Source organism: Aotus nancymaae, unplaced genomic scaffold (assembly GCF_030222135.1).
Source record: "Aotus nancymaae isolate 86718 unplaced genomic scaffold, 86718_ANA_hifiasm-v0.15.2.pri h1tg000027l, whole genome shotgun sequence".
NCBI classification, from domain to species: domain Eukaryota; kingdom Metazoa; phylum Chordata; class Mammalia; order Primates; family Aotidae; genus Aotus; species Aotus nancymaae.
In genome coordinates, this window is record NW_026988440.1 from 2819868 (window position 1) to 2890026 (window position 70159).

Sequence of the window (70159 nt, forward strand, 5' to 3'; positions counted from 1 at the left end):
GATAAATTCCCATAAAATACATGATAAAATGGTTATAACAAATAATAACCTTTCCATGATAGTTCCCTACACAGTCACACACATGCGCACGTGTGCACAGACACACACACACACACTTATCCCCTATATTAATTTCCTAGGGCTTCCATAACACATCACCATATACTGTGTGGCTTGAAACAATAGATACATTCTCTTACAGTTCTGGAAGCAAGAAGTCTGAAATCAAGGTGTCAGCAGAGCCATACTCTCTCCAAAGGGTCTAGGAAAGAATGCTTCATTGCCTCTTCCAGCTTCTGGTATTTGCTGGCAATCCACGCCATTCCTTGGCTTGTGTCCAATCTCTGACTCCATTTTCACATGGCCGTCTACCCTGTGTCTGTGTCAAAATTTCCCTCTTCTTATAAGGGCCCACCCTAATCCAATATGGCCTCATTTAAACTTGACGATGAGACCCAATTTTCTTTTTCTTTTTTTGAGACAAGGTCTGGTTTTATCACCCAGGCTGGAGTGCAGTGGCACAATCTTGACTTACTGCAACCTCTGCCTTTCTGGCTCAAGAGATCTTCCCACATCAGCCTCCCAAGTAGCTGGGACTACAGGCACACACCACCATGCCTGGCAAATTTTTGTATTTTTTGTAGAGACAGGGTTTTGCCATGTTGGTCAGACTGGTCTCAAACACTTGAGCTCAAGCAATCTGCCTTCCTCAGTCTCCCAAAGTGCTGGGATTACAGGGGTGAGCCACCTCGACTGGCCAAGACCCTATTTTTGAATAAAGTCACATGCATAGGTACTTGGGGCTAGGGCTTCAACATGTGTTTGGCAGACACAATTTAACCCACAACTCCATAACCTGTCACCCATGGGAAAGTGAGGACATGAAAAAGAAACAACGGCGTTGGAAAAGAGAGCCAAGGACAACACTTGGGGGAGGCTAAGGTGAGGAGAAAGGAAAACAGATAGTGGGGATACAGGGTGTATTCTCAAGGAAGGATCAAATTTGAATATCTGGCCTGGGAGACCAAAGAAAGGAGAAAGATGGTTTCCAAAAGATAAAAGAGGAGAAAGCATGGCGGGAGTGGAGAAGTCATTAGGAGGGTGTAAGAGCTGCTCTCCAGTGAGGGAGAGTAAGAGCCATTCCACTCTTGGGGAAATCCAGTGAAAACTGGGGCAAGTGTCAAGAGACAGAGGCCCACGGCGCTGAGCCCCTTCCCCTACCAGAGCGGCCCCTTGAGGAGCCAAGGGTCTGTGAGCTCCCAAAGCATATTCCCACTGAAATCTGAGGTCAGGGAGTTATCTTGTCCCCCTTCCCAGACTTGTTCCTGCTGCCTGTTTTCTACTCATTGTTGCTACCAACGCCCACCCAGTCACCCAACCTAGGTGTTATCCTCAACTCTTTCTTCTTCCTCATTCTCGCAGTCCTTGAGGCCCCAAACTCTTTGATGTTAGCACCTACCACAGGACTCCACCCACCTTCCTCCCAGCACTGTCTAGATCAGCCCTCACCTGGATTATGACAATGCCTTTCTCATTTCCCTGCCTCCGGACTTAATTCTGCCCAATCCATCTTCCATTACCCGGGCCAAAGTCTATGCTTTTCTAAAATTTTATTTTGAAAATCCTCTGACAGAAGATTGAATGAATTTTACAGTGACCACCCAAACACCCACCACCTAGATTTTATCATTAGCATTTTACCCTACTTGCTTTATCAAATATGTTTCCATTGATCCATTCCTTTGTCCATCTATCCATCTTATAATTGTATGCATTTTAAAGTAAGTTGTAGATATTCAATGATTTTTTAAAATATAATCTGGTCACGTTAGGACTTTTTGGACTTTCAGTAATGCACCCCTCCACCCCGCCCCGGCCCCAGCTTCTCTAAAGGATAAAGCCTGAACTCCACATTGGCCTTTAGCCTAACCCTTGCCCCTACCTGCTTCCCATTTGTCACTCTAGAAAGGCCAAATTGCCTAAAATTCCCCACTCACCACACTGTTAACATATCCCTGACCCGCTTTCATTGTTCCTTCTTCTTAGCTTGTCCTCAGCCTTCCAGGGCCTCAAACGGCTCCGTCCCTGAAAGCCTTTCTTGATCCCTCCTCCTCTCTGACACTAGTTTAGGCACCTCCTCTATGAGCACATGGCAGTCCCCAGGGAACACCTTAATCACTGCACCAATCTCCACAACTCAGGATGGTCTGTTTCTGTGTGTTTCTCACCTCTACCCCAACTGAGAGCTTCCTGAAAATCCAGGGATCCTGCTTTATTTGTCTATTGTCCTTGGCACCTAGAACAGTCTGTGGCATGCGTGGGTGCTTCATAAATATTTGTTGAGTGAATGCATGACTGGTTCTGTCCTTTCTAAGAGTACCTCCTGCCTTTGTACCAGCTTCTCCCACACAACACAGGGCCGGGTCTTCAATGTAGAACCCAGAGGGTTAAGAAGGAAGCAAAGAACACTGAGTGTTATCCGTGTTTTCCAGCCAAAGACCCCCTAGGAACACAACTGCCATTGAACACGCTGGGTTTATTACTCCTTGCAGCAAGGGAGAATGCACCCCATAGGGAGTGTGGGCCATCTCAATAACAGTGTTAGGAAAAAGCCTATGACAGGATTTGGGCTTTGGCTAGGTGATTTGGGGGAAGGTCTAAGGAAGTGGGGGTTTGCTCTAGATTAAAGCTGCTCAAAAGTAGAGCAGATTCTGTGAATCAATATCCAAATAAATATTTTCTGTAGGGAGGGGAGACTAGAATGAGGGGAAAACTGTAATTGGTAAAGAAGTAGCAAACATTTCTTTTAGCCAAGAGAAGGGTGTTTGGTATTTTGTGGGTGGCACAATGACCTTTTTATGGGTCTGTGCTCAGACAAACTTATGAAGCAGGTTTGCCTTGTCTCACTTAATCAAGGTCCAAGAGTAAACTTGTCTGAGATTGGTATTCTGTAATATAGTTTATGCCTAATATGTGAATAACATGGTTTAGCTGTGAGCGAGTCTGGAGTTTATTTCCAAGGCATCCACCTCCAGAATCCAGGAGTATAATTTCAGGTCACAGGGCTGACAGCTTCAGCCCCCTGCAGTCACAGACCCCATGGTGCAGGTCCCTGGTGGCTCTGAGTTGTGGGGGAGAGGAGCTTGGGCCTCTCTCAGGCTTCTACCTGGGCATCCCTTGTTCTGCCAGGGCAAACACTCGGCAGCTTGTTTTCTTGGCTGGCTGTTTTTGTTTGTCATCCTGCCTGGTATCACAGCCTTCTGGTGACTCCCAATCCTACTCATTTGAGCCCTGAGGAAAATCTATTAGATATGAATTCTTTGTTGGTTTTGTGACACTGGCCTCTGACTAGACGGGTTCAGCTCCCTGGACCCCAAGGGCCTTGTTGTCTCTGCTCCCTGCCTTCTGGGGTAATGATCTCACCCTTGCCCTCAGTTTCAGGGATCCAGTGACTCACTGCAGAATAAATCAACAGCATGGCAGATGCCTGGCACCCGAGGGTTCTGAGGACACTTGCTGAGGATGTACGGCTGTGACCTTTTGTCCTTCAGTCCAGGGCTTCTGTCTGACTTAGTGGTTCCCCTTTCCTGATAAAGCCTTTAATATTTCCTTCAACTCAGACAGCCCTGAAGTTGCTGCCTCCTGCCTTCATTATTCCTTCCTGCACAAGGCTGAATTGATTCTGTTCTGAAATGTTTGTCATCCCTGCCCTCCGCGCACATACTCACACAGTATGTGGGTTTCTTTTTCACAGCCTCTTGTCTTGTGCTTCTCTTCCTTCTGGTTCAAATCAGCCTCTTTTTTTTTTTTTTGAGACAGAGTCTCACTCTGTTGCCCAGGCTGGAGTGCAGTGGCACAATCTCAGCTCACTGCAACCTCAGCTTCCTAGGTTCAAGGGATTCTCCTGCCTCAGCCTCTTAAATATCTGGGATTACAGGCACCTGCCACCATGCCCGGCTAATTTTTTGTATTTTTAGTAGAGACAAAGTTTTGCCATGTTGGTCTGGCTTGTCTCAAACTCCTGACCTTGGGTGATCTGCCTGCTGCAGCCTCCCAAAATGCTGGGATTACAGGCCTGAGCTACTGCGCCAGCCAAAAGTCTTCTTTACCTATGATCTTTCTGAATCCTACCTTGATTTGGTGCTTCAGGACATGTTTCTGTGTATTTACATACATAGTTTTACACACATAGAAATATACGTGTGTGTGTATGTATTTTTGAAATAGCTGTAGACCAAGGACAGTGGGAGTAGTCAAGATATGTTTTTGTGGGACCAAGTGAGACTGTGGTTAAAAGAAAAAGCTATATCTTTCATAATAGCAAATAAATAATAGATAACACCTAAAATTAGAAGAGGAAATAGTAATAATATAATCCTTGTCTTCACAGATGTGAAGGTGAACACTAAACGTCTAAAAGAGTTGAAAGTAGTGCAGATGGGGCTGAGGGCTGCCATTTTAAAAAATTAACCCATCTGATTGTTTAACTTTTTATTTGCATGTGTAACTGCTATTAAAATCTTGAAAATAATCTAACTGTGCTCTGTGTTCCTTTCTTTCCCCTACCAGCCATGTCAAGATCTGTTGCCCACTCACTTCCTCAGCCTAGCTTTTCACCCTTGCTTCCTCTCCCGCGACTTCGTTCCCAGGGTCCAGTCTTGTGCAGCCCTTGGGGTGTCTCCCACCTGACTGCTCTCCTCCTGCCTCCAATCCATTCCCCACCTGCAGCCAGAACAATCTCAACAACCTGCGTCGTCAGAGTGTGTTTCGCTTCCACTTGAGAACTCTCTAAGGCTTGCCTAGTGAAACAGGATTGAGTTTTGCCCTTAGTATGACCAGCTCCGTGTCCCTCTCAGCGCCGGCCCCAGGCACGCAGCCTGCACCAGGCTCAGATGCGCCTCCTTCTCTCGGCTGCCCTGGCTCTGTAATCATTCTGACCAAAACCCTTCCCCTGTATGTGTTTCTTTACCGTGGATCATAATTTATAGTATATAATGTTCTGAACTGACTTTTTCTTTTAACCATGATGTTATAGATCTTCTTATGTCAGCCAAATAGGTCATCTTCACTATATTTAACTGCTACATGAATTAAATTACATAATGTATATAAAAGCATTTTGCATGCCATCTGGCATATAGGAAGACTCAAGTATTTCCTTATCTCATTTAAGTTCCCATCACCACAACATAGGGGCAAAACACCCTTTTCCTCCTGTAACACTATAGTTGTAAGATTCCTCCTCAACTCTTATTAAGCTATGCACTGTACTTTTTTAAAAAAATTGATTTTGTTTTCATTGAGACAAGTCTTGCTATGTTGCCCAGGCTGGTCTCTAACTCTTGGACAAAATGATCCTCTTGCCTTAGCCTCCCAAAGTGCTGGGATTATAGGCATGAGCCACTGTGCCTGGCCCTATGCAATGGTTTTAAAGAGATCATGAATTTAATTAATGTCACTGTTCTCCCCAATATTTCTTTAGCTTTTCCATCTAGTTCCCTACACATCCCTCCATTGTGGATCTCAACTCCTCCGAGCTCTCCCACACACTCTGCTTGCTTGCTTTAGCCTGAAATGCCCTCTGCCATCCCCTTCCGCCATCCACTGGGGAAATGTTTCCTTTCTTCCCAGACATCCCCTATAAAAGCTTCCCTAGGCTGCCCTCACCCAGAGGAGCCCTCAGCCTACGGGCAGCCCCACCCCCGTCTGGTTTGCACCACCCATATCACTCCTTAACCACAAGATCAGTCTTTTGAAAGCAGGCTGCCTTAGTATCTTCAGTGGTTAGCATATTGCCTGGCACATAAAAAGTGCCCCGTATATGTTTGCTGGATGAGAATCCTCAACTTCTAAATGTCTAATCTCATTTTTCTATGTAATACACCACATACAGAAGCAGTTGCCGCTGTATTATAGAGGAAAATGTACATTCTTACTAGCTGTGTGACCTTGGGCAACTCGCATCACCTCTCTGAGCCTCAGTTTCTTGATCTGTAAAATGGGGGTAATGATATCTATAATGAACTAATGATGAAATAAAATATATGAAGATGCTTTAAAAATGTAAAAAGTATTACTATTAGTCTTTCTTCAACCTCATTTCAAACTTTCCATAGTTCTGACAAAATCCTTTCCTCAGGCCCAGCCCCTTCTGTAAGATCACGTCTCTCCTCCCCACTCCTGGTCCTCATTCGTTTCTGGTGTTGTTTCTCCCTCCCATTCCCTTCCTCTGACTTAGTAACGCTTGCCTTGTTCTTGCCTAATTCCTCTTCAGTGTCCACTTCTCTGTAGCCTTTGCCTTTCTCCTTTCAGTGTAGCTCTATCTTCACAGCTTCCTAGAAGCCATCCCAAGGGCTTTTATGGGTTTCTTTCCATCTGCTTCCTTGAAGCTCCTCCCTGCCCCTCCTGGGGTACGTGCCACCCCGGGGGCAGGGGAGCCTGGCATGGGCGTGGATAACTCTACCAAGCGCTGGTTTCAAGGACGCTCACAAAGGTGCTCAGAGATGGCAGATAAAAGGGCTCGAGATACCATGCTCTGTGCAGGGAGGGGCTGGATGTGGGGAGCCAGAGAGTCCAAGGCAGGTCCCGGGGCCAGTTTTCCTTCCAGAGATTCAGGGCAGGGCAGGACAGAGCTGGAGGGGTGTGTTTGGGAGATGGGGGAGGTAACATCTGAGGCTCAGGAGGCAGTCAGAGGGAGTGGCTCCTGAACTAATTGGCAGGCTGGATGCCAGCAGCGTGCCAGTGATGTTTTGGCGACTGGTCACCAGAGGAGAGGAAGGAAGGAAGGGAGGGAGGGAGAGTCTGTCATGTGGGCCAAGACCCAGAGGCACATGGGGCCTGCTGTCGGCTGGCTCTCAGCTCGTCAGGCTTTTCTAGGTCACTCTGCATTGCTGCCTCCCTCCCTGGGTTCCCCTGCTCTGCCTTGTGCTGCCTTTCATGCCTCTGGCTTGGTTTCTCTGACTCACAGTCCACATCCCGGACACTCTCCTCATGTCTCTGTGTCCCTGGCAGTAGGGGCTCTGACACTGTTGGGGAAGAAGCCTTGAGGCCCAGCATGCAGCTTTGACCTGCATCCTGCATGGGCCCCAGTTTCCTTCCTGTGACTGGAACATGACACAGGCTCCTGGAGGAGCTAAGAAACTGTAAAATCTTTAACCATTTGAAAATTATAAACTTACAAAATTACTATTGTGTTAATATGAACTATTCTTGTTCTTTCTATTTCTGCCACCACTCCTAATGTCAGATTCGCTTGCACTGGGCTGCACAGTTCACAGCACTGCTGGATGGCCAACAGGCCTCCTGGCTTCACACGTCCAAGATGCCACCCCTGACCTTCCTGCCCAGGCCAGCTCCGCACAGTTCTTCCCACTGTAGTCACTGGCAGCCAAATTCGTTAGTGCTTCCTGCCTTTTCCTTTGCCCTCACACCCCAATGCAGAAACTCATGTCCAGAGATCAGCCCCTTCCCACCACCTCCAACCCCTGCCAGACTCACCTCACCCAGTACTGAAGAAAGTCCTGACAGTGACTTCTCTGACTTCCTACTCCATGCCTATGCTCCCTCTGCTCCAGCCGCATGGCCTTATGTTAAATCCCAAACACACCAGCAGCTTCAGCTTCACAGCCTTTGCCTCCGCCTCTCCTTTCATCTGGATGATCCTTCTTTCAGGTAAGCACTTGATGACTTTTCTTACCACCTTCAAGTCTTTGCTCGAATAGAATCTATTGAAATTGTAACTCTGCCTACTCCATCCAGCACTGAAGAAGGCCCATCTTCTGAAGTGATATTTAAGGCGAGACCTGAGAGATGAATAGGAGATCATGATGCACAGAGAGGAGAGAAGAGAAGGACATTCCAGGCACAGGAAATAGCTTTACATCAACCTAGAGGCAAGAACATTTTGGGCTAATTTAAGCGAAGTTGGCACATAACGAGCTGGGAGTGAAGACGGTACAAGATAATAATGAAGACTTAGTCGTGGAATAAGCAAGAGTGCAATGGGGAGACCCAGAGCCACTACTTGCTAACGGCATTCCCCGGAGTTGCATAAGGCAGTCATCCCAAAGAGAGAAAACTATGCCAGGAATTGTATCTTTCTTCCCAGCTATACGTTGCTTCATGGTACCTGCCATCCATTCCACTTACTTATTTGTTATGAGCTGTTTTCCTGACTGCAGTGTAATTCCCATGAGGGCAGGTTCCTGTCTGTGTGATGTCCACTGAGTCCCCGGCTTCCAACACTGTATCTGGCACATAGTAGGTCTTTAATCAGTATTTGTTGAATGAATAAATGTAAATTACTTTTTCATCCTAAAACAATTTTTTGATGTAAGTATACTTGTTTTCACTTTATAGTGTTTCTAAGTGTTGTCAATGTTCCTTCATACTGTATGATTTCTTATCTGGTTGAGTCAAAATGGGCAAAGCCCTCAGTTTTTTTCAATTTAAAATGAGGAGTTTGTACTAAGGGATTGACCATTTGCTGGGGGATGATGCTGGCTCCTTCCTCCAGGGCCTTCCTTGATGCTTCAGTCCAAGTTCTTTTCCCTCTTCCAGCCTCACCTCTTCCTGGGGTCTGGACAACAGAGGTTAAGTGGTTTAAAGGCCACTGGGAGACTGTGGATCACAGAAGCACAGGGATTCTTTCCGTTTCTAGCTGCCTACACTCCATCCATCTCACTGGCTGAGGCTCCGATTCTGTTGAGGAAATAGGATGACTACAAAGCCAAAAGAAAGGACAGAGAATATGAAAGAGAAAATGATGAAGGGGAAGGCAGGGAGGAAGGAGAGAAGGACAGAGCAAACAGGTCTCAGTGCATGTTAGGGGACATTCTGCACAGAGGAGAGGCAGTCATTGTGGACTGTTGTCCAACTGAAACAAAACAGTTCATCACTTTGTCTTACCCCGTCTCTTGTGATCCCATCTCAACATCCAAAGCTCATTAAGAATGTTGCCCATTTCTGTAATAGCACTTGCAATTACACGGTTGTCCATTCCAAAAATTCGAAATTCATCTTTGATTTTCCCCTCCCTCATCACCCAAAGGCTACTTCAACATTTCTGTCAATTCTATTTACAAAACGCACCTTAAATTGGGCTGCTCATTTTCATTTTCTTTTTTTGAGATGGAGTGTCGCTCTCTCTCCCAGGCTGGAGTGCAGTGGTGCGATCTCGACTCACTGCAACCTCCACCTCCTGGGTTTAAGTGATTCTCCTGCCTCAGCCTCCTGAGTAGCTGCGACTACAGGCACATGCCACCGTGCCTGGTTAATTTTTGTATTTTTAGCAGAGATAGGGTTTCAGCATATTAGTGAGGCTGGTCTCGAAGTCCTGACCTCAGGCGATTCACCTGCCTTCGCCTCCCAAAGTGCTGGGATTATAGGCCTCTCTGCTGGCCACCACGGCTGGCTGGACTGCTCATTTTCAGCTCCACTGGAGCCCACTAATTCAAGCCATCATCCTTTCTCACTTAAATTACTGGCATAGTTTTCTCTCTTTGGGATGACGGCCTTATACAACTCTGGTAATGCCGTTCACATGTAGTAGCCCTGGGTCTCCCCCATTGCACTCTTGCTTATTCTACTATTAAAACTTAAGATTTCACTTGCTCTAGTCTCTGCCTAAGTCTTCATTATTATCTTGTGCCATCTTCACTCCCAACTCATTATGTGTCAACTTTGCTTAAATTAGCCCAAATTGTTTTTGCCGCTAGGTTGATGCAAAGCTGTTGTCTGTGCCTGGAATGCCCTTGTCTCCCCTCTTTGCATGATGATCTCTTATTCATCTCTCAGGTTTCCCCTTAAATATCACCCCAGAGGATGGGCTTTCCTCAGTGTCCCCCATTTAAATTAAGGACTTCTGCTCTCAGTCTCTGTGCTGGATATTTGTCAAGATGTCAGATTTATCAAATAAAAGTACAAGATGTCCATTTAAATCTGAATTTCAGATAAATAATAAACAATTATTTAGTACAACTATGCCCCATACAATATTTTGGAGATGTTTATATTAAAAACTCATTGTTTATCTGAAATTCAAATTTAACTGGATGTTCTGTATTTTATCTGCCAACCCTACCTATGTGGATTGACTGCATTTCCCTTCTGTTGAAGGAACTGAAAAGTAAAAACTCGATTTTTCAGAATTTTTGGAGCTAGGATTCCGGACATGAATTAAGTCCTTCCTACTAAACGTATGTGTATGAAATTTGAAAGGCAAAAGTGAGGTAGAGGCCATTTTCCTACAGAAGAGCGTGGATGAGCCCCAATAGATATGAGATGTGCATCGGGCAGCTGGGCCATTGGGTGCCATGCCAGCAGTAGCTGCAGCATTACTGACCTATGGTGATTGACCTTGAAGCCAAGAGTCCAGTTAGGATGTCCTGACTTCTTCTTTTCTTTCTTCTTCTTTTTTTTGAGACAGGGTCTCTCTCTGTCACCAGGTTGGAGTGCAGTGGCATGATATTGGCTCACTGCAACCTCCACCTCCCAGGTTCAAGTGATTCTCCTGCTTCGGCCTCTCGAGTAGCTGGAACTACAGGTGCGTGCCACCATGCCCAGCTAATTTTCTTATTTTTAGTAGAGACAGGGTTTTACCATGTTGGCCAGGATGGTCTCCATCTCCTGACCTCGTGATCTGCCTGCCTCGGCCTCCCAAAGTGCTGGGATTACAGGTATGAGCCACTGTGCCCTACCGACATCCTGACTTCTAATCCTCCAGCCCTTTCAATGATTTTCTTATCATTTAGTTCTCTGCATTAAATCCCTTGCTCCTTAAAATACCTAGAGTGATTTCCCCTTCCTGCCCGGAGGTTTACCTGATACGATTCTCCTCCTTTTGTACTTCCACAGGTTCACTGCATGATTGTTTAGGATCTCTGCTGGCCACAGATTCAAAGCTGCCTGAGGGCAGTGTCTGTTAAACACCATTATACCCCAGTATTGCTCTGCATGAACTTCTCAGTTACCTCTCTTTCTCGTAGAGCTGGGCTTTGACTCTAGACATATCATGTGTGCTCAGTTAATACTTTTTTAATCGAAATAGGTGCCTAAAAGCCAGGAAGGAACCTGCTTCTGCATTCTTGAGGGATGAGGATCAGAAAGTTTTCCTTACTTCCACACCAGCTAGATCATCTCTCTGGGTATCAATGTTCTTATCCATATTGTAAGGGCTAGAATACACATTGTTAGTGTCCCTTTCAACTCCAACATTCTACAAATCTATGATTCTTTGAGATCTTTAATAGAAGTGAGAGGCAGAGTCAAATTAGCTATATTCGGCGCACTTACTAGAGATCCTTGTATGGGTTAATAAATAACTTGTTTGGAAAACTTATTCTCCCTGATGGGGAAGTGGACATGGAAATTCGATGATCATTTTGAACGTGAATAATGTGAAGGGGGATGTTAATTAGAAAAGAAAACTGAGAGAAAAGACTACTAGGACAAAATAAGCCTCAAAATACACAAATCAGGCTGAGTGTGGTAGTTTATGCCTATAATCTCAGCTCGTTGGGAGGCCAAGGTGAGAGGATTGATCGAAGCCAGGAATTTGGGACCAGCCTGGGCACGGGCAGATCCCATCTCTAAAAGCAACCAATCCATCAACCGGACCATGTAAATACCACACTTAAAGCTTCTCAGCGGCATTCCTCTACTCTTAGAACAACTCCTTATCCTGGTCCCTAAGATCCTACACAGCTTGGCTCTTAGTGCCTTCTCAATCTCACATCAAGCCATTGTCGTCACACTTCATACGTCTTCAAGAGCCTTCCCACTTCAGAGGCGCTGCATCTGCTGTTGTTGCTGTTGAGAGGGCTCTCCCCCAACTCTTCTCACTGCCGGCTCCCTCTCATCAGTCACCTCCTCAGAGGAGCTTTTTCTAACATCCTATTAAAGGTAGTACACACCTCCTCCAGTTAATTCCTCTTATATTACCACTTTGTGTTCTTCAAAGCACTGATCACAATCTGTAATTACCTTGTTAATTTATTTGTTTACTTGCTTATTGTTGGCCTTTTTCAATGGAATCTAAATTTCCAGAGGGCAAGGGACTATGGCTGGCTTGTTCTCCACTGTCCCTAACTCCTAGAACAATGCATGGTACATAGTAGGTGCTTATAAATAGCTGTTGAATAATTAAGTGAATGGATGAGTGAATGCACAACTCTTAAAAGGAAATTGCTAAGGGCTTGGTGAACAAGAAGGCCTTGAGAAAATTGAGCAGAGAAGAACAAATAATGAATGTTTAAAGGAGAATTTAAATGATGGATAGAAATGTTAGTGACATTGAGAGGTAGGTTGTTAGAAGGAGAGAGAACAAGTGAGCACCTAGGATGAACTTGAAGGTTGGGCAACATTTCAGAGAAACTGTTAGCCCTGAGCAGAGATTTAAAGGGAGAGAAAGGAAGGAGACTTCCAGGAGGGACAGAAAAGAGAAAGTAAGTCTCAAAAGAAAGAAATTTATATTTAAGGAAAAGAATACAGACTTTGGAGCCACGAGGTTTGAATTTCAATCCTGGCTCTTGCCGTGCCGTTTGAGCCTCGTCAAATTCCTTACCATGTCAGAATCCCAGGGGGCTCACTGTAACATGGCTGGACTCGGTCTCACAGCTGTTATAGGGTTAAATGAGAGAATGGACTATGAAGGTGATATTTCTATATCGTAGTCATGTATTTGAGTGTCAGGATTAATTGGATTGATCTGGCTGGATCTTCTTCCTCTATCTCTGCCTCAAGCCACCCCTCCTAAAACTGCCTTCCCCATCAGGGCAAGTTTTACTCAGTGTCCATGGAGCAGTTGCATAGGAAAACTGCTTTGCTCTGATAGAATTTCCAGTTATGTGAAAGCACATTGTAAACATCCAAGTCCTTAAAAAAATGAGGCATTATAGAAACAATTAAGATTGAAGAAAATCTTTGGGAAGCATAGTGAGTGTGAATTGAGAAAGAATTATGATCACTTTCATTTGGATTTCTTACCTCCAAGGACTTCTTTTCCCAATCCAGTTTTCTCCCCAGAGATGCTTCACATTCTTTGCTCTGGCCTTTTCACTTCTCTTCCACTCAACACAACCTTCCTTTCATTCATAGGTCACTGCCTCCTGGAAGACTTCCTGAAATCATTCACACTTGTCCTTCAATAGGTCAACAGAATCCTCACTCACTCTTCCCCCCTCACTGCACCTTTATATCTTGGTAATGACAGATTTAAGTTGATGATGGATACACCTTATCTGCCGTATTACACACCCTAATTCATTAGTGGTAAATTTTGTTGATGAATGGGTACACTTTACCTGCCTTATCCCACTTCCTAAGGGCAGGGACCATGACTGTCCTCTCATTAGTTTCCCAAACACCTCTTCAATCTTCTCTCTCCCTCTTAAAAGATTCTAAAAATTTGCAGAGTTTTTTAAAAGCATGAGGATGTTACTAATATTGAGGAGATACACTGAAGGATAAATAAAAGGAGAGAAGAAAGAAGAGGAAGAGAAGAAAAGAAAGGGATGGGTCAAGACCTCTCCCACCTCTAACATTCCCTAGTGCCATGCATGGGTATCAAGCTGTCACACTCCACAACCACAAGTAGGAATCCTGGAAGGAGTTGGAAAGGGGTGGGAACGGTTATTGGGGAGGCACCTACATTAAAGAAGGAAGATGTGGATCCTAGCAGAGAGACAGGATCCCATCATGATCAACTGGAGCAAGCAAAGCCAAGCCGACACACATAAAATCACACCCGCCCTTCCAGCTCTCTGGAAATAGAACGAACTTGGAAGGTAATTAGGGAATCAGGTTTAGAGTTGTTAGGGATTATGGAAAGGGAGGGAGAAGTTATTGAGAAGTGAGATGTTCCCTGGCAGAGTCTGTCTCCAAATGCCTTTTCCCTTACTGGTGTCCTGGAACCATTAGGTATGAACTCATTGTAACCAGGACGTAAAGGCTGAGCTGATGCGTTGTTAGCAGGAATCCTCATCATCTGGTTATGGAAGGCAAACGACAACTAGTCACGAGCTTCCTAGCCAGACTGAGTACCATATGTCTCATATCACATGAGCGTTTCCCAGCACTGTGCCTGGCAGATGTCAGTGAGGCATGACTATTGATTGAGAAGGATCCGAAGGTAAGCAGAGTCAATCAAATAACCCTCTCACACTGTCCAGTCAGTAATGAGCAATTCAACAACTGGGCCTAAGTTTATCGAGACTCACCGTGTGCCAGGTGCTGTTCTAGGTGCAGGGAAAGCAGCAGCGAAATGAAGGTTAGTTCTGTTGGATAGAGACAGACGAAAAGTCGATAAATAGATCATTGCCGACAGTAATAAGTACCAGGAAGATACTAAATCTGGGTACAGAGATAGTGAATGCCTTTGAGAAAGACCACTTGAGATACATGTGGTAAAAGAAGTCCTCTCTAAATGTTACCTTTGGGTTGAGACATGAGTGAGAAAATGGAGAACGCCATGCGAAGCTCTGAAGGAGCAGAGGCCCAAGCAGAGGGGCAGCGAGTGCAAAGGCGCCACACCCGCACCAGCGGCGGCATGCTCAGGGCACAACAAATAGAAGGCGCTGCAGCAGAGCATAAGGAGCAAAATGGAGTGACAGCCATCATTCAAGGCCATGGTTTCCCTGTTAGCTCAACACTGAAACCACCGGGAAAGCTTTTACAGGTCCTGACGTCTGGGACCCATCCCCGGAGTGTCCGTTTAATTGGTCTGAGGTGTCACTTGTGCATCAGGAATTTTAGAGTTTCCCAGATGATTCTAATGTGCAAATGAAACTGTTAACCACTGACAAGCTCATGAGGGCCATGGCAAGGCACCCGGATTGGTGACAACTGAGGTTCTTGAGGAAACTTAGAGACATTTCTCCAGTTCTTCAAGCCCAGATCCAAAAAGGTCCCGAGAGGCCTTGGAGTTGGGGATAAACCAGGACAATGAAGTAATCCAAAGGAAAAGAGACAACAGGAGACCGACAAGAAGGTCAAGAGAGGCAGAGAATCCAGAAAATGTGACAAATTGGAAGGTGCGACAATAGAGAGTGCAAATGGATGCAGAGCGCCAGAGACAGGAGGAGAAAAGGCAACCTCCCGTATTAGTTTCTTAATGATACTGTAACAAATTACCAGAAGCGTAGGGGCTTGACACAATACACATTTGCTACTTTATTATTCTGTAGTTCAGAGTATGAAATAAGTTTTATTGGGCAAAAATCAAGGTAGCAGCAGTGCTTGGTTTCTTCTGAATGGTCTGCTGGAGACTCCATTCCGCCATCTTTTGCAGCTTCCAGAAGCCCCCCACTTCCTTAGCTTATGGCTTCCAGCCACAGTCTCCAAAGCCAGCCATGTCAGGCCGATCACTTCTCATGCTGCTATCTCTCTGGTTCTCCTAATCTGCCTTGGTCCTTCACTTTTAAGGACGGTTGTTATTACATTGGACCCATGTGGATAATCTGGAATAAACTCCTTACTCTAAACTCAACTGATTAGCAATCTTAATTCCACTTGCAAGCTTAATTCTCCTTTTCCAAGTAAGGTAACATATTCACAGGTTCCAGGAATTAGGATGTAGACAACTTTGGGGGACCATTATTCCTCTTACAAAATAGATTTCAGTCATAACTGTAGTCTTATGCTTGGGTATCTGTGTGTTTTATGAGCACTGAGCTGGAAGGGCTGTTGCAAGATGAATGTACGTGTGTTTGTTTGTGCAGGTTTGTTTTCAGGGTGTCATATTTGAGTGTCTCCCCGATAAGTATGAGGGAGGAGGAAGAAGGGTGCCTGGAGGGGGTGCCTAATGAAGTCCTGCTGCTCCATAAAGACTTACTGCTATTATACCGTTGTTCTTATTAATAACAAAACTAATGATAGAGTATCTGCCTCTTTGCCTGTTTTCTTTGAGCATGTCCATCTGTTCCTAAATAACACTGGACATTTATCCCAGCGATATTCGATGTGTATGAGGCTATTCATACACAAGATATATATCTGTGGTGCTTGTATTACATGAGTGCTTTCATCTGCAGGTTTATGCACATTTGGGCATTTGGACATTGATGGATGCAGACACATGTTATATAACTGGGTGATCATAGTTGTAGACATCTGTTTACTTATGCATAAACCCCATGAGTATCCAGTCAGCTAGAGCTGGCATTGAAAGGGTAGAGAAGCTAGGAAGAGGCAGGAGCAGAGAGGAAGAGGATAGGTGGGGAGAGGAGCAGGTAAGGAGAAAAAGAGAGAGATGGAAGTGAGGAATGAAGGCACAAAGGAACATCAGAAAAAAAATCAGGAAGCAGGAGGGAGTCCCAGGGATCTGCCAGCGAAAAAGGCAGGGTTGAGTCACAGCAAGAGCACAAGTCAGAAGAAGACCAGGGTAGGCTCCACTTCTGGTCATTCCCTTGCTATGTGACCTCGGCTATTTCAGCTCCCTGAGCCTCAGTGAACTACCAGAGTGGAAATAGAGAATACCGGGCACATTCCAAAGAAGGAGGGAAAGACAAAAATGAAAATAAAAACACAGGGAAAAATAGTGAGAAAGGATCAGAAAGAGAGACCCAGGAAGAAAGTAAGGAGAGGCCTTGGGAGCTGGCCAGAGGTAGAGTGGAGAGAGCTCTGCTCTGACTCCCTGAGGCCGAGTGTGGGCGCCTGCTCCCCACCCCTTACCCTAGAGCTTCAGAGTGCCCTTAAGCCCTTAATAGGTAAGGAAGGAAGACGGAAAGGCGAGAGGCACCGGGAATGACAACCACACATCAACACTCAGAGGCTTGCCAAAGCCACACAAACCAGGATCTGTGCTTCCGGCCCCAGCCCCCAGAGGTAGGTGTGCCAGCCACCTGGAATGACTCACACCTTGGCAATGTGGGCGCACATGCCAAGAGCGAGCCTGGGTAACCGGCCCATGCGCGCACCACATGCATAAGGTAAAATTGGGGCTCTTCGGGGGGGTCACAGGGGGCTACCCTCCCCCTACAGGGCTACCCCGCCCCCAGAGCGCCCTCTAGTGGCAGCCTCCTAGGCTCGGGGACCCAGGTGTGCTATTCTCCCCTCCCTCCTCCCCCAAACCTTACTCGGGAAGCGGGAGAACCAGATGAGGCGTTGCGCAAGGCCTGGTGTTTACCTCCCGCGGGAGCCTCCTCCCTCCCTATAAAGCCTGATGTGGCGGAGAGATTGGCCAAGACTGAGACTGGTTGAAGAGAGGCAATCCCAGTAAAGGGGCGGAAAGCGGCAAAAGTTAATGCGGGAGTCGGAGAGAAGGGCATCTACACAGCAAGCAGCAGGGGCGGCCCGCCATCTGCGCGCTCGAAGGCGGTGGCGGTGGTCGCGGAAAGGGCGGCGTCCAGATCCCGGCTTTCCATGGATGCGCCCGAGCTGGGCCCGGGGCTGGTGGAGCGTCTGGAGCAGCTGGCGACGTGTCCTCTCTGCGGGGGCCCCTTCGAGGACCCGGTGCTGCTGGCGTGCGAGCACAGCTTCTGCCGCGCGTGTCTGGCACGTCGCTGGGGGACCCCGCCAGCGACTGGCACCGAGGCTTCCCCCACCGCCTGTCCCTGCTGCGGCCTGCCGTGTCCCCGCCGCAGCCTGAGGTCTAATGTGCGGCTGGCGGTGGAGGTGAGGATCAGCCGCGAGCTGCGACAGAAGCTGGCTGAGCCTGGGGCCCTCGCGGGGAGACGCCGAGGGGGGCGCATCCCCACTATGGGCTGCCTGGACCCGCACGGAGAGGTGAGACTGGGCGCGCGTCGTGAGTGCGGAGTTGTTGGTGTGAGGGGGAGGTTCCTGGGTTCCCCGGGGAAGTCGGGAATGGCACCTCCGGAACCGGAGCCACTGTGGAAGTTTAGGCAAAGGATGGGGTGGGGAGAGAAAAGCAAAGGATGAGGGAGCGAGGGCTGACCCTGGCTCCTCAAGGTGCGAGGCGCCGGGAAGGACGAAAGAGGAGTTGACACTTGGTTCACAGGGGAGGAGGCTGGACGGATGCCTGAGCCTCGTGAGAGGGGCTGGGGAGAAGAGATTGGGGAGGCAGAGAAGGGGTACTGGCTAGAACGCGGAGAGCCCTAGAGTTGCCGCGAACAACGCGGGAACTGCAGGAATTTTGACAGGGCCGCCGCAGACGCCTGGGAGGAGGAGAGCTGGCGGAGGGGAGGGAGCGGCGGGCGCAACTGGGAGCCGACCCAGGCGAGGGCGATCGGCGGTCTGGGAGGATGGTGGGCGAGGGTAGAACCTGCTTAGAGGAGGGGGAGCAGGAGGTTGGGCCGGTTGATGGGTGGTGGAGAAAAAGCTGGAGAGGAGGGGACTGATCAGAGGATGGAAGAAGTGGGGAGGGGAGCGCAGATCCAAACGCCCCTATAGCGTAGTGGGGGTTGGTCCCGGACTCTGGCTCAAGCTAAGCTGTGTGTTTGTTATTGTTATTTCGGCTCCTCCCAGGGCCCCAGGCAGGAGTGGCGACGGGTGGAGGCGAGGTGCGGGAGAACCGTCCTTGCGGCCTCTGGCTCCTCTCCACATCTCAGTCTTAGCACCCACCTAACCCCGCGCCTCTCCTGCGCCCCGGCTTCTTGGCCACCAACCAACCCCATTCCCTTGCCCGACCCCTGGGCGTCTGAGATTCCTGGCTGGCTTCTCCCCAGTAGCCAAGCTTAGGTCTTAGGTCTTGCTTCTGCCCTTTGAAGTCTTCGTAGACCTAATTAGTCTGAGTGTAACTGGGACAATTAGGCAAATTGTTTCTCTCTCCCCCTCTCCACCTTACTAGTTTACTCCAGCCATCAGCACTGGACAGTGAAGTGGAGGGGTGTGCATCCCAGTGTTTGGAGGGGAGCATCCAGCGCCCTCTCCTGGTTCCCATAGTACTCTGCGGATCTGCTGGGCTTTTAGAGACACTCAAGCCCAGCTGTCTCCCTGGCCAGGGTCCAGAGACACAAAGCAAAGGGCCCAATAAATGCCACTGGGCTTTTACTGCAAGAGGGGAAGCAGCTTTATTGTAAGGCTTTTATATACCAATTCTTAGCCCAAGGGCTCTGGGTGTGTATTTGGTCTGTGTGATGGAGGGTGGAAGGGACAGATGTTTTTCTGGGATGCACTGGGGAAGACAGATAAGGATGGAGGCACTGAAAGAGACAGAGAATGGGACTGAGGAGGCAGCAGAGGAAGGCAAGGGCTCTGAGGACAAGAAACAGGCAAGGATGAGGCTGGGAAAGGAGAATTGAGAACCCTTGGGGAGTGGAGATGGGGAGGACAGTGGGGATGGAGTTAGGAGGACGAGTGAAAAGTGATGGGGTGAGAGGAAGGAGGGATCATGAAAGGTGAAGGAGGAGAATGAGAGGTAAAGGACACAGGGGGTAAGGAGGCGAGATCAGCCTGAAAGGTAAGGAGGGACACTGCCAACTCAGACAGAGCTCACCTGGGGAGGGGTGAAGATAGGGAAGGATGCCCACAGAATGAAGCCCAGAGCTCACATTCATGTTTGTTTCTGCCCATCCTAGGATATGAGGAAGACGTGGAGACGGTGAGTTCTGCTTTTACTGTTCTTTGCTTTTCACTAGCAGCTACCATAGCCATCATGTTCCCACTGGGCCCACATCTTTGTTCCCATTAATAGGCAGGTTTTCTGGGGGTATAGCCTCACCCCTTCTTCCTATAGAGATTCGAGTGAGGTATGTGTGGGGGGCATTAGCATCAGAGGGCTGATTTGCTGACCCTTCCCCTTATCTGATTAGATTTGAAGTCCCAACACCCAAGTCACGTAATCCGGAGGCTGATCTCCCTGAAGATTACCCAGTGGTCAAAAACATGCTTCATAGACTGACAGGTAAGGAGGGAAGGGAGGGAAGGGAATTGAATGAGAGTCTGCGTTAGATTTTCTCCCTTTTAGCCCTAAAAAAGATCAGGTCCTTTTTAATGTCTGCATTAGTTTCCTGGTACTGCTCTAATGAAATACTGTAAATTAGGTATCTTAAACCACTGACATTTACCTCAGAGTTCAGGAGGTAGAAGTCTGAAATCAAGGTGTCGGCAGTGTTGGTTCCTTCTGAAGGCCATGAGACAGAGTCTGTTCCCTGCCTGTCTCCTGCCCTCTGGTAGCCTCACATGTGCTTTGGGTGACAGGTCTGCTCATTTCCTTTTGTATGCGTTTGCCCAAATTTTCTTTTTGTGAGTCAGCAATCTGGATTAGGGGCCACGCTAATGACCCTCATTTTAACTTGATTACCTCGGTAAAGATCCTGTTTCTAAATAAGGTCACATTCTGAGGTTTGTAGGACTTCAACCTATCTTTGTGTGTGTGTGTGTGAGTGGGGGGGTTTGGGTGGGGGGAGGGCACAATTTGGCCTATAACAATGTCCATCCTCGATTCCTCATATTCCAACCATTTTCCCTCTTCCTTTTTCATACATTCAAACAACAGCTCCCTGAAGGTTAGGTGCCTCCCAGGAAACCTCTGCTTCCACCACCTCTCATCACTCCTCTCTGGAAGGGGACCCCAGCATCTCCTTGACCCTTCCTTCTTCACTCACTCCCAAGAACAAGGGTGCCCTCCACCCTTCTTTAAACCACCTAGAGAAGATGGTTCACCCTCTTGGTCATCCATCATCTCACCTAGTCCAGATTGCTACTGGTACCCCTAATTCAGAAATCTTTCTTCAAAGCACCCCCTACATACAAGATCAATGGTTCGTTCTTTCTGGTCTCTGGCTATCAACACTTGCTCTCCGCCTCTTCCCCACACCCTCTATAGAAATAGGCCTGTCCACCCCTGCCTATTCCTGTGGGTGGGTGGTCTGGTTTCTCAGGATACCTTGGATTCCTTCCTGTGCCCCTCCCTGTCACCTGAGGTTCCAGTATCAGTATGCCTTTCTCTTTAGATGAACCATCCCCATTTTGCTGACCCAGCTCCCATGCTCCACCCCAGATGCTGCAGATTGAGGTATCAGTCCTTACTCCTCCCTCAAGTCAGATCAGCCTCACTCTTCCTCCCCCAACCCCACAGCCTCTCCTTTGATCTTCCTGATGTGCCGCCCAGCCTGGGCCAGTATGATCCTTCCCCAAGTTCAGTTTTACAGAAGTGGTGCATCAGAGCAAAGTCCGATATTGCCCAAGCCTGCTCTTCATATGCCTTCCTTCTTTTTGGTCCTTTTGAGCTGTTGTGGGTCACTAGTACTCAGTCTTTCACATGCTCTCCGTCGACTATTCTCCACCCTACCCCACCTGTGATTTAGAAAACTCTCTCATGAGGTCCTCTCCCTGCCTTCCCCTCTTCAGCCGACCTGACCCTGGACCCTGGGACCGCACATCGTCTCTTACTCATCTCCGACGACCGCCGCAGCGTTCAACTGGCTCCACCAGGGACACCCTCGCCCCCTGATGCCCCCACGCGCTTCGATCAGCTCCCGGCTGTGCTGGGCGCGCAGGGCTTTGGGGCCGGCCGCCACTGCTGGGAAGTGGAGACTGGGGACGCCGCCTCCTGCAGAGACTCTTCTGGGGAGGATGAGGAAGACGGGGAGAGCCACTATGCTGTGGGCGCCGCCGGGGAATCCGTGCAACGCAAGGGCCGCGTGAGGCTGTGCCCTGCGGGGGCCGTGTGGGCCGTGGAGGGCCGCGGCGGCCGCCTGTGGGCCCTCACGGCACCCGAGCCCACCCTGCTGGGCGGTGCCGAGCCCCCGCCGCGGCGCATTCGCGTGGACTTGGACTGGGAGCGGGGCCGCGTGGCCTTCTACGACGGCCGCTCACTGGACCTGCTTTTCGCCTTCCAGGCGCCCGGTCCCTTGGGGGAGCGCATCTTCCCGCTGTTCTGCACCCGTGACCCTCGTGCCCCACTCCGCATTGTACCAGCGGAAAGCTGAGTCTCGTCTCCAGCTAGAAGTCTGGCCCGGCCACTGGCCATGCAGCTGCTTCTTTTTGGGCATGGAATTCCCTTCTCATTTCAGGGAGTTCATTCACATGCCTATTGTAGGAGTATTAATACCAACCCACATTTTTTCCCCCAAAATAATAAGACCTCAGCTGGCCTCCAAGTTTTCACATCCCTGCTTAAAACCAAATCCATTCTTGCTCCCTGGCTCTCAGGATCTTCTCTCCCCAACAGCTACTACATTACTTCCTGACTGACTTCCCCCCTTCTATACTATTCTAGGCCTGCAGTGGGGAACAGGCCCTCCCCAGCAGTATTGGTAAAGTGACTGCGTTTCCTACACAGAGGCTCTGCTAGTCAAATACTTAACTCCCACTCTTGCCTCTCTTAGCTCCAAAGAAGGGCTCAGGGCCTTCCCCACAGATCTAAGGACTGGGCTACCCTGCCTGTCCACTGATGTTTCTCCTAAAACAAGAGGCTTGACCCTGGTCTGGGCCCTGTGACCCTCTAGGAAGCTTCATAACCCTTTTGGGGGATTGGGGGTGGGGAGGGACAAGCTAGTTCCCCAACCTCCTATGACTGCTTTCTATGCTCACAGCCTTTTTTCCGTAAGAACCTCCTTGAAACTTCTCTGTGCGCATACTCACAGAAAGAAATCAATGGTGCTACTTCCCTTCTCCCCTCCTCAACCTGGGAATACTTCAGACATCCCCAAACTCATCCTTGTGTATACGCTCACGTCCTTCCCCATATGTATAAATGGGCCCATATTTAACACATTTTGTGATTTTGGGTTATTTATTTTGTGCATCTGTGGCAATAAATGAGATCTCAGTGGTGGTATGGATTTGACTGATCTCTGCAATTGTGTATGGCAAGAAGGACTGGAAAATGAAAACCAGATCCCAGTAAGGGGTAGGGAGGGCCAAGAGAACTGAACATGTGGACTGGCAGAGAAATCAAAGCCTAGTGAGTAAGAGGTAAGAGTGTAGTATAGGGGATATACCCCCATCTCTTTGCTCCCTCCCTTTCCCCCCAGGTCCCTGGGACTATTTTGGATTTGTCTCTGAAGATGAAAAACAAAAGGCTGAGTAGATAGTTGGCTCTAAGTGATCAACCTCAAGCCAGCTTTGTCAGAAATCCTAAATCACAGGAGAAGGGTAGGAAGAAAGGATATGATTATTTCTCGTTCCATTTTCCATTAGAGGTGAGAATGGCAAGGACCTCTCTTCTAACTCCTCTTGAGGGCATGAAGAGGGTTAGCAAAAGGAGAAGGGCTGGGAGCCCTGAGGTCTGTAAGACCTCATATCTCACAGGCAAGAACTAAGAATTGGATTAAATATTTTAGTGGGATAGCTCTAAACCAGGATTAGCAAGCATAGCTAGGGTACGAATTCCTGGAATCTGACTGGGACCCTGGCAGTGAAAGCTGGGATTGTTGAAAACCCAATTTAAGTGTTCGCTACTCAATTTGAGAGTGCAGGGTCAGGATAACTAGATCCCAGGACAGGTAGTTTGGCAGTGAGAACAAAAGGAAGAGACTGGGACCAGGGTGCCTAGATCCCTCGAGAGAGAAGGGTGAGTACTGGGAGGAAAAATGAGGACTAGGGGAACCCAGGAGCCTGGGTTTTGGAATAGCAGCAAGTCAGAATTCCAGGATCTCTGTCCACTTTTCTCTTCCTCTTCCCTCTATCAGGCAGAAGAGAGGGAAGGAAGGGGCTGAAGAAGTAGCCACATGGATACATTCAGGGCCAGACAGACACAGGAATGGTGGGGGAGAGAGGAATTTAGTGCTGCATTGGCCCTGGTGGGGGCTGGGAAGGGTCAGGAGGCTGGGGAGGGGTGGTGGGGGTCGGTCCCAGGGATGCACGACGCCGTCCTTTGCGGTGGCCACGTACACAGTGTGTATGACCACAGCCCTCTTCTTCCTCCTCATCACTTTCCGTGGAGCTCTCACCAAAGGCCCGAGGTTTCTCATAAATACAGCAGCCTGGAGTTAGAGGGAGGAGCCCAGTTAAAGAGGAAGGGTAAGATGTATAATCAGTTCCATTTCCACTCAATCTCAGTGAAAATTTCTATTTCCTCCTACCTTCCAGGATCCAGCTCCTCCAGGCCCACCCCTTGGGACTCAGGCCTCAGCCCACTTGCCCTCTTAGAGAACCAAGAAATCAAAGCCCCACTTCTGCCACCTCCGATACTTCTTGCCAGCAGACCTAGGCAATTCCAATTCTAGCCCTTCCCTACCTCTTTCCCTCAACCCTTAACCTCTTTCCCTGATACCAGAGAACCACCAAAAAAGTGACAGAATTATAAGCATCTGGGGGTTTCTGGAAAGCCAGTGGATATGAGTAGATACAAGATATGCCTAAGGGAGCCAGAACTCCAGGGCTACTGTGGGCCAACAATTACTCACATTTTGATGAGCGGCGGCCCATGTGTTCATTGTCCACAGTGTCACTTGTCCATTCCACCTTTTTCTCTGGCTTCCGTTTCCGAAGTTTGATGGTAAGGCTCCGGTTCTCCTAGAAGGTTAAGGATGGGCATACCTATCTAGTTCCTTCCTACTGACCTTTCCCACTCCCTCCCAGGGAACCTCTTCTCTTTTCTTCTTTAGTTCAATCAGTACCATAGACATAGCACCAGAGGAGCTGAGACAAGATAAAACAGAACAGGTCTTTGAACTCAGGGAGTCCCTTGAGGAATAAGTATTATTTCCTGTTCTTATACCACCAGTATAAGAGAATTCAATTCCTAACCTAGGGAAGGTCTCAGCAACTCTTCAAAGGAAAATATAATCCTTGCTGTTTCTCTGTCTTCCTCCCCAATCATCCTTGGTAGTATGAATACATGAAAATTATTTTTCAGTCCCCAGCACCTAATCTTTGATTTCCTTTCCTTTTTCCAGATCCCCTATTCTTTTTCCCATTTTAAAAAAAAAAAGACTCTCTCATTCTCAAGTTCCAGCCCTCTCTACCTCTTATCCACCTATTCCTTGCATCCTGGCATCTCTAGTAGCGAGTACTACTAATCTATTAATTACTAAACTCCCTTTAATCCAAGAGTATTAAGCTCAATGCAACCTTCTCCCTTTGAAGGCAACTTAACATGGTTTTGGAAAAATACTTCTTGTTTCTCCATTTACATCTTTGCTCTCTGATTTCTCAAAATGCCTGTTTTCATCTTTTCTTGTTTCCTCATTCCTGTCACTTCCTTTTACATTCATCCATTCAACAAATATTTATGATGAGTATTGATAATATTGATAAGTTGGCCTCCAACCACGCTATCTTACACTACCTTTGATTTCTTCCCAACATCTTCCTAGCTCCTTAATCCTGAATTTCCCATTCGTTCATTACTTATACACAAAACCACCCCGAGGAGCATACATCCATATCCTAACTGTACTTCCCTATTACATGTCTCTTGACCAGCTTCCTGCACCATCTCTGCCACTGCAAATAGCTCCAATACCTTCCGATTCTCCCAGCCCCAGATATCCAACCCCACACCTTCCATATCCCCAGGCCCAGCTCCTCCAGCAACTCTTCTCATCCCTGTCCCCTCCCTCCCAGTATCTCCCAGACCCCTAAACAGCACCGCCCCCCGCCTTTCTCACGGGCTCGGTTGTCACGGTAACCGTTGTCTCAGTGACGGTCTCGCTCAGCCCAGCCCCTGCCTCGGCCATGGCTAAGGCTCAGGAGAAGGATGAGAGGAGGAAGGGGGATGAGACACCCTTCCCTTTTTCTGATTCTGAAGTCTAAGAGAAGCGGTATAGGATTCAGAGTGGTAGCCGGGATCCTCCACCTTCTTTTTCCCCCCTCCTGCTGGGCCTCCGCTTCTCCACCCCTCGGGATAACCTGGCCAACTCCACTTCCGGCTCTCTGCTTCCGGGTGTGACGCATTCTGCAGTCCTCCTTTTTCCCTTCCCCGGCACCAAATGCGTCAAAGCGCAGGCGTCGCTGGATTAGTTCCGCCGTAACGTGACAGCGCGCAGGCGCTGCAAGAAAGAGAAACAAATTTGGCGGAAGGGGTATCGCTGCTGGTGTGGGGGCGGAGCGAGAGTCAAGGGCAGCTCGCGCTTGCACAGCCTAGAGGAAGCAGGAGAGTCGCCCGGATGGGTACTGCCGGGCCAGAAGCTGCAGAGTGGGTGTGGCGAGGGCGGGGTGTGTGCACTACGCTGAGTCCGGCGCAGTCCATTTATCCTGTCTGGGTGAGTGGACGGTCGAGGAAACTAGAGGAGCAATATAGACCCTATCGTGGCCTATTTCCCTTTCCTTGTTGTTTCGTCTGGGTTTCTCTAATGAAAAAGGGACTTGGGAGCAGTTGGAAACACACTTAAGACTCAAGCGATGTGGGTCCTAGCCCTCGCCCTGTGCCTGTAGGTGTTTGAGTAGGGCAGTTTAGTGCACGTTCAACGTGTTTTTTTTTTTTTTTTCCCAGTCACTGTGCTACGCCTTGAAGATGGAGGCGTGTAAGACGCTCAGACCCTTTTAGCTCCCAGTCTAGTAGGAAAGATAGGCAAGCTGAAAACTGACAAAAATATGAAGTATTGGGGTATTAACAAATGCCAAGTCTGATCTGTAAATCTGAATTTAGTTACTGCCAACATAATCATTCTCTCTGGGGTGATGAGTAGGATGAAGCAGAGAAATGGTCGTAAATTACAGTATAGGCCATTTTATAAAGACATATGCACATTTCTTAAGAGGGCAAAAGAAAGTGGTAAAACAAGAACCAGGAAGGCAGACAAGTAGGTTTTAGAGAGCAGCTTACAAAGTTATAGATGTGTGCACTACAGGAAATGGAGTTTTGTACTGCTTGGATCTGAGAGAGTGCCAGATGAGGCTTGACAGGTAGGCAGTGGTTATATGGAAGGACCTGTATGCTTTGCTAAGAAACTTGGGCTTAATCCAATCAGTGTTATGGGCCAGAGAAAGGCTTAAAGTAGGGTAGAAACGTGAATAAGTCTGTTTCAGATTTCAGGAGTGGGTCAGGAAAGTCAACTGCCGCAACAGTTCAAATGTACAGTAGGAAAGACTGCCCTGCCCATTCTCCAGGTTGCTGTCAAACAAGATAGCTATGTTTGAGAGCTCTGAATATATATAAAGGGCCACACGATTATGTGATAATTATTACTGTAACCCCTTGGTCGCCATTTAAGACCAAGAATGCAGAACCTGAGTATGTATTTGTTCCCCTTAAAAGTTTTTGGTCCAAACAGAAAACAGCAAGACAGTTCAGAATACCTAGTATAGTCCATTAAGAAAAACCAAACACATATATAGCACCACACATATATAGAGCCACATATATATACACAAGCACAGATATACTGTATAATTTGGTTATCTCTGTGGAGTAGGATTCCTTGTGACTTTACTTTTTTCTATCTTACTATATAAGAATCTATTATAATAGATATACAGTTGATCCTTGAACAACGTGGGGATAAGGGGTGCTCACTGATTGAACAGCTGAAAATCCATATAAAACGTTGACTCCCCCAAAACTTTACTGTTGACTGGATGCCTTAGCAATAACATAAACAGTTGATTAACACGTTTTGTATATGTATTATATACTGCAATCTTACAACCAAGTAAGCTAGAGAAAACATTATTAAGAAAATCATAAGGAAAAGAAAATATATTTACAATTCACTAAGTAGAAGTGGATCACATTTTCATGTTGAGTAGGCTGAGGAAGAGGAAAAGGAGGGCTTAAATGTGCTGCTATCTTATGGGTATCAGAGGTGGAAGAAAATCCACACAAGTAGACTCAAGCAGTTCAAACCTGTGTTGTTCAAGAGTCAACTGTATATTGTATTTATCTCAATAGTAATAAAATATCCACCTATAGTGATCACTTAGTGGTATTACGTAGTATCAGATTTTTTGTTGTCCAAATTTATATGCTGAAGAGATTTGGTTAAAATTTCTGTGAAATGTCTCACTATCCAAATTCCTAGTTTTACTTACCCTAAATTCTAGGAACCAAATAGATTTAAGTAGAGTGGCAATACTTATAATTGCTTTTTGTTTACATTGGCCTCATTTCTGGCTCTACTTTTTTGTCCTTAGTTTTCCCCCTTTTCGTTTTTGTATATCTCTGTAAACTCATTTAAATTCCTTTTGAAATAAGGTAGATTATAAGTAACATACATATGTCAGGGTCTTATGGAAAAATAGAACTTTAATAAGGAAATTCAACTAAAGGTAAGAGTACTCTGGGAACAGTGATAATCCCCACATGATGTTCTAATTCTCTTCTGGGAGCAAAACATTGCAACCAGACGGGATGTACAAGGCATTGAAGAACCCAGCATCCTTCACTTTCCAAAAGGAGGGAGGGACTGTTGAGTTGCCCAGAAAAAAGGTCAAGAGTCTTCCTTCTCCTGGAACCTATGAGGAAAGAAAGGACTTGTTATATTCACCCAAAGAAGAGTTTCTAGTAGTATAAGATAAGATATGCAATTAAATAATCAAGGAAGGACTTTTATTTACGACATCATTGAGGACTAGCTCCCTTAAATAATCCTCCAATTTCAATTCCAAGACAACTAAAAATGCTCGGATTAAAAATATATCCAATGAATTATAACCTCAAAGCAAAGGTTTCTTAGGACACAAAAAGCACTAGCTGTAAAAGAAGAAAAAAGGGATAAGCCGGACCTCATAAAAACTTAAAACTTCTGCTCATTTAAAGAGGGTTAAGAAAATAAATAGGCAAGCCACAGTCTGGGGGAACAAAAAAATAATTTTTTTTTTTTTTTTTTTTTGGTAAAATGACAACCAGTGATATGAAAAAATACTCTTAAAAGATATATCTGACTATGAATATTTTTAATCCATTGATGAGATGGCAAGAAAGTAAAGGCAAACTTCACACTGGTATAAAAGTTATGCAAAACCAGAAATCCAGACAGTGAAGACTGAAGTCCCAATGAAACATGACACTATGGTGCTCTTAATACTGTTATGACGGTCACTGAAAGCATAGGAAATGAGGGACAAAATGGATAAGGTCTGATAGGAGATTCCCTGCATAAATTTGGGAACTGCAAAGAGCTGCCCTTTTTTGTAAAAGTGAACAAGAAAAGAAAAAAATTCAACTCTATAGAAGGGGAATTTGTCTCAGTAGGCAGAAGGAGAGAAAACTCTCTCCTGAGAATTTCTAACTATAAGCTGACCCTTACATGGATTTGCAGCTCAAATTCATACTATCTGTCTGCTCCAAAAAACATGAAGCCAAGAATTTATTTAAAATAATTCCAGCTTGATAGTGCTTCAAGGAAAAGAAACACAAATGCTGAGAATACAGCACTCACTCAAGGTCTCAAAGAATTCCTACAGTTCAAGTTCTAAAAACTCAAATTTATAGACAAAATCACAAAACAGAGAAAAAAGGCACCATGAGAGAGACAGCAGAAACAAAAGACAGCAGCATCAGAAGACAAAACCCATGGATATCAGAATTATGAGACATAGAATATTATAACCATATTTAATATTTTAAATATATAAAGAATAAAAGAACAATTTAAAATATGATTAAGGAACTAAGAATTATTTAAAAATTGAGATTTGAAAAGTAATTAAATAGAACTCAAAGTAATAATAATAATAAATAATATTTGAAATAAACTGAAAACAGAATTAGTGACATGAAAGAGGGACCTGAAGAAATTGCCCAGAAGGTAGCATAAAGAGAAAAGTGATTGAAAATATGAAAAGAGGGTGAGAGAAATGGAGGACAAAAGAGACACCTCTCTTCTAGTAACTAATTAGAGGTCCAGAATGTGAGGACTGAGAACATGGGGAAAAGGCAATATTAAATGAGATGAAGGCTGATGAAAAAAAAAAAATTCACTCTCAGTTTCAGAAAGTGCAACAAATCCCAAACAGAATAAAAAAAAAAAAAATCACATTTTGATATACTATAGTGACTGAAGGACACCAAAGACAAAGATGACGTCTTAAAAGAATACAGAAAGCCCATGTTCCCTAAATCATGTGTGACCAATTCTCTCCATTGTAAAGCTACCTTGACTGCAGTTGAAGACTGCAGTATAAGATGCTGACCACTAAACAATACCTGCTTCTTATGTTTTTTATTTGTTTGTTTTTTTCATTTCCTTTTATATATCCTAAAAGTAGGTCAGGTGGGGTAGCTCATGCCTGTAATCCCAGCCCTTTGGGAGGCTGAGGTGGGTGGATCACTTGAGCTCAGGAGTTCAAAACCAGCCTGGGAAACATAGAGAAACCCCATCTCTACTGAAAAAAAAAAAAAAAAAAAAGTTAAAAAAGTGTAATTTAAAAAATAAAAAAAACAACCACAAATCTCCCTATTACCAGAACTGCACAGAAATGGGACAAAAGGAAACAACGGTTTAGAACAACAACAGAATCACTGGATTTGTTTAGTTAGCAAACAGACTGAGCAGAGAGAGGGGAAGGGATGCCCACTTGCAGTTGGTACAGGTGTAGAAGACAGTTTGCCCTTCATCTGCTGAACGCATCTGTCTGGTGTGGTATGCCATTCCTTCATGACCACATCGAGAGCAGCGCCTGTCAACCTGGGAAGAAACTGGTGGGTTAGGCAGGCCTGGTCATATCCCCCTACTTCCCACAGGAATCAGGCGATCACTCCTCTCAAACATCGATGCTTTACATCTCTTTTCCCTCTTGGAATTGGGCACACAACTCTCCAGATCTCTGCAATCACTCCTCCGTTTCTTTCCTACCCACCTTATGGAGCCAGTCCTTGAGCTCATTAACTTACCACAGGTCCCTGGAACTCAGGCCCTTCCTCCACCGACATAGGCATGGCCGTCCCCAGCTGGTGGAACACAACTGAAGTCTTCACAACCTTCCCCTCAAAGTCTGCACAGGCAAGTAAGAACTGGTTATGGAGACAACCAGAGGGAGCTGACACCGGAAACCTCCCCTCTCCCCTGGCTGGTTAGGCCAGGAAGCCCTATATCCTTTCCTTCATTTTTCATCTCGAGACCAAATGTACAATTGCCTGATCTCCTGCTCTAGGGTCCCCTACCGAACCCAACCGATCTTGAGGTCCCCCAAGTTTCCGACCCTGGGCCCTCCGCCAGGACCACTGCGTACAAGCCTCTCACCCCGAACGTTGATGTTGAAGCCACAGCGAGTACAGGTAACCGTATCCTGAGCCCCCGGCAGAGGCAGGACTGAGCCACACTCTGAACAGAAATCCAAGTCCGACTGAAAGCTGGAGCAAGTGCTGGCGAGGTCCATGACGCACATGCGGTCAGGTCTGAGGAGGGAGTTAGAAGTTATATTTACAAAAAGAGAGAGGAATCCCCCCAACACAGAGGTCATAACTATTCTGTCCCAGTACCTGGGAGTATATAACCCGAGCTCTCCTCCCACGCACAACTCCTGCCTCGCGACCAGGGAGCCGAAACGCCCGGAATGGTTTACCAGCTAGCGTCGGGTACTAAAGGACTAGGAACCCTTTCCTGGGGCCAACGAGAGGAGCCAGCCAACTCCGTGGGCTAGAGCGGCAGCTCCGCGCCCGCGGCTGAGCGGCGAGCTAGAGCCGGCTAGAGCGTCACGCATTCGGGCTGACGATTGGTTGTGACGTCATAATTAATTGCGAACCGTGTCTCGGGAGCCTTAGAGATGGAGCCTAACCTCTTCGAAGGGAGTTTGTGGCTCCACTTTCACCCTAGTGCTGAGACGTTGAGCACAAAAATGGTAGCCAATGCTGCGCTTCCAGCAAATTTTCCCACCAGTACCCAATCCTGGGATTATTCTTTGTCTCACATCCTACAGGAACAGAGTCCCGGGGGATATCTCCCTGAAAACCGTATTTCGCCGAATACTGATTTCTTTGGATAAGAGAACTACAACTACCCCTGATCCTGAGCCGGTATTTCCCTTTTGCGGCTGCAGAGTAGTTAAAAAGAAAGCTAAGTGTTCTGGGACGTATAGTTTTAGCGTTCCTTGGGTCCCGCTGGCGAGCGTGGACTTTCTGCAGAGCGCAACCAGCCTCGTGTGCTTCGGGAACAGTTCGCCGCTTGTAAGGGGTAAGTCGGATTCTTCAGGGACAGTTAAGTGGTGAGGGCGAAGTCAGGATGTATAGGGTCCAGCCCTACAGGGTTCTGTGAGCCCCTCTCTGTTGGTGTGGAGACAAGAAACCAGAAATAAAAGACATAAGACACAGAGATAGAAAGTTTGGGCGGGGTGGCGTGGGGGGGGGGGCGGTTCACTGCCAGCCAGATCGCGGAGTCCAGCAGTGGCCCCGACTGTGTCTGCACATTCTGACTTTTGTTGAGTACAAAGCTGGAGGCAGGGTAAGTAGGTGTGGCATTGGTGGTTGGTGGTCAGCGACTGGGGGAAGGGTAGATGGGGCGTAGCAGTGATAGGGTCAAGTACATCACATATCATACAGGCACGGACCCAGGAATTTCTAGGAGCCGGGATGAGGCAAGGAGACTAATGCGTCAGCACTTTTCCATACTTGTTAAGAAAGAACAAAAACATTAAGATTTATATTACTCTAACTGATTATCTTTTCTAAGAAAATAGGAACCTGGTGCAGAAGTAGAACATGAAGTGGACATGGAATGTGACCACTGAAGCACAGCATCACATAGAGACAAATAAGCCCCCGGATGTCTGTGGGTCTGCCTGACAGCTGTCAGGCCTACGGCAAGAGCTTCGAGGAATGGAGTTTTCGCTGAACTCCCCCGGTGAATGAGACGTCTCAGCCATCTTTGGATGCCTCCTTCCCTAGCTGGCTAAATAGCGGGCATTTTCTCAGTACTGACGCTGTAGCACAGCCGAGGCAGCCCTAGTAGCCCTTATGCCGGCGTAGCGCGGCTGTAGAGCGTCTTGCCTTAGGGTCATTGCCCTCAAAATGTCACCCCAGGTTCTCACTTCCTGGCCTGAGACCTGAGAGGCATTAGTAAAAGAATTAAGATCACCTATGAATAACTAAGATCACTTGTGAATAATTAAGCCATCACTATTTTGTCTTGTGAAGGACAGAAGCTGTAGTCTTTCGTTGAAAGAGGCTCCCATCTGCCTTTCTCTGTAATAGTGGAGAGAACACCGGAGTGAAAGGGTTAAAACTCAACAAACTGCTGAAGAGTGACAAGGCCTATCACTTCACTGTGAAATTGCTTGTTATTTTGTCTGTCTTACAAAGGGAGATGTGTTATTGAGCTGATTGTCGTAGGCAGTTTTTATTCTCACTTATCTGTGTGTCTGCCTCCTTTGACAATGGAACTTGAAATTAGCCTTCTGCCCTCCTCGGTTTTCTCTTTTTAATTTGAAAAACACTCAGCCAACATTCCCTGTGAATTTCAGTAAAGGAACAAAGCATTAAAAGGCATATCCTTTTCCCAAGAAAAGCTCACAATCAAAGTATTTATTGAGCAACGATTCCAGGTTTTGAGCTGAGGCTGCAAAGTTGAAATCTGTGTTCTCTGACATCAACGAACATGAACGAATAATTATAATACAATAAAAGTGTGCTAGTAGGTACAAAATGTGGGAGCTCAGAACATGCATATAAAGAAAACATGTCTGTAAACTTCAAGGAGGACTGGGAAATGATTTAATAAAAAGATAGATACAATGTTATGGCAAATATTTAAAAAGATGTTCAGATACTATGTGTCAAGGATCATCAGCAATCAACAAATCATTACTTTTGAGAACTTGGGATCACAGCCTCTAATGTTAAGTACTGTGCTAGAAGCCATGTACAGAGAAGTAAAAGTAAGAAGATCATACTTTTAAAATCTCAAAATAAGCTTACATAGGCAAATAAGAATGTTCCTAAGAGGTCAGTGAGACCAAATATTTGATATCAAATCCTTTCCAATAATATAGAGGCATCATAATTGTAGATACAAATTACAGTTTTCACTCTTTATGAGCCTAAATTTCAGCATCAAAATGTTAAAAGTGATATAGGAATACAGATATCACAGTGCAAGTCATGATTAATTTTCAAATGAGTTGTAGAATTAAAATATGCCAAGTGTTTAGAGGAAGGGAAAATCACTGTGACAGAGTAGACCAGAAAGACTTCACAGTCAGGAGCTTGACCTGTGAAGGACAGATAGACAGAATTTATTGAGACTTACCAAGCTCTTTACATTGAATTCATATTTGTTCTTTATAACCCTGAGAGGCAGATTTTTGTCTTACATCTCCATTTTATAGATGAGAAAGCTGACAGAATTTACTTGCCCTGAGTCCCACACCTAGGAGGTGGTGGAATTAGGATTCACATCTAGCCCTGTCAGACTATAAAGCCCATCCTTTGAACTGTAAATGGTATAAAAGGCACAGAGAGGAAATGCCAGACATCCTCAGTGACTTTTAAATATGACCTCACAGTAAGCTCAGGTTAGACCAGGGATGACACATAAAAGTTGATAGTTTTCATTTGTGTTGCTATCAGCCTCTACAAATAAACCCAGAGTAACCACAAATTGCCATCCTGAGGAGTCCAACAGGGAACAGTTTCATGATGGATTTAGGGTAAAGGATGATTGGCATTGGAAGGCAGGCAAGCAGAGGGCTGGGCAATTAAATAACAACAGAATTTCAGGCCAGGCACTGTGGCTCATGCCTGTAATCCTACCACTTTGGGAGGCTGAGGCAGGTGGATTGCCTGAGCTCAGGAGTTAGAGACCAGTCTGGGCAACATGGTGAAACCCCACCTCTAGGGGTTACAAAAATAATTAGAAAAAAAATTAGCTGGGCGTGGTGGCGTGAGCCTGTAATCCCAGTTACTTGGGAGATTGAGGCAGGAGAATTTGTTGAACCTGGGAGGTGGAGGTTGCAGTGAGCCAAGATGGCGCCACTGCACTCCAGCCTGGGCAACAAAGCAAGACTGTCTCAAAAAAACAAAAAAACAGAATTTCAGAACAAAAGATTAGAGGGCAGAAATACTGTATGTGCTGATAGAGGCAGAGAGGGCTTGGATCAAGAAACTACAGAAAGAGAAAACTAGAAACCTAGAATCATCTAGAAAACAAGGACCTAGAATCATCTCAGAACACAGAGGAGACTTGAGGACTGAGCAATCTGACATAAATGTACTTGGACAACACCTCACCAAGGAGCATGTCTCTTCCCACTCACAGTCCCCAATACAAGATTCACGGTTGTTCATGCGGAGTCCACAGGAAAAGTGTCCTTGTTCATATGAAAGGGAAGATCCTCTTATTAGAAGAGCATTCATTATTTTCCACCACAGGAATGCACTGGTTTCTCATGGGGGATATGGCCCAGCTGTAGTCCTGCCTATTAGCAGCTTTGTTCTGACACCTCCTACATTTTAATTTACTTTTGTTTTTTTATCTTCCAGATTGGCCTGGGCTACTTCATCTAAAGATCCTAGGATTGCTGCAGGTCAGCAGTCTCCACTGGAGAAAAAGATCTTGGTAAGTAAACTACCTTCATATCATACAGTTTAGAACTACACAGAGAAGGAATCTTAGGTTTGAAATCCTTCTGCCCAAGTGACACATTCCGGTAGTTCTACACTGGCAAATGTTTCCCAGCTATAGCCACAGTTGCAAAATAAAGAATCATTTTGAAAACTTCCAACACGATACATTTTTAAAACTAGTTATTGATTTGTGGTAGTGAATACTTCATACTTTCAGAGCTCACCTGGGAGTGATGGGAATAAAAATAATAATTACTAAGCTAAAGTAAATAGCATCTAGCTTTTCCTCTTGTCAGTAGGGAGGGTGGGCTTGGATCTTGTTTAAATGTGTTCTCAAAGGAACAAGATGATCACATTATAAATTCCTGACTTCACTGACAGAATCTGGGTGGTGTGCATACAACAGCAGCAAGACGGTTGATAACTCAGAAATATCAAGATGAGTATGAAATACTCTGTAGGGAGCAAGCTCTTTCTCTTGACTACTGGCTTGCCAAAGCAGAGTCTTTTTATCATAAAAGAATACTGGAAATGATGAAAGAAGAGACTGGCAATGAAATCAAGAAAAAAATGAAGGGGAAAACAACCCAAAGCATAGAAGGACTAAAACAGTACTATTTGGTACCTGAGAGAGAGATGAAACACATAGGCACATACGTCGTACAGGACAGGCTAGAAAATCTAAGAACAAATCATTTAGACAAGTACTATAACTCCCCAGTGAAACAAAATTACCAAAAATTATGCCAGAAGGGCATGGCATCCAGAATGCACAGAGAAGAAAGCAGATAAATGAGAGGGAACAGATGCAAATTAAGAATCACCAGGAACGCATGATTTGAGGGAGAGCACTTACAGAGCAAAGACTCAAGGAAAGAATCGAGAAGAAGCCAGAGCTAACTGCCTACATATGAGAAGCATGAAAGAGTAAAGAAAGAGATAAAGGAATTGGAAAGAGTTATTGCTTATCCTCTTTTCCAGCCATGCAGTAGAAGTCGGATTAAAGTGAATATTCTTATGGAAAAGTCTCAGGATGGAGAGAAAGTGAATACAATTATGAAACCATATCAAAGATAATTCTTGACCATGCCACCCTTTTTAAGAAGTCCAATGAGAGAAATAAGAGATTAAAGTTTCAATGCTGTTATGATAAAATTATATCTCTTAATGTGAACATTTATTTATTTATTTTTTATTGCATTTTAGGTTTTGGGGTACATGTGAAGAACATGCAAGATTGTTGCATAGGTGCATACATGGCAGTGTGATTTGCTGCCTTCCTCTCCTTCACCTATATGTGGCATTTCTCCCCATGCTATCTCTCCCCAACTCCCCACCCCCTGCTGTCCCTCCCCTATTTCCTCCCAATGGACCCCAGTGTGTAGTGCTCCCCTCCCTGTGTCCATGTGTTCTCATTGTTCAAAACCCACCTATGAGTGAGAACATGCGGTGTTTGATTTTGTGTTCTTGTGTCAGTTTGCTGAGAATGATGTTTTCCAGGTTCATCCATGTCCCTACAAAGGACGCGAACTCATCATTTTTGATGGCTGCATAATATTCCATGGTGTATATGTGCCACATTTTTCCTGTCCAGTCTATCATTGATGGGCATTTGGGTTGGTTCCAGGTCTTTGCTATTGTAAACTGTGCTGCAATTTCATATGTTTGTTGGTCTCATATATGTCTTCTTTTGTAAAGTATCTGTTCATATCCTTCACCCACTTTTGAATGGGCTTGTTTGTTTTTTTCTTGTAAATCTGTTTTAGTTCTTTGTAAATTCTGGATATCAGCCCTTTGTAAGATGGGTAAGCTGCAAAATTTTTTTCCCATTCTGTTGGTTGCTGATTCACTCTTATGACTGTTTCTTTTGCTGTGCAGAAGCTGTGGAGTTTGATTAGGTCCCATTTGTCTCTTTTGGCTTTTGTTGCCAATGCTTTTGGTGTTTTGGTCATGAAGTCCTTGCCTACGCCTATGTCCTGAATGGTTTTGCCTAGATTTTCTTCTAGGGTTTTTATGGTGTTAGGTCTTATGTTTATGTCTTTAATCCATCTGGAGTTAATTTTAGTGTAAGGTGTCAGGAAGGGGTCGTTTCTGCTTTCTGCATATGGCTAGCCAGTTTTCCCAACACCATTTATTAAACAGGGAATCCTTTCCCCATTGCTTGTTTTTGTCAGGTTTGTCAAAGATTGGATGGTTGTAGATATGTTGTGTTGCCTCTAAGTCCTCTGTTCTGTTTCATTGGTCTATATCTCTGTTTTCATACCAGTAGTACCATGCTGTTTTGATTACTGTAGCCTTGTAGTATAGTTTGATGTCCAGTAGTGTGATGCCTCCAGCTTTGTTCTTTTTGCTTAGAATTGACTTGGCTATGTGGGCTCTCTTTTGGTTCCATATGAAGTTTAAGGTGGTTTTTTCCAGTTCTGTGAAAAAGGTCATTGGTAGCTTGATGGGGATAGTGTTGAATCTGTAAATTACTTTGGGCAGTATGGCCATTTTCACGATATCGATTCTTCCTAACCATGAACATGGAATGTTTCTCCATCTGTTTGTGTCCTCTCTTATTTCATTGAGCAGTGGTTTGTAGTTCTCCTTGAAGAGGTCCTTTACGTTCCTTGTTAGTTGTATTCCTAGGTATTTTATTCTCTTTGTAGCAATTGTGAATGGCAGTTCGTTCTTGATTTGACTGTCTTTAAGTCTGTTATTGGTGTATAGGAATGCTTGTGATTTTTGCACATTGATTTTGTATCCTGAGACTTTGCTGAAGTTGCTTATCAGTTTCAGGAGATTTTGGGCTGAGTTGATGGGGTCTTCTAGATATACAATCATGTCATCTGCAAATAGAGACAATTTGACTTCCTCCTTTTCTATTTGAATACCCTTTATTTCTTTTTCTTGCCTGATTGCTCTGGCTAGAACTTCCAGTACTATATTGAATAGGAGTGATGAGAGAGGGCATCCTTGTCTAGTGCCAGATTTCAAAGTGAATGCTTCCAGTTTTTGCCCATTCAGTATAATATTGGCTGTTGGTTTGTCGTAAATAGGTTTTATTATTTTGAGATACATTCCGTCAATACCTAGTTTATTGAGGGGTTTTAGCATAAAAGGCTGTTGAATTTTGTCAAAGGCCTTCTCTGCATCAATTGAGATAATCATGTGGTTTTTGTCTTTGGTTCTGTTTATTTGGAGAATTACGTTTATAGACTTGCGTATGTTGAACCAGCCTTGCATCCCCGGGATGAATCCTACTTGATCATGGTGGATAAGCTTTTTGATGTGCTGTTGCAGTCGGCTTGCCAGTATTTTATTGAAGATTTTTGCATCTATGTTCATCATGGATATTTATCTGTAGTTTTCTTTTCTTGTTGAGTCTCTGCTGGGTTTTGGTATCAGGATGATGTTGGTCTCATAAAATGATTTGGGAAAGATTCCCTCTTTTTGGATTATTTGGAATAGTTTCAGAAGGAATGGTACCAGTTCCTCTTTGTATGTCTGGTAGAATTAGGCTGTGAACCCATCTGGACCTGGGCTTTTTTTAGGTGGTAGGCTCTTAATTGCTGCCTCAACTTCAGACCTTGTTATTGGTCTATTCAGGGTTTTGACTTCTTCCTGGTTTAGGCTTGGGAGGAGGCAAATGTCCAGGAATTTATCCATTTCTTCCAGGTTTCCTAGTTTATGTGCATAGAGTTGTTTGTAATAATCTCTGATGATGGTTTGAATTTCTGTGGTATCTGTGGTGATATCCCCTTTATCGTTTTTTATTGCATCTATTTGGTTATTCCCTCTGTTCTTTTTTATTAATCTGGCTAGTGGTCTATTTTGTTGATCTTTTCAAAAAACCAGCTCCTGGATTTATTGATTTTTTGAAGGGTTTTTTTGTGTCTCTATCTCCTTCAGTTCTGCTCTGATCTGAGTTATTTCTTGTCTTCTGCTAGGTTTTGAATTTTTTTTGATCTTGCTCCTCTAGCTCTTTCAATTTTGATGATAGGGTGTCAATTTTAGATCTCTCCTTTCTTCTCATGTGGGCACTTATTGCTATATATTTTCCTCTAGAGACTGCTTTAAATGTGTCCCAGAGATTCTGGTATGTTGTGTCTTCGTTCTTGTTGGTTTTGAAGAACATCTTTATTTCTGCCTTCATTTCATTGTTTATCCAGTCAACATTCAAGAGCCAGTTGTTCAGTTTCCATGAAGCTGTGCGGTTCTGGGTTGGTTTCTGAATTCTGAGTTCTAACTTGATTGCACTGTGGTCTGAGAGACTGTTTGTTATGGTTTCCGTTCTTTTGCATTTGCTGAGGAGTGATTTACTTCCAATTATGTGGTCAATTTTAGAGTAGGTGTGATGTGGTGCTGAGAAGAATGTATATTCTGTGTATTTGGGGTGGAGAGTTCTGTAAATGTCTATTAGGTTTGCTTGGTCCAGGTCTGAGTTCAAGTCCTGGATATCCTTGTTAATTTTCTGCCTCATTAATCTGTCTAATATTGTCAATGGGCTGTTAAAGTCTCCCACTATTATTGTGTGGGAGTCTAAATCTCTTTGTAAGTCATTAAGAACTTGCCTTATGTATCTGGGTGCTCCTGTATTGGGTGCATGTATATTTAGGATCGTTAGCTCTTCTTGTTGCATTGATCCTTTTACCATTATGTAATGTCCTTCTTTGTCTCTTTTGATCTTTGTTGCTTTAAAGTCTATTTTATCAGAGATGAGAATTGCCACTCCTGCTTTTTTTTTTTTGCTCTCCATTTGCTTGGTAAATCTTCCTCCATCCCTTTATTTTGAGCCTTTGTGTATCCTTGCATGTGAGATGGGTTTCCTGGATACAGCACACTGATGGGTTTTGGCTTTTTGTCCAATTTGCCAGTCCGTGTCTTTTTATTGTGGCATTTAGTCCGTTTACATTTAGGGTTAATATTGTTATGTGTGAATTTGATACTGCTATTTTGATGCTAGCTGGGTGTTTTGCCCGTTAGTTGATGCAGATTCTTCATTGTGTTGATGCTCTTTACCATTTGGTATGTTTTTGGAGTGGCTGGTACTGGTTGTTCTTTTCTATGTGTAGTGCCTCTTTCAGGATCTCTTGTAAAGCAGGCCTGGTGGTGATGAAATCTCTGAGTACTTGCTTGTTTGCAAAGGATTTTATTTTTCCTTCATTTTTGAAGCTTAGTTTGGCTGGATATGAAATTCTGGGTTGAAAGTTCTTTTCTTTAAGGATGTTGAATATTGGCCCCCACTCTCTTCTGGCTTGTAGGGTTTCTTCTGAGAGATCTCCTGTGAGTCTGATCGGCTTTCCTTTGTGGGTAACCCAACCTTTCTCTCTGGCTGCCCTTAGCATTTTCTCCTTCATTTCAACCCTGGTGAATCTGATGATTATGTGCCTTGGGGTTGCTCTTGTTGAGGAATATCTTTGTGGTGTTCTCTGTATTTCTTGGACTTGAATATTGGCCTGCTTTGCTAGGTTGGGGAAGTTTTCCTGGATAATATCCTGAAGAGTATTTTTGAGCTTGGATTCATTCTCTTCGTCACATTCAGGTACACCTATCAAACATAGATTATGTCTTTTCACATAGTCCCATATTTCTTTTTGACTTTGTTCATTCCTTTTTACCCTGTTTTCTCTAATCTTGCCTTCTCATTTTATTTCATTCAGTTGATCTTCAACCTCTGATATCCTTTCTTCTGCTTGGTCAATTCGGCTGTTGCAACTTGTGCATGCTTCATGAAGTTCTCATGTTGTATTTTTCAGCTCCATCAATTCACTTATATTCCTCTCTAAGTTGTCCATTCTCGTTAGCATTTCATCAAATCTTTTTTCAAGGTTCTTAGTTTCTTTGCATTGGGTTAGAACATGTTATTTTAGCTCACGGAAGTTTCTTATTACCCACTTTCTGAAGCCTGATGCTGTCATTTCATCACACTCATTCTCCATCCAGTCTTGTTCCCTTGCTGGTGAGGAGTTGTGATCCCTTGCAGGAGGAGAGGTGCTCTGGTTTCGGATGTTTTCATCCGTTTTGCGCTGGTTTCTTCCCATCTTTGTGGATTTATCCACCTGTCATCTCTGTAGTTGCTGACTTTCTGATTGGGTCTCTGAGTGGACATCCTGTTTGTTGATGATGAAGTTATTTCTGTTTCTTAGTTTTCCTTCTAACAGTCTGGTCCCTCTGCTGTAGGACTGCTGAGGTCCACTCCAGGCCCTGCTTGCCTGGGGATCACCTGCAGCAGCTGCAGAACAGTAAGGGTTGCTAACAGTTTCTTCTTCTGCTTTGTCCCAGAAGGTTAGCTGCCAAATGTCAGTCTGAGCTCTCCTTTATGAGGTGACTCTTTGGATATATGGGGGTTAGGGAGCTGCTTAAGAAGACAGTCTGTCCTTTATAGTAGCTCAAGTGCTGAGCTGTGAGCTCTGTTGTTCATTCAGAACTGCTGGGCAGGTACATTTAAGTCTGCTACAGCAGAACTCATAAACCCCTTTTTTTCTCCAGGTGTTCTGTCCCGGGGAGTTAGGGCTTTATTTATGAGTTTCTGCTGTGCTGCTGCCTTTTTTTTTCCAGGTCTGCCCTGCTTGGCAAGGAGGCAGCTTAGTCACTGTCTGCCTGCAGATGCTTCGCTGAGCTGCTATGTGAACTTCCCTGCAGTCCTGTTTATATGGGTGTAGTTAGAACTGCCTCGGCAATGGTGGCCCACCTCTGTAATGATGGACTGTCTCTGAAATGGCGGGTTGCCTCGGCAATGGCAGGCTGCCTCAGCAATGGGGGACTGCCTCTGTAGTGGTGGAGTGCCTTGGTAATGGTGGATGCCCCTCCCTCACAGAGCTGGACCGTCCCAGGTTCAGCTGTGCTTGCTGTGAAACTCTCAACCCAGAGCGTTTCCAATTGCTGTTTTTTTTTTTTTTTTTTTTTTTTTTTTTGTGTGTGTGTGTGTGGGGGGGGTGGACCAGCTGAGCCTGATCACCTGGCTCCCTGCCTTAGAGCCTTTTTTTTTAGTTGAACGGTCAGCTCTCTCCCAGGTATTATAGTCGTCTGTTGAAAAGGCGCCGGGATCTGTGTGATTTCCCATGCGGCAACCCACTGCGCTGGCTGAAACAGTGGTGCTGAGATTTGTGGCGCTTTTTTGTCTGGGAATCTCCTGGCCTGGCTCCCTGTTTCAGTCCCCTTTTTTTCTTTTTCTTTTTTTTTTGAGACAGAGTTTCACTCTTGGTACCCAGGCTGGAGTGCAATGGCGTGATCTCGGCTCACCGCAACCTCCGCCTCTTGGGTTCAGGCAATTCTCCTGCCTCAGCCTCCTAAGTAGCTGGGATTACAGGCACGCGCCACCATGCCCAGCTAATTTTTTGTATTTTTAGTAGAGACGGAGTTTCACCATGTTGACCAGGATGGTCTCGATCTCCTGACCTCGTGATCCACCCACTTCGGCCTCCCAAACTGCTGGGATTACAGGCGTGAGCCACCGCGCCCGGCCCTCAGTCCTGTTTTTTTCAACCGGATGAATGAGCGACTCTGCCTTCCTGGAGCTTCTCGGAGCACCCCTTGCTGGCTAATGCGGGGGGACCCAGTCCTGTTTACTCTGCACCAGGAACCGCCACACTGGGGCGTCGGCGAAACAGCCATGCCGGCCGAAACAGCCATGCCAGCCAAAACAGCCGCACTGGCAACCTGTGGGGCTCCTCCGGCTGGAAATCTCCTGGTCTGTGGGCAATAAAAATCCATCTGGAAATACGGCGTCCACTCACCCTCTGCGCTTTCACTGGGAGCTGCAATCCTGAGCTGCTCCTAACCGGCCATCTTGGATCTCTCTGAACCTTTTTTTTTTTTTTTTTTAATGCTCATTCTTATTTCTCCCTGTGGTTCAGTGAATATTCCCATTTGTATCAGATATATAACATAGTTCTGGACTTGAAAATTAGCTTAACTATTTTTAGTTGGTTTGCATTTGTTCATGTTGCATATCCTTTCTAATGTTCAGTGCCTTTTTTTTTTTTCTTTGAGATGGAGTCTCACTGTGTCACCCAGGCTGAAGTGCAGTGGTGTGATCTCAGCTCACTGTAACCTCCACCTCCCAGTTTCAATGGATTCTCCTGCCTCAGCCTCCTGAGTAGCTGGGATTACAGGCACATGCCACCACGCCAGGCTAATTTTTGTATTTTTAGTAAAGACGGGGTTTCACCATATTGGCCAACCTGGTGTCAAACTCCTGACCTCAGTTGATCCACCCACATTGGCCTCCCAAAGTGCTGCGATTACAGGCATGAGCCACAGTGCCTAGCCTCAGTGTCCTCATCTTTAAAGTGGCAATAGTAATATTTGCTAGCATTTTGGAAGGACTATTGTTTTTGTGAAGTGTGGGTATATATTTGTTGTTTCATAACTGTTAGTTTCCCCACTTGGGAAGACTGGGGTTGGGCAATGATGGTGAATAAAGAATTGTTCTAAACTGCTTATTTTATTCTCCCTGCTCCCCAACCCTCAAAGGGTTATTTTGATGAGATTGCTATCATTTAGTATTTTGTCTTTAATATCATACCTTCATCAGAGAACTACTAGCCAGGCCCTAAAAATGTAACTTGCCCTGTACAATTTGTATGAGAAACTTAGAGAGCCTCCTATGTGCTTCCTCCTAGGTGTTGTATTAGTTACTGAAGGTGAATAAAGAGAAGTCTCTGCCCTTGACTAGTTTTCAACTAATGGCATAGATCACTCTACAAACATAATGTAGTAGAGGTTGCAATAGAAAGGTACAGGGTGCTGTACAAAGGACGGATTCTAACCTAGCTCAGGTGAGCAGGGTGAAGAGGAGAAAGTTTAGAGAAGGGAGTGTAATAGTCTCTCACATTCCTTCCAGCTCTTTTTGTCACTTTCTTTCACCCACTTAAGCAAGACCTTCCTAATGTTTGGATCTACTTGGGGTAATCAAACTTAGCCTTTCTCAAACTCGTACCTTCAGCACTCATTGATAAATCAGAAAGGAAATTTATAAATTTAAGTGAGAATTACACTTGTAAAGCAGAATGAAATTTATGTTTTCTAGTCAGTTATTTTCTTCCAAAATACCAAAAAGTTGGAAAAGCAGGGATTCAGAGTTGGTGAGCAGAGATGCAAATAAATGGAAATGGATGCACTCACGAATATTATGCTTAAGTTGTGATAATTCTGATGTCCACCTTGGTTTACCAGCAGAACACCCTTTATTCTGCATATTGTGAGGTCAGCCACTGTTCAATAGAACTTTGAGTTATGATAGAAATGTTTTATGTCTCTGTTCTTCAGTACAGTAGTCCTTGCTACATGTGGGTATTGAGGCATTTAAAATGTGGCTAGTGCAGCTGTGGAATGGAATGTTTAATTGAATTTCATTTAAATTTAAGTTGCCACATGTGGCAAGTGACTGCTCTGTTGTACAGTATGGCACTGGATAAACATAACTCCTGTGTTCTAGACTCTGGCTGGTCCCACCAGTAGCTTTCTGTTTTTGACAGTGTTTGCTGGCATGATAGGTCACTATTCATTTTACATTACTATCAGTTTAGTTTCCTTTATATTTCAGAGGCTCCCTAATCTCTTCAAGAGATTTAAAAATCAATATAGACCGCTTCTGTGTGAAAATAAGAGGGCCGAATTTGCTTTAATTGGAATTAGGAACTGGCCCTCTGCTAGTTCTGGAATTTGGCCAGGATGCATATCAAAATCTCATTCCTACCCTCCTGATTTGCCTCATGCAAACTTTGTTGCTGTGTCTGTTCTCTGGCCTTCTATCACTATGTCTCAGCTTTAGATTCTATATCTTGCTTAGAAATGGATCACCAGAATGCAACAGGCAGAAGACTTAGAAGTGCAAATCAATAGGGTAATGACAAATCCTTCGAGCTGAGTGGGGCCGAAAAGTAACCTAGCACATGACCTATTAGTAATTGTTTACAATGAAGATTTTCAGAGCTGGGCACATAAATTGCACAACTCTCCTATTTCCCCAAATCTAGCATAAAAGCAACTGGTGATTTGAGGGCAATTTCATACCTAATATGACTAAGAATAAAAGTCAGTGTTCAGGAGCTCAGTTTGTGCAAACTTGAACCTATCATCTCTACCTCACAAATTATATCACCTTTTCATTTCCTTGCACTGTGTCTGCATGGTATGATAATACTCCCAAGCACCATTGCTTAAATCTTTAGTCACACTTAATGCTTTTTTTTGGGTCTTTTTTCTTTTTATTGTGAAATAGGATATACAAATGAAAATGTTTATTTAGAAGAACAATAATAAATGTCCAGGTGCCCATTGCTCAGACTGAGAAATGGAACATTACTACATCCTAGGAGCCTAGCATGCTCTCCCCATTCATATCTCCCTCCCCTTCCCCTAGAGGCAACCACTATCCTGAATTTTGTATAATTGTCACCTAGCATTTATAGATTTTACTATGTATCCCCAACAGTTGCTTATTTATAGCCTTTATATAAATAGAATTATACCTGTATATGACTACTTTTGCTCATTATTATTTTTGGATTCATCCATGTTGATGTGTGACACTGTAGTTCATTTCCATGACATGAATATGTCACAACTAAATTATATATTTTGTTGGTGTCATTTGGTTTCCAGTTTTTGTTTTATTTTTCTTTTAAAAATATTTAGATAAACATTCATTTAACATGTTTAATCTCATGTTCTGGTGCCTGTGTGCCAGATGTGTATATGATATATAAGTTGTGGTACATTTATTTGACAAGCCTGATCTTGGAGCCTGTTAGATTTCTATTTCATTGTGGTATTATGCCTGTAAGCCTGTTCTGTAGAGTCTGGCACATGTTAGCCACTTAATAGATATTTGTTGAAAGAAAGAGGGACATTTGTTAACTGCTGGAGACACAACTGTGTCAGGCAGAGCCAGGACCAAAATATAGAAATCGCTGATAACAGACCACTTTACCTTCTTACTCATCCTGTCCAGGTACAATCATAGTCAACCTTGATTTTCGCTTATATTTCAGTTGAGGTACTAAAATATTTGTCTACTTAGTTGATTTTTAACGAACTTGCAGTAAATTCAGGATTTGTTTCTCTTTCTGTCACTTTTCCCAAAACTTTCACTCCACTGCTTTGTAGAAAAGGTCACCCACATGTCCTCTCCCCAAGGCACCTACAGCATGATAAAGTTTTATTTCCAAACAAAAGTGTCCCCAGAGAAGGAGACAAGGAGTCTCCTTTTATGTTTTCTTTCTCTCTCTCTTTTTTTTTTTTTTTGAGATGGAATTTTGCTCTTGTTACCCAGGCTGGAGAACAATGGCATGATCTTGGCTCACCACAACCTCTGCCTCCCAGGTTCAAGAGATTCTCCTGCCTCTGCCCCCCGAGCAGCAGGGATTACAGGCATGAGCCACCATGTCCAGCTAATTTTTTTGTATTTTTAGTAGAGACAGTGTTTCTACATGTTGGTCAGGCTGGTCTCAAACTCCCGACCTCAAGTGATCCTCCCACTTCAGCCTCCCTAAGTGTTGGGATTACAGGCGTGAGCCACTGCACCTGGCAGAGTCTCCTTTTAGTACCAGGTTTTAGTACTGGGTTGCTGGAGTCCCTAGAGTGTCAAAGGCTGTGTAATAACAGTTCCTCCTTGTCTGCAGGATGAAAGTTTCTTAGCCCTCAAGCCCCCTGTGACTTAGTTCTGATAGAATACTGAGTTTGGAAATGGCAGAGTGGGGACCCAAAACAAATTTCCCAATTCCAAATTCAGTTTTATCCAGTTTTTCAAATGAGATTTGAAAATGTTAAAGTGCTTTATTTATTTATTTGAGACCAAGTTTCGCTCTTGTCTCCCAGGCTGGAGTGCAGTAGGGTGATCTCAGCTCACTGCAACCTCTGCCTCCCGAGTTCAAGTGATTCTGCCTCAGCCTCCCAAGTAGCTGGGATTGCAGGCACCTGCCACCATGCCAGGCTAATTTTTGTATTTTTAGTAAAGATGGGGTTTCACCATGTTGTCCAGACTAGTCTCAAACTCTTGACCTCAGGTGATCCACTCACCTCAGCCTCCCAAAGTGCTGGGATTACAGGCGTGAGGCACTTTGCCTGGCCATTAAGTGCTTTATAGCCGTAAGACACCACGTAATGTTATCTATTGTTATTGTCCTTCTATTGGATTTCTCCCTCTACTTTCTTTTTTTTTTTTTTTTTATCTGTTCAATGAAATAAAAAGTCAACTGAAGGTTTTATTGTCTTATCTGGCACTTTAATTGAAAGATATGTGCTGTAAAATATGTCCTGTTTACAAAATTAGGTTCAGGTGTACATTAAGTGTTGCATTTATTCCATTGATGTATTTTTTTTTTTTAAATTTTTTTATTGCATTTTAGGTTTTGGGGTACATGTGAAAAACATGCAAAGTTGTTGCATAGGTGCATTCCTGGCAGTGTGATTTGCTGCCTCCCTCCCCCTCACCCATATCTGGTATTTCTCCCCATGCTATCCCTCCCCAACTCCCCCCTCCGCTGTCCCCCCCACTCACCCGCAACAGACCCCCGTGTATAGTGCTCCCCTCCCTGTGTCCATGTGTTCTCCTTGTTCAACACCCTCCTATGAGTGAGAACATGTGGTATTTGGTTTTGTGTTCTTGTGTCAGTTTGCTGAGAATGATGGTTTCCAGGTTCATCCATGTCCCTACAAAGGACGCGAACTCCTCATTTTTAATGGCTGCATAATATTCCATGGTGTATATGTGCCACATTTTTCCTGTCCAGTCTATCATCGATGGGCATTAGGGTTGGTTCCAGGTCTTTGCTATTGTAAACTGTGCTGCGATGAACATTCGTGTTCATGTGTCCTTATAGTAGAACGATTTATAATCCTTTGGATATATGCCCAGTAATGGGATTGCTGGGTCAAATGGAATTTCTATTTCTAGGTCCTTGAGGAATCGCCACACTGTTCTCCACAGTGGTTGAACTAATTTACACTCCCACCAACAGTGTAAAAGTGTTCCTATTTCTCCACATCCTCTCCAGCATCTATTTTCTCCAGATTTTTTAATGATCGCCATTCTAACTGACGTGAGATGGTATCTCAATGTAGTTTTGATTTGCATTTCTCTAATGACCAGTGATGATGAGCATTTTTTCATATGTTTGTTGGCCTCTTGTATGTCTTCTTTTGTAAAGTATCTGTTCATATCCTTCTCCCATTTTTGAATGGGCTTGTTTGTTTTTTTCTTGTAAATCTTTTTTAGCTCGTTGTAAATTCTGGATATCAGCCCTTTGTCAGATGGGTAGGCTGCAAAAATTTTTTCCCATTCTGTTGGTTGCTGATTCACTCTATTGACTGTTTCTTTTGCCGTGCAGAAGCTGTGGAGTTTGATTAGGTCCCATTTGTCTATTTTGGCTTTTGTTGCCAATGCTTTTGGTGTTTTGGTCATAAAGTCCTTGCCTACGCCTATGTCCTGAATGGTTTTGCCTAGGTTTCCTTCTAGTGTTTTTATGGTGTTAGGCCTTATGTTTAAGTCTTTAATCCATCTGGAGTCAATTTTAGTGTAAGGTGTCAGGAAGGGGTCGAGTTTCTGCTTTCTGCATATGGTTAGCCAGTTTTCCCAACACCACTTATTGAACAGGGAATCCTTTCCCCATTGCTTGTTTTTATCAGGTTTGTCAAAGATCGGGTAGTTGTAGATATGTTGTGTTGCCTCCGACGCCTCTGTTCTGTTCCATTGGTCTATATCTCTGTTTTGGTACCAGTACCATGCTGATTTGATTACCGTAGCCTTGTAGTAGAGTTTGAAGTCCGGTAGTGTGATGCCTCCAGCTTTGTTCTTTTTGCTTAGAATTAACTTGGCTATGCAGGCTCTCTTTTGGTTCCATATGAAGTTTAAGGTGGTTTTTTCCAGTTCTGTGAAGAAGGTCATTGGTAGCTTGATGGGGATAGCGTTGAATCTGTAAATTACTTTGGGCAGTATGGCCATTTTCACGATATTGATTCTTCCTAACCATGAACATGGAATGTTTCTCCATCTGTTTGTGTCCTCTCTTATTTCGTTGAGCAGTGGTTTGTAGTTCTCCTTGAAGAGGTCCTTTACGTTCCTTGTTAGTTGTATTCCTAGGTATTTTATTCTCTTTGTAGCAATTGTGAATGGCAGTTCGTTCTTGATTTGGCTCTCTTTAAGTCTATTATTGGTGTATAGGAATGCTTGTGATTTTTGCACATTGATTTTGTATCCTGAGACTTTGCTGAAGTTGCTTATCAGTTTCAGGAGATTTTGGGCTGAGATGTTAGGGTCTTCTAGATATACAATCATGTCGTCTGCAAATAGAGACAATTTGACTTCCTCCTTTCCTAATTGAATACCCTTTATTTCTTTTTCTTGTCTGATTGCTCTGGCTAGAACTTCCAGTACTATATTGAACAGGAGTGGTGAGAGAGGGCATCCTTGTCTAGTGCCCGATTTCAAAGGGAATGCTTCCAGTTTTTGCCCATTCAGTATGATATTGGCTGTTGGTTTGTCATAAATAGCTTTTATTATTTTGAGGTACGCTCCGTCGATACCTAGTTTATTGAGCGTTTTTAGCATAAAGGGCTGTTGAATTTTGTCGAAGGCCTTCTCTGCATCAATTGAGATAATCATGTGGTTTTTGTCTTTGGTTCTGTTTATGTGGTGAATTACATTTATAGACTTGCGTATATTGAACCAGCCTTGCATCCCCGGGATGAATCCTACTTGATCATGGTGGATAAGCTTTTTGATGTGCTGTTGCAATCGGCTTGCCAGTATTTTATTGAAGATTTTTACATCTATGTTCATCATGGATATTGGCCTGTAATTTTCTTTTCTTGTTGAGTCTCTGCCGGGTTTTGGTATCAGGATGATGTTGGTCTCATAAAATGATTTGGGAAGGATTCCTTCTTCTTGGATTATTTGAAATAGTTTCAGTAGGAATGGTACCAGTTCCTCTTTGTATGTCTGGTAGAATTCGGCTGTGAACCCATCTGGACCTGGGCTTTTTTTGGGTGGTAGGCTCTTAATTGCTGCCTCGACTTCAGACCTTGTTATTGGTCTATTCAGGGTTTCGACTTCTTCCTGGTTTAGGCTTGGGAGGAGGCAACTGTCCAGGAATTTATCCATTTCTTCCAGGTTTTCTAGTTTATGTGCATAGAGTTGTTTGTAATAATCTCTGATGATGGTTTGAATTTCTCTGGCATCTGTGATGATATCCCCTTTATCATTTTTTACTGCATCTATTTGGTTATTCTCTCTTTTCTTTTTTATTAGTCTGGCTAGTGGTCTGTTTATTTTGTTGATCTTTTCAAAAAACCAGCTCCTGGATTTATTGATTTTTTGAAGGGTTTTTCGTGTCTCTATCTCCTTCAATTCTGCTTTGATCTTAGTTATTTCTTGTCTTCTGCTAGCTTTTGAGTTTTTTTGATCTTGCTCCTCTAGCTCTTTCAATTTTGACGATAGAGTGTCAATTTTAGATCTCTCCTTTCTTCTCATGTGGGCACCTATTGCTATATATTTTCCTCTAGAGACTGCTTTAAATGTGTCCCAGAGATTCTGGTATTTGGTGTCTTCGTTCTCGTTGGTTTCGAAGAACATCTTTATTTCTGCCTTCATTTCAGTGTTTATCCAGTCAACATTCAGGAGAAAGTTGTTCAATTTCCATGAGGCTGTGCGGTTCTGGGTTGGCTTCTGAATTCTGAGTTCTAACTTGATTGCACTGTGGTCTGAGAGACTGTTTGTTATGGTTTCCGTTCTTTTGCATTTGCTGAGGAGTGATTTACTTCCAATTATGTGGTCAATTTTAGAGTAGGTGTGATGTGGTGCTGAGAAGAATGTATATTCTGTGTATTTGGGGTAGAGAGTTCTGCAAATGTCTATTAGGTTTGCTTGGTCCAGGTCTGAGTTCAAGTCCTGGATATCCTTGTTAATTTTCTGTCTCGTTGATCTGTCTAATATTGACAATGGGGTGTTGAAGTCTCCCACTATTATTGTGTGGGAGTCTAGGTCTCTTTGTAAGTCTTTAAGAACTTGCCTTATGTATCTAGGTGCTCCTGTATTAGGTGCATATATATTTAGGATCGTTAGTTCTTCTTGTTGCATTGATCCTTTTACCATTATGTAATGTCCTTCTTTGTCTCTTTTGATCTTTGTTGCTTTAAAGTCTATTTTATCAGAGATGAGAATTGCAACTCCTGCTTTTTTTTGTTCTCCATTTGCTTGGTAAATCTTCCTCCATCCCTTTATTTTGAGCCTTTGTGTATCCTTGCTTGTGAGGTGGGTTTCCTGGATACAGCACACTGATGGGTTTTGGCTTTTTATCCAATTTGCCAATCTGTGTCTTTTGATTGGGGCATTTAGTCCGTTTACATTTAGGGTTAATATTGTTATGTGTGAATTTGATCCTGTCATTTTGATGTTAGCTGGCTGTTTTTCCCATTGGTTGATGCAGATTCTTCATTGTGTTGATGCTCTTTACCATATTGTGCATTTTTGGAGTGGCTGGTACTGGTTGTTTTTTTCTATGTGTAGTGCCTCCTTCAGGAGCTCTTGTAAAGCCGGTCTGGTGGTGATGAAATCTCTGAGTGCTTGCTTGTTCTCAAAGGATTTTATTTTTCCTTCACTTATGAAGCTTAGTTTGGCTGGATATGAAATTCTGGGTTGAAAGTTCTTTTCTTTAAGAATGTTGAATATCGGCCCCCACTCCCTTCTGGCCTGTAGGGTTTCTGCTGAGAGATCTGCTGTAAGTCTGATGGGCTTCCCTTTGTGGGTAACCCGACCTTTCTCTCTGGCTGCCCTTAGTATTTTCTCCTTCATTTCAACCCTGGCGAATCTGACGATTATGTGCCTTGGGGTTGCTCTTCTAGAGGAATATCTTTGTGGTGTTCTCTGTATTTCCTGGATTTGAATATTGGCCTGCCTTGCTAGGTTGGGGAAGTTTTCCTGGATAATATCCTGAAGAGTATTTTCCAGCTTGGATGCATTCTCTTCGTCACATTCAGGTACACCTATCAAACGTAGATTAGGTCTTTTCACATAGTCCCATATTTCTTGTTGACTCTGCTCATTCCTTTTTACCCTGTTTTCTCTAATCTTGCCTTCTCGTTTTATTTCATTGAGTTGATCTTCGACCTCTGATATCCTTTCTTCTGCTTGGTCAATTCGGCTGTTGCAACTTGTACATGCTTTGCGAAGTTCTCATGTTGTGTTTTTTCAGCTCCATCAATTCGCTCATATTCCTCTCTAAGTTGTCCATTCTTGTTAACATTTCGTCAAGTCTTTTTTCAAGGTTCTTAGTTTCTTTGCATTGGGTTAGAACATGTTCTTTTAGCTCACGGAAGTTTCTTATTATCCACTTTCTGAAAGCTGATTCTGTCATTTCATCACGCTCATTCTCCATCCAGTCTTGTTCCCTTGCTGGTGAGGAGTTGTGCTCCCTTGTAGGAGGAGAGGTGTTCTGGTTTTGGGTGTTTTCATCCTTTTTGCGCTGGTTTCTTCCCATCTTTGTGGATTTATCCACCTATCGACTTTGTAGTTGCTGTCTTTCTGATTTTGGTAATTTTAAATCTGTAGTAGCTGAACTCATAAACCCCGGAATTAGGGCGTTATGATTTTCCGCTGTTGCAATGGTTTTCCCTGCCCACAAGGTGGCAGCCTAGTCACACTCAGCCTGCAGAGGCTTCGTTGAGCTGCTGTGGGCAAATTGTCCTGGGAACTGCAGGGTGTTTCCCGGTGGGTGACGCCCCTCCTCCACAGAGCTGGACCGTCCCGTGTTCAGCCGTGTTTCCGGAGGCGTCCTCTTTGCCCAGGAAACTCTTGGGTTGAGTCCCTGCCTCAGCTCCCCTTGCTGGCCCAGAGGGGATCCGGTCTCGCTCACTCTGCACAAGGGGCAGCTGCTCCCTGCCTCGGGTGCAGGCAGAGCAGCCGCGCCAGTCCAACCAGCGGCGCTGGCAACCCGTGGAGCTTCTCCACCTGTGAATTTCCTGGTCTGTGGGCAGTAAAAATCCGCTGCCCTGTGAGCCGCTGCATTAGCCAAAGCAGCGGCTCTGAGATTCGTGGCGCGCCCTTGCCCAGGAGTGTCCTGGCTTGAATCCCTGCTTCAGCTCCCCTTGCTGGCTCAGAGGTGATTCAGTCTCTCTCGCTCTGTATGTGGATCCGCCGCCCCCCACCTCAGGGCGTAGGCCGAGTGGCGCGCCGCTCCGCTCAAACCAGCGGCGCTGGTGACCCGTGCGGTTCCTCCTCCTGTTAATCCCCTGGTCTGTGGTCAGTAAAAATCTGTCTGGAAATGCGGCGTCCACTCACCCTCTGCGCCTTCTTTCGGAGCTGCGATCCCGACTTCCTCCTAATCGGCCATCTTGAAAACCTTCCCTCCCTCTACTTTCATACTGTACTATAAGCTCCTACTAAATAGAGGCATGGAAATCTCATAGTTCAAATTCAGAATGCCAAAGAAAAATATGAATGAAAAGACAGCAGTTAGGAGACAAGGAAAAATAGCAAACTGGAAAATGTAGGCTGATAATAAAGTGATCCGGTTTTGCCAAGAACTTATCTACTGTATGAGCTTGTTTGAAATATTTGGGGATAGGTTACTATGGTAGGCTACTATTGTTTGCATAGTCTGTGTCCCTTCAGTTTCCTTATACATTTACAATCAGTTTGCAAATCTCTACAAAGAAGTCATTTAGAGATTGTGCTGAATCTAAAAATCAGTTTGGAAATATAATCATTGAGTTATATTAAATCTCTAATCCATGAACTTTACCAAATTTATTTAGATTTTTAATTTATTTCATCAATGTTTGATTTGCACTTCTTTTGTTAAATTTGCTCTTATTTTTTTCCTTTAAAGCTATTACAAATGGGATTGTTGCCTTAATTTCATTTCTGGATTTGTCATTGCAAGGGTTTAGAAATATAATTGACTTTTGTATACTGGTGTTATATCCTTTATCCTTGCTGAACTTACTAGTTCTAATAACTCTTTTTCTAATAATTCTTTAGTTTTTTTTTTTTTTATATAAAAGATCATGTCATCTGTGAATATAGTTTTACTTCTTTCTTTCCAATCTGAATATACTTTATTGCTTTTTTTGGTTTAATTATCTTAGCTGTGTTGAATAGACATAGTGAGACAGGATATGCTTGTTTTATTGTTGATCTTAGGAGGAAAGCAACCAGTCTTTCACCATTAAATATTGATATGGTTTAGATTTGTGTGCCTGCCCAAATCTCATGTCAAATTGTAATCTCCACTGTTGGAGGAAGGGTGTGGAGGGAGTTGATGGGGTCATGGGGTGGAGTTCCCCCTTGCTGTTCTCATGATAGTGAGTTTTCATTGAGATTTCCTAGTGAGATTTGGTTGTTTAAATGTGTGTGCCACCACCCCCTTCCCTCTTTTTCCAGCTCCAGCCATGTAAGATGTTCTAGCTTCCCCTTCACCTTCCACCATGACTGTGTTTCCTGAGGCCTCCCCAGAAGCGGAAGCCTGTATAGCCTGCAGAATCTTGAGCCAATTAAATCTCTTTTCTTTATAAATTGCCCAGTTTCATGTATTTCTTTATAGCAAGGCATAAATGGAGTAATACAAGTATGATGTTAGCTGTGGGTTTTTCATAGATGCCCTTTATCCAGCTGAGAAAGTTCCTTTCTATTCCCAGTTTGTTGACTTTTTTTTTTTTTTTAAGTAACATGATCTCAACACATTGCTCAAAACGGCCTCAAATTTTGACTTCAAGTGATTCTCTTGCCTCAGCCTCCTTGAGCATCTAGGACTATAAACACATGCCACTGTGCCCACCTCTTGACTGTTTCTATTATGAAAGAGTATCACATTTTGTCAAAACCTTTTTCTGCATCTATTGAGATAATCGTGGGTTTTTAATTCTGTTGATATATTAATTGATTTTTGCATGTTAAACCCATCTTGCATTCCTAGGATAAATCTCACTTTGTCATGTTGTGTAATTATCTTTGTATGTTGCTGGGTTGTTGGCTAGTATTTTCTTGAAGATTTTCACATCTGTATTCATGTGATCTGTAGTTTTCTTGTGATTTTTTTGTCTGGTTTTGGTACCAGTCTTTTAGAACATTCCTTATAGAATATGTTGGGTAGTGTTCCTTTTTTTCCATTTTGGAAGAGTTTGTGAAGAAATGGTTTGATATCGCGTATTCATAGACCAGAGTTTGAGTAGCATGGTGACAAACCTAGGATAATTTTTTTAAACTTTTATGGATGCTCTAGATGGATTGTTTGTGTCCCTAACCCTCCACCAAAATTCATACATTTAAAGTTAATCCCCAATGTGATGATATTTAGAGGTGGGGCCTTTAGGAGGTGATTAGGTTATGAATGCAGAGCTCCCATGAATGGGATTACTACCTTTATCAAAAAGACCCCAGACAGCTCTCTTGATCTTTCTGCCAGGTGAGGCCACTTGGAGAAGACACCCATTTATGAAACAGGATAGAGTCCATCATCAGATCTGAAATTAACCAACACCTTTGCTCTTGGCCTTTCCAGCCTCTAGAACTGTGAGAAATACATTTATGTTGTTTATAAGCCAACCAGTCTAAGGTATTCTGTTATAGCAGCCTGAGTGACAGTGGGGGCATGTGGTGTTACATATTGGTTTTTGGCCACAGTTCCTGGCTCCTAGCTCCTATATTCCCTTCTTACAGTCTTTCATTATAATATTGGGTGTATTAGGCCTTGGCTGGCCTCAGGAATCAGAATCTGTCTTCTGCCCTCATTTCACCGGCCCCAAGGCTGGGCTCTAATCTTCTGCCCTTCTAATTATAGGGCTTAAGACCCTCTCCAGAGAGGGTCCCACCTTGTGCCTTGGGAGAAGGAATGCTGGCGTCATGAAGCTTCCATAAAAACCCAGGAGAATTAGGTTCAGGGAGCTTCCAGATAGCTGAACACATGGAGGTTTTTGGAGAGTGGTGTACCCAGGAAGGGCAAGGAAGCTCCATGCTCCTTACCTGATATCTCACCCTACATGTATTTTCATCTGTATCCTTTGTAATATCCTTTATAATAAACTGGCAAACCTAAATATTTCCCTGAATTCTGTGAGCCACTCCAGCAAATTAGTGAAGCCCAAAGAGGGGGTGGTGGGAATTCCAACTCAAAGCCAGTTGATCAGACGTTCTAGAGGCTGGGACTTGCAATTGGTATCTGATGTGGAGCAGTCTTGGGGATTAAGCCTCCAATCTGTGGGATATGATGCTATCTCCAGGTAGATAGTGATGAAATTGAACTGGAAGACACCCAGCTATCCATTGCTTGGTATGTGGGGAAAAAGCCCCACACCTTTGGTCACAGAAGTCTTCTGTGTTGATGATTGTTGTGGTGGTGTGAGAGCAGAGGAAAAACGTGGTTTGAAAGAGGATTTCCTAAAATAGGGTAACAAAAACATAAATGTCACAGATACTCTTTCCATAAAATATGTGCATATACGAAGAAATAGAAATATTAGTATAAAATCTTAGTGTACACACAGGTCCTCTGAAGTCTTAGAAATCTGGATTTTAAAAAATCCTAATGAGATAAGTTTTGAGCAATCATTTCACCATCCCACAATGCCACTCTACTTATCTGAATATAAACTGATCAGAAAAAAGTTGTACCTCATAACAGACTATCAAGGGAATAAGTTGAAAGATGTAATTCATTAGTCACTCATTCATGCAACCGAACCCAAGTGTCTATGATGTACCAGATAAGGTTCTAGACTCAGATTACTGCTCTAGGAATAAACTTTTTTTCATTCTTTTTCCACTGTATCTTCCTGTGTCCCAGCACCTGAACCCACTTTACATGTTAGGAGAATTTCATACTTACAGAGTCATGGTAGGAGGCAGACACCAACTGCTTCTGCAAAAGAGAAAAACTCACTTTTCCAAACATCTGGCAGCTGGATATGGTATGAGGCTTAGGTTCCACCGGGCAGATAACCACTTGCTGGATTCTGACTTGGCCTGATGACACAAGCTGGTACTGTGCACACATTTTACTAAGTGTGGTGTAAGTGGTAGCAGCGATGTCCAATTGTCAGCAGCAGTAGTGACAGCAGTTCTATCTGCAGGGTCCAGTGTCCAGCTTTAGAGTCTCATTGGTATGAACAGTGACATCTGTGCCTGGCATTACGGGCAGTGATTCCTATGTGAGACTCCACCTAGGGTGTGATTATAGATTCTGCTCCTGGCTATGTAGCCTTAAACCTATTCTCACAGGCCTTCCCAAAATAAAATAAACACCAACCTAATTAATATAGATAGATAGATAAATTCATTTATGTTTAAATTAGAAAAAAGAGCATTTACATGTGAACATAAGACCCCATCTCACCCTAGGCACTGTTGATTGCTTCCCAAAGTGGTTCTCAATTTGGGTGATCACCAGGATTCCTTGTAGGCTTGTTATGGAATACTCAGGCTTTTCCCCATACCCACCATCTCAGAAGCAGACCATGAATCCCAGGAATAACAAGCTGCAGATGAGGCTAATGTAAAGCCACGTGGAATCCTGGTCTATGTTCTTGGCTACTATAAGTGTGATCTGAAGACCGTCAGTGTCTGCCACAAATTTTTTATAAACACAGAATCTCATTCTCAACTCCAGACCACCTGAATCTTAGAAAGTTGTCCAGGTGATTCCTATGCACACTAAAATCTGAGATTCTCAGATTTATATACCATCTAGATGTGGTGTTAGAACTGTGCAGTCTGCTGTGGAGTGTATTCTGATGAAATCCCTTAGCACTGAAGGTCCAGGATTCAGTCCTTGTCCTTTTTCTTTTCTATAGCCATCAATCCCTTGGTGACTCATGCATGCTCTATGCTTTAAATGTCATTAATATGGCATTAACTACCAAATCTATTTTCCCAGCCCAGACATTTCTCCTAAATTCCTTGCATATCCAACTGCCAACACAACAACCTCACTTGAATGTCTGACATCTGAGATGCAACATTTCCTAAATTGAATAGCTATGGTGCCCTCTCCTCAAATATGCTCCTTTCAGAATTTTCCCATCTCTGCTGACAACAACTTCATTTTCTACTTGCACAGTCTGAAATTTTGGGGTTCCTCTTTGACTCCTTTTCATACCCTAGACTTAATCTGTTAGGAAGTGCTGTGAAGTCCATATTGAGACTATGTCTGAAATCTAATCACTTCCAACTGTGTTTTCTGCTCACACCCCAGGCAGAGCAACAAACATCTCCAGTCTGGAATACTGCACTGGTTTCCTACAGTTTTCTCACTTACTCACCCCTCATCTGTCCACTCTGTTCTCAGCATAGCAGCCAGGGTGATCCTTTTTCCACTAAAACATATGCCACTCAAGGCCAGCAATTTTTGCATGTTTTTAGTTTCCAGATGTAAAACTAGCATTTCATACAGCCAGCACTCAACAAACATTGGCTACATGAGTGATCACTGTACAGCACCTCCCTATTCTAGAAACAGTATCTTTATTAATGTAGCTGCAGACCACATCCTGTTTTGTGGCAGTTACAGTGAAACCACTGCTCAGGTTGACATCTATGCCAAATGTATTTTCCTCACAGAGAACGAAATGCTGTTCTCACCTCCCTCCCACACAAACTCTCTTACATACTGCAGCACGCAATTATAGTTCCCTTTTCAGAAAAAAATGATCCTAGGCTTATGGACCCTATTTTCCAACCAACTGTGAATTAAATTAGAGTCTAGAAATTCATGAGTTTGGATTTGAGCCAGCACTAGGATTCTTACAGCTAAAGGCAGGGAGGGGGGTAGGTGAGCCAAAAATAAATTCCTGTTAGAAACCTAATGAGTTTATTGAAGGTGACAAACTGGGATCTGGTCTCTAATTCCAGAATTGGCTTTCCTGAAAAAGATTGGGGGAAAAGATGGAAAGAACAATCCAGGAAACAGCCCTGGAAGGAAAATAGCCAGATGGGTCTAAAAACTGGTCTTGGACAAGCCAGGGTCAAGAATAAGACCATCCCTCTGACAGACAACACTGTGATTGAGGAGCACCTGGGGAAGTTTGGTGTCATTTGCTTGGAAGACCTCATTCAAGAAATTGCCTTCCCAGGGAAGCATTTCCAGGAGATCTCATGGTTCTTGCACCCTTTCCACCTCTCAGTGGCCTGTCATGCTACCAAAAATAGAGTGGGCTTCCTCAAGGAGATGGGCACACCTGGCTATCGGGGTGAACGCATCAATCAGCTCATCTGCCAGCTGAACTAGAACCAGGTGCCAAACTGCAATATATTTTTGTCAATGAAGTGGAAGCATATGTTTTTGGATATTGGAGAATTTGTATCAAGTATCTTCAGAGAAGATTATTTCCTGCTTTATTTTTAAAAACTGGAAAGGAAGGGTCAAAGGAAAGACAGTAGCTGGCCAGGTGTGGTGGCTCATGCCTGTAATCCCAGTACTTTGGGAGGCTGAGGAGAGCTGATCACCTAAGGTTGGGAGTTTGAGACCAGCCTGACCAACATGGCGAAACCCTGTCTCTACTGAAAATACAAAAATTAGTGGGGCATGGTGGCCCATGCCTGTAATCCCAGCTAGGGATTAGAGCCTGCCTATAATCCTCAGGAGGCTGAGGCAGGAGAATTGCTTGAATCTGGGAAGCTGAGGTTGTGGTGAGCCAAGATCGTGCCATTGCACTCTAGCCTGGGCAACAAGAGCAAAACTCCATCTCAAAAGAAAAAATAGTAGCTTATGTTCATGGCAAGCACCTCTCATCACAGTCCAGTTCCAAGGAAAAATTACAGCGTTTTCTACATTGGCTGCCGCCTCGTCTGAAATCAGCACATTCCATGGAGGAAGGAGTCCTGCTTTGCTGCATCTCCTATCATAGGGTTTAATGTTGGTAATTGAGTAACTCTAGCATTTGTAAAGGCTCCCTAAGACTCTTGCAGCAGTGGACAAGCCCAGGAACATAACTGAATCTGGAGATTCCTGGGGCCTTGTGAAAAAGACTTGAAATACACATAGGAGGAAAGGTACAAAAATAAATAAATGTTCACTTGTCTCTGCAAAAAAAATAAAAAAGTAAAAACTGGTCTCTTGATACCACAGAGATTCCTGTGTACAGGGGCCACCCCAGGTCTTATGAGGACAATGGAAGAAAAAATAACTCCTACTGCTGCCCTAAAGGAGATTGTAGATTTCGAGACCAAAACTCAGACACAAGAACAAGAACAGGCATAGTCATCTGTCAAAAGAAAACAATGAAAAAAATGGAGGCTGAGGGCCAGATCCATACCTGAGCCTAGGATGACCTGGCCACACAAAGCCCTTGCCACAGTCCTAGGGACAGGATAAGGCCTGGGCAGGGTCCAAGTCCCTGTGACCACAGGTTCTTATGGTACAAGATGCTACAAGGGACAAGGATGAAGATGACCCAACCAAGTGGAAGTCCAGAATGAACTGAGCACCAACTGGGCACAGGCCTCAGCTACACTTGGCTCCTCACAGCCTTCTCCTGTCCCCACCTACAACAGACTCCACACAGCAAACACATGGACTCTGGGAACATTCTCAGGTCTTCCATTTATTGCCTCTTTCCCATTTTAGGAATCTTGCTTTTTTAAATTGAGCCATCACCCTCACAATCCACAGCACTAATTTGAAAGAACAAATTCATATCCAGGTTCTTATTTTCAGTAAAAAAATAAGAAGTTGCAGCTCATGGCAATATAGAGTTAAGACAGGGATGGAGATGGCCCAGCCTTGCCTCCACTAGAACAGGGAAGTCATTTGTGGGGGAAAGGGGGTACAGGTCAGTGTGAGGAGAAGTCACCAAGCAAGTCAGCCACATTGTTACTTTATCCTAATAGCAATGCACATACATTCAGATGCCAGTTGAAGAAAGAGAAACTATAGGTTCTTGAAGTCACCGATTGGGGCATGAACAAGTCTTACAGCACTTAGTCCCACTGTCTCTTGCCATAGAAGAAAATAATCATGGATAAACACACATCAGTCACTATACGTCTGACTTACATTGAACACACTGAACCATACACTCAAATGTCCAAATCCAGAGAATCCCCATAGCCTGGATGAGTCCACTCTGCCCCACCCATATCAGAACCCTGAGCAAGTGTCATTGCCTGGGGTAGAACAAAACAAGACCAGGCCAGAGTCCACAGGTGATGTGACCAAAGGAAGAACTGTAGGGTGGGTGAGCTCCCCCATGTGCTCCTGTCTACACTGTTCCAAGGGTCTCAGGAACCAGCCCTGTGGACCCCACTCACTAGCAACCTGAGTGTAGCTCCCTCCTTTTCCACCCATGGGGAAAAAAGTCCAGTGAGAGGCCAGGGAGGAATCAGGGCAGACATGAGGGAGGGAGATGAGTGGTACTGTGCCAGCCGCCCTCTTGGAGGTCTGGTGTTAGCAAGGACCTTCCCCTCTGACCTGACTGTTGACTATCAAATCTCCATCACAAGAGTCATCAAAGTAAAATTTTTGTCATCCATTTTCATGTGTGCTTTACAAAAGAGTAAGTGTTGACATGCAGGGCCCCAGGCTGGGTAAATGTGTGCACATGGCAGGAGACAGGCAAATCCTGTGTGGGGCTTGAAATATTCCAATTTGAAACGCTCCAATTTGTAACTTCAAGAACCCTGTCCAATGGGACAGGAAAACTCACATCACCTCTTTTCCCTACTTGAGGTCTTCTTCCTCCACATCACAGTAACAACCACAGCTTCCATGAGAACCAGGCCAGCAACAATTCCCACAGTGATGATGGTGGGCTGAGGAGGTGGCTCAGGGAAAGGTAAGGAAGAGAGGGGCCCTGAGCCCCAGGCCTCATCCCTGACCCTGCTGAAGGTCTCCCGAGGGCTCCTGCTTTCCCTGAGAAGAGATGTGGTCCCTCATCCCCATCCTTACCACATTTTAGGGTGAGGAGCTTGGGTAGCCCCTTAGGCTGCATGTGTCATGTGTATCTCTGTTCCTTTCCAGAAGGTGCCACCGTAGCTGCCCACTTCTGGAAGGTTCCGTCCCCTGCAGGCCTGGTCTCCACAAGCCCTGTGTCCTGGGTCTGGTCCTCCCCACCCACTGCCAGATCAGTGTGATTTCTGCAGGGTAGAAGCCCAGGGCCCAGCACCTCAGGGTGGCCTCATGGTCACAGATGAGGCTTGGATCACATGTGTTTTTGGGGAATTTGAGGGGAAGAGTCAGAAAATTCAGGCACTTTGCACTGTTCATGGGACACCCCAGCAGCACCCATGTGACCATCCTGAGAATGGACAGGACACTTGGGGTGGGGGAGGGAATGCAAAATCCAGACACTATCCTGGACTCAAGTACCAGGGATAATGTTCCCATTGCTTGGAAAGTTCTAGAATCAGAGTAAGGCATCTCAGGTTAGGAGGCTCCAGGTCCCTGAAAGAAACTTCTAGTCCTGACCTGACTGGATGCCAAGTGACTCAGAAGAGCTGAAATCAGACCCCCTCACACACATTGAGTGGGGGACAGAGAACAAGGCCCCAGAGAAAACACATGATGCCCAAGGCTGCTGCAGGGTTCAAAGGGAACCACTGATCAGTATTGCAGGGATTGTATTCCCTCCATTCCCTCAGAGACTTCACGTCCCTTAATTATTCCAGAGACCAGGATGGGCCCTCAGAGTCACTTTTTCATACAGAATCTGGAAACCCAAGAGGACTCATCCTCCTCTAGATCCATGGCAGGGCGATATTCTAGTTTTGGTGCCATTTTCCTCCCTTCCTCCTGGGAGGCCAGCCCAGGAGATCAACAGGAGATGGGGAGGGCGCTTTGTGGCCCCTGGTACCCATGCATTGCAGCGTCTCCTTCCCATTCTCCAGGTATCTGCAGAGCCACTCCACACAGGTGCCCTCCAAGCAGGCCCTGAATGTCTCCTCTGAGCCGCCAAGTCTGCTGTGGTCCAGATCCTTGTTCAAGGCGAGGTAATTCACGCAGTCTTAGGTGTGGGGATCGCTCCAGCGTTGAGACCACTCGGTGCCCCCACCATAATGGAGCTTGAGCCCGGACATGTTTCTCACCCCCTGGAAGCAGTCGAGACCAGTGAAAGAGAGATTTAATAGAAGTTTGAGTTTGCAGAAGCCTATTTCTGGTCCACTGACCTAAAAGGCTGGGTGAAGGCTGTGTGGTTTTACTAGGCATTGTTTCTTGAAGTACCTGCTCTGGGCTAGTTTTATGACTTTGTTTACCCTCTATTGATGGGTCCCATGCTTGTTCCTGTGACTGCTATTTGCAAAGTTAATGGATCTATCGCCTCTCTGATGACTTGCATAGATCATTAACATTTTAACTATAGGTTTCCTCACCCTGATAATGAGACCCACCTGTGTGACTTGATTGTACCCATTGTGTGACTTGATTGTACCCATTGTGTGTTTTCCGCTGCCTAAGCTTGTAGCCGGATGGCTCTCTCTTCCCTTTATTAAGATAATGGCATCTGTTCTGATAATTGAGATGGGACTAAGAATGCTTATGTAAATGAGGTGGGGCAAAGAATGTTCCTGTAAAATGAGGTAGGAAAAGATATATATACTAACTCAGTGTACAATAAAGTTGCTGGTTTTAGGGCCAGCCCTCCAGACTCCAGCTGTCCTGTCTTTTCTTCCGCGCACTCTCTCTTCCAGGTATTGGGACCCTCTTGCAGGCCAAGAGACCCCGGCAGACGTGCCGCTCTCACTGGCCCCCGACACTTAGGCTGACTGTTCAAATCTGTGGAGGAAGCGCCTCTCGGGTCTCAGGCTGCAGCCATGAATCGTCTGGAGGATGTGAGGCCTTGGCCCCGCCCCCACCTCACCAACCCATGGGAATTTTGACCTAAACTGAAAATGAAATTGGGTAAAGGTGCCTGGGGCTCTCCCAGGTTTAGGGTCTTGGTGGGTCCCGCAGCCTTGGGGTGACCCGGGCCATTGGTGGAGAGTGGGGAGGGGTTGTGACCTGTGCCCCAGGCTGGGGTGGCTCTGGTTGTAGTAGCTGCTGCAGGGTCCACAGTCCCACTTGGAAAGTCTGCACGTTGGCCTTGGCGATCTTGCGTTCCCAGTGGGTCCATGGGGGTTTTAGAACCTGGAATTGCAGTGAAGCTGATTGGCTTCTCTAGAAACCTGACACTCAGTGGGAGTGAGAATGCCGCATGAGTATCCAGGAAGAAGGTCTGGACACAGGTTGGGAGACAGAGAAGTGGAACTCCTGGGATGGGGAATCCCAATGCTGGGTCTCCCAAATCCAGACATTGCCCTCAGGGCATGAGACCCTATGAGCCAGGCCCAGAGCCCTGGCACTTTGCCCTGCCCCCCTCCTCCTAAACCAAATGCTCTTTGTCACACATTCTCCCTTAATCCAGAGCTAGGAGTTAGTCATCCTTTCTCAAGCGTTTTAGTTTCAGGATCTCTGCATGCTCTTAGGAATTAGTGAGGATAGAGAGATCCAAGATGGCCTATTACTAGCAGCTCAGGATTGTAGCTCCCAGTGAAAGCGCAGAGAACGAGAGGATGCCACACTTTCAGATGAATATTTGTTGCTCATGATCCAGGAGATTCCCAGTGGAGGAGCCCCACGGGTCACCAGTGTGACTCTTGTGGCCGGCGCGGCAGTTCTTGATGCAGAGTAAATGGGACTGGGTCCCCTTTTGGTCGATGTTTGGAGCTCCGGGAAGGCAGAGTCACTTATTCAGCTGATTGAAAAAGGACTCAAGAAGGAAGCCAGACTGGAGATTCCCCAGCAGAAAAGCACCATCAATCTTGATGCCGTTGTTTTAGCCAGTGCAGTGGGTTGCTCAGATTCTGGTGCTGGGAATCAACAAGTTGGACGTCCACTCAGAGACCTAATTTGAAAGCTGGTAATTACAAAGACGACAGGTGGATAAATTCACAGCGATGGGAAGAAACCAGCATAAAAAGGCTGAGAATACCCAAAATCAGAATGCCTCTCCCTCTACAGGGGATCACAGTTCCTCATCAACAAGGGATCAAGGCCTGATGGAGAACAAGTGCATTCCAATAACAGAATTAGGCCTCAGAAAGTGGATAATAAGAAACTTCTGTGGGTTAAAAGAACATGTCCTAGCCCAATGTAAAGAAACTAAGAACCTTAAAAAAAGGTTTGACGAAATCCTAATGAGAATAGACAATTTAGAGAGGAATATAAGTGAATTAATGGAACTGAAGAATACAATACGAGAACTCTGTGAAGTATGCACAGGTTTTAATAGTAGAATTGATCAAGCAGAAGAAAGGATATCAGAGGTTGAAGGCCAACTTAATGAAATGAAAAGACAAGATTAGAGAAGAAAGTAAAAAGGAATGAGCAAAGTCTCCAAGAAATATGGGACTATGTGAATAGATCTAATTTATGTTTGATAAGTGTAGCTGAATGTCATGAAGAGAATGAATCCAAGCTGGAAAATATTCTTCAAGATATTATTCAGGAAAACTTTCCTAACCTAGTAAGGCAGGAAAATACTCAACTCCAGGTAATACAAAGAACATCACAAAGATATTCCTCAAGTAGAGCAACCCCAAGACACATAATCATTAGATTCACCAGGGTTGAAATAAAGGAGAAAATTCTAAGGGCAGCTAGAGAGAAAGGTCAGGTTACCCATAAAGGGAAGCCTATCAGACTCATAGCAGATCTCTCAGCAGAAACCCTACAAACTAGAAGAGAGTGGAGGTCAATATTCAATATCCTCAAAGAAAAGAATTTTCAACCCAGAATCTCATATCCAGTCAAACTAAGCTTCATAAATGAAGGAAAAATAAAATTTTTCATGAACAAGCAAGCACTCAGAGATTTCATCACCACCAGGCCTGCTTTACAAGAGCTTCTGAAAGAAGCACTATACACAGAAAGGAACAACCAGTATCAGCCATCCCAAAAACTTACCAAAAGGTAAAGAGTATCTCCATAATGAAGAATCCATATCAACTAATGGGCAAAATAGCCAGCTAGCATTAAACAACAATATTAAACTCACAAATATCAAGATTAATCCTAAATTTAAATGGATTAAATGCCCCAATCAGAGACACAGACGGGCAAAATGAATAAAAAGTCAAAACACATCGGTATGCTGTATACAGATCCATCTCATAAGCAAGGACACACAAAGACTCAAAACAAAGGGTTGGTGGAAGAATTACCAATCAAATGGAGAGCAAAAAACAAAAACAAAAACAAAAAACAAAAAATAAAATGGGTTGTAACTTTTGTCTCTGACAAAATAGACTTTAACAGTAACAAAGACTAAAAGAAACAAAGATGGACATTACATAATGGTAAAAGGATCAATGCAACAACAGGAGTAAATGATTATAAATATATATGCACCCAATATAAGAGCACCCAGATACATAAGACAAGTTCTTAATGAGTTATAGAGACTTGGACTCCCACACAATAATAGCGGGAGACTTTGATACCATATTGTTAATATTCGATGGATCAACGAGATAGAAAATTAACAGGGACATCTATGATTTGAACACATACCTGGAACAAGTAAACTCAGTGAATATTTATAGAATTCTTCACCCCAGGTCTACAGAACATACATTTTTCTCAGTATCGCATTACACCTATTTTGAAAGTGACCACATAATTGGAAGTAAATCACTCTTCAGCATTTGCATAGCAAATCACAGATTTAAATGAAATATTGATTGGCTGTTTGTTTGTTATTTTCTTCTCTTATTCCTTCCTGTCTCCACTGTTAAGCACAATTATTGGCAAAAAACAGGTTTTTAACACCTATTTTTAGATTGCATTCCAGCCTGGGCAATAAGCAAGACTCCTGTTCTCTCTCCCTCTTTCTCTTTCTCTTTCTTTATTTAAAAAAAAAAAAAAAGAAAGAAATTCCTTATTTCTCACCTTTTTATTTCTCCAACTTTTACTCTCTCTCAAAAAAAAAAAAAAAAAAAAAAAAGGAATTAGTGAGGACTCCGAAGATAATTTTATGTGAGTTATATATGTTAATATTTACTGTATTAGAAATTAAAACTATTTAAAATATTTTATTCATTTAAAATATTAACACATTACATGTTCGAAATATTTTTATGCGAAGTCATTATTTCCCAAAATAAACAGTATAGTGAGAAGAGTGCACCTCTTTACATTTTATATGTTTGTAAATCTTTTTCCTATGTGTCTCATTAGAAGATTAATGAATTTTCATCTCATTTTCTTCATCTAATCTGTTATTTTAGTTGAAGTATATGAAAAAAAATCCATCCTCACACAATCATATTTTTGTTGCTGTTCTTGTTTTGGATTTTGTGGGGGGTTTTGTTTGTGTTTGTTTTTTTCTTTTGGACACACGGTCTTTTCCTATCACCCAGGCTGGAGTGCAGTAGTGTGATCATAGTGCACTGCAGCCTCAAATTCCTGGGTTCAAGGGATCCTCTCAACTCAGCTTCATGAGGAGCTGAAACACCACCCCAGCTAATTTTGTTTTTGTAGAGATGGCAGGGGGTCTTAGTTGCCCAGGCTGGTCTCAAACTCCTGAGCTGAACTCCTGGACTCAAGTGATTCTCCTAACTTGGCCTCCCAAAATACTGGGATTATAGATGTGAGTCACTTTACTAGGCCAGGAATATTTTTAATAACATGTTTTAGAAAATTGCAGATATTCATCCTTGATACTACACTAAAATAACAGAAGTGTTAGCTTCTTAAAGGTTATTTGTAATGTGGAACATTAAACTATCAATAACTATTTCACATGCCATTACATTAAGATATATAGGTCCATCTTCCACATTGACTGCATCTTCTATAATACATGACTTTTAAAAAAAGAAACACAATTTCACCAAGTTTTATCTTCCAGTGTTGACGTATTTAACTGCAAGTTATCAGAAAACCACATTTTTAAATATAACCATAGATATCACCAGAAAAGCTTGTAAGTATTGGGAAACTATCAGGCTTACAATGGTAGATACAAGTTCTCCAGGATTCCAGTTTTCTCTTGAGAGCTTGCCTTTTATCATTAGCAACAATACTGTCAGTGGATTATGTGGAAGGGATAGGCTCATGTTCATTTTTGAGAAAGTGTCAGCCAAATATTCAAGTCTAAATGATAATCATTTCTGTCATTCTTTTAAGTAAAAAGGATATTCATAAAAAATAGACTAGTACAACGTTTGAGAAATCCTGTTCTTGGTAAGCTGTGGAGGGTTCTCGACTGGCCTCTTTGCCTCTTCTTCATATCCCCCAGTTTTTCTCCTTGAACAGGACTCCCTGCATCCCAAAACTTAGCTAGCACTAAGTTTGCTCTGTCCTGGGCTCTTATAGAGGAGAACTTATTAGCTGTAAATTGGATGCAGGGTTCCTTAGTCTGGGAACAGAGGTGGCAGATGAGTTTCCCCTTTGGCACTGGGAATGGTTTGTGCCTGAAAGCACAAAACAGAGATTTACTCTTGACCCACTTTGACTTTGCAATCTCCATGAGAAATAATATTGGCCCTTTCATTTTTGTTTTTTCCAATATGGGGTCTCACACAGTCACCCAGGCTAGAATGCAGTAGCATGATAATGGCTAACTGTAGTGTGAACCCTTGGTGGGGTGGGGGGAGGCTCAAGCAATCCTGCTGCCTCAGACTCTTAAACTGTTGGAACTACAGGCTCTTGCCACCGTGTCCAGCTAATTTTTAAAAATATTTTGTAGAGATGGGGTCTTGCTATGTTACCCAGGCTGGTCTTGAACTTCTGTGCTCAAGCGACCCTCCTGCTTTGGCCTCCCAAAGTGCTGGGATACAGGTGTGAACCACCACAACCAGTCACCTTTTTATTTTAAATGTGTCTAATATGCTTGACTTGAGGCCCACATAGCATTAAGAGAAGTTATCTTAATCCATCAGGCTCCTATGACAAAAATACCCTAGACTAGGTGGCTTATAAACAAAATAAATGTATTTCTCACAGTGCTGGAGGCTGGGAGGTCCAATATCAAGGTGTTCGCTAACTCTCGTGAGGTCCTGCTTCCTCATAGCCATCTTTGCACTGTGTCCTCCCATGGTGGAAGGGGCAAGACAGTTTTCTAGGCTCTCTTTTATAAACATACAAGTTCAATTCATGGGACCTCATGACATAATCACTTCCTCTAAAACCCACTTCCAAATATCATCTCCCTGGGGATTAGGTTTTAACACATGAATCTGGGAGGAGCATAAAAATGTCTATAGCAGTAGTGCTGCTCAAAAGAACATTCTGTGGTGATTAAATCAATCTATATCTGCACTGTCCAATATGGGAGCTACTAGTTACATGTGGGTATTGAGCACTTGGAATATGTGATTTTTAAAAAGTTTTATTCTATTAATTTAAATATAAATAGCCAGGTGTAGCTAGTGGTTACCATTTTCTATAATGCTTATCTAGAGTGCTCTTAGTTTTCAATCTCCCTCACAAAAAAGATACATTGAGACTCCTAGATTGAAATACATTAAAATTATCTTCACACAGAAGCCATGGGTTTGGCCATGTGGGTCTTAGACATATCCCTAAAATACAGCAGGCCCAAGAAAGTTCAATATGTATTAACAATTAAGAGTGTACATACAGATTACCAAAACATGATTTATCAACTCAAGGTCATACATTTTCAAAAATGCCTATCACCATAGCTAATTCTTGTCTATATTTCATTGAGACTCTTGATGTTATATTTTTATAACCTGGTGAACACAAGGAGGTATATATGTCATTACTTAGCCCAAGAGAAAGTATGTATTGAAGGTGCCATATAAAATATCTTATAGGCTTTGTAGACATATTTTAAAATTATAATCAAAAGATTTTAATTTTGTTTCTTTTTTTCTTTTTGAGACAGAGTATTATTCTGTCACCCAGGCTGGAGTGCAGTGGGACAATCATGACTCACTGCAACCTCAGCCTCATG

The 70159-nt window shown here is 44.1% G+C and overlaps 3 protein-coding genes across 7 annotated transcripts; 1 reads left to right on the forward strand and 2 right to left on the reverse strand.

The window, feature by feature from the left end:
* Nucleotides 1-17179: 17179 nt before the first annotated feature.
* RNF39 (ring finger protein 39) lies at nucleotides 17180-22678 on the forward strand. 2 transcript variants are annotated; one of them, XM_064380638.1, is made up of 5 exons: nucleotides 17180-17721; nucleotides 19473-19495; nucleotides 19707-19798; nucleotides 21247-21539; nucleotides 21738-22678. In XM_064380638.1, the coding sequence occupies exons 1-5, from the start codon at nucleotides 17359-17361 to the stop codon at nucleotides 21825-21827; spliced, it is 861 nt and encodes a 286-aa protein (XP_064236708.1). In that variant the 5' UTR covers nucleotides 17180-17358; the 3' UTR covers nucleotides 21828-22678. The 2 variants fall into 2 exon arrangements, with proteins under 2 accessions (XP_064236708.1, XP_012291093.2); XM_012435670.3 differs by having other exon boundaries at nucleotides 21247-22678.
* Nucleotides 22615-25778, reverse strand: PPP1R11 (protein phosphatase 1 regulatory inhibitor subunit 11). Of its 3 annotated transcripts, none has more exons than XM_012435679.3 (3): nucleotides 25696-25778; nucleotides 24249-24357; nucleotides 22615-23825 (listed from the first exon to the last, which is right to left on the reverse strand). In XM_012435679.3, exons 1-3 carry the CDS (start codon nucleotides 25738-25740, stop codon nucleotides 23623-23625), a joined length of 357 nt encoding a protein of 118 aa, XP_012291102.1. In that variant the 5' UTR covers nucleotides 25741-25778; the 3' UTR covers nucleotides 22615-23622. The 3 variants fall into 3 exon arrangements, with proteins under 3 accessions (XP_012291102.1, XP_012291101.1, XP_012291100.2); XM_012435678.2 differs by having other exon boundaries at nucleotides 25455-25736; XM_012435677.2 differs by lacking the exon at nucleotides 25696-25778 and adding an exon at nucleotides 25310-25369.
* Nucleotides 25779-28012: 2234 nt separating this feature from the next.
* POLR1H (RNA polymerase I subunit H) lies at nucleotides 28013-31350 on the reverse strand. Of its 2 annotated transcripts, XM_021671487.2 has the most exons (5): nucleotides 31208-31350; nucleotides 30969-31123; nucleotides 30620-30720; nucleotides 30304-30413; nucleotides 28013-28239 (listed from the first exon to the last, which is right to left on the reverse strand). In XM_021671487.2, the coding sequence occupies exons 2-5, from the start codon at nucleotides 31111-31113 to the stop codon at nucleotides 28215-28217; spliced, it is 381 nt and encodes a 126-aa protein (XP_021527162.1). In that variant the 5' UTR covers nucleotides 31114-31123; nucleotides 31208-31350; the 3' UTR covers nucleotides 28013-28214. The 2 variants fall into 2 exon arrangements, with proteins under 2 accessions (XP_021527162.1, XP_012291099.1); XM_012435676.3 differs by lacking the exon at nucleotides 28013-28239 and having other exon boundaries at nucleotides 29687-30413.
* Nucleotides 31351-70159: the final 38809 nt, after the last annotated feature.

What these genes read in the sequence shown, in the direction of transcription:
- PPP1R11 (XM_012435678.2), bottom strand. Translation starts at nt 25,523, where the DNA reads ATGGCCGAGGCAGGGGCTGGGCTGAGCGAGACCGTCACTGAGACAACG. An exon ending in TTACCGTGACAACCGAGCCC is followed by an intron (nt 24,358 to 25,454) that starts GTGAGAAAGGCG and finishes TTAACCTTCTAG; the next exon opens with GAGAACCGGAGCCTTACCAT. An exon ending in GGGCCGCCGCTCATCAAAAT is followed by an intron (nt 23,826 to 24,248) that starts GTGAGTAATTGT and finishes CTCTAACTCCAG; the next exon opens with GCTGCTGTATTTATGAGAAA.
- POLR1H (XM_012435676.3), bottom strand. Translation starts at nt 31,113, where the DNA reads ATGTGCGTCATGGACCTCGCCAGCACTTGCTCCAGCTTTCAGTCGGAC. An exon ending in CTTCAACATCAACGTTCGGG is followed by an intron (nt 30,721 to 30,968) that starts GTGAGAGGCTTG and finishes TTGCCTGTGCAG; the next exon opens with ACTTTGAGGGGAAGGTTGTG. An exon ending in CTGAGTTCCAGGGACCTGTG is followed by an intron (nt 30,414 to 30,619) that starts GTAAGTTAATGA and finishes GTTTCTTCCCAG; the next exon opens with GTTGACAGGCGCTGCTCTCG.
- RNF39 (XM_012435670.3), top strand. Translation starts at nt 17,359, where the DNA reads ATGGATGCGCCCGAGCTGGGCCCGGGGCTGGTGGAGCGTCTGGAGCAG. An exon ending in ATGAGGAAGACGTGGAGACG is followed by an intron (nt 19,496 to 19,706) that starts GTGAGTTCTGCT and finishes TTATCTGATTAG; the next exon opens with ATTTGAAGTCCCAACACCCA. An exon ending in CATGCTTCATAGACTGACAG is followed by an intron (nt 19,799 to 21,246) that starts GTAAGGAGGGAA and finishes TCCCCTCTTCAG; the next exon opens with CCGACCTGACCCTGGACCCT.